The sequence below is a fragment of the Centrocercus urophasianus genome, unplaced genomic scaffold (genome assembly GCF_019232065.1).
Source record: "Centrocercus urophasianus isolate 14NV4802_14NV808 unplaced genomic scaffold, USGS_Curo_1.0 seq_34, whole genome shotgun sequence".
Taxonomy (NCBI): Eukaryota; Metazoa; Chordata; class Aves; order Galliformes; family Phasianidae; genus Centrocercus; species Centrocercus urophasianus.
Window position 1 is genome coordinate 1,043,048 of NW_024884911.1, and position 56,911 is coordinate 1,099,958.

At 45.0% G+C, this 56,911-nt stretch overlaps 1 protein-coding gene across 1 annotated transcript; it reads right to left on the reverse strand.

The window, feature by feature from the left end:
• Positions 1–27,572: 27,572 nt before the first annotated feature.
• TNFSF8 (TNF superfamily member 8) lies at positions 27,573–41,795 on the reverse strand. Its single transcript, XM_042830761.1, has 4 exons — positions 41,235–41,795; positions 36,523–36,568; positions 29,161–29,232; positions 27,573–28,786 (listed from the first exon to the last, which is right to left on the reverse strand). The coding sequence occupies exons 1-4, from the start codon at positions 41,394–41,396 to the stop codon at positions 28,389–28,391; spliced, it is 678 nt and encodes a 225-aa protein (XP_042686695.1). The 5' UTR covers positions 41,397–41,795; the 3' UTR covers positions 27,573–28,388.
• Positions 41,796–56,911: the final 15,116 nt, after the last annotated feature.

Here is a 56,911-nt window from a genome sequence, read left to right on the forward strand (position 1 = left end):
CTTAGCAACAAGGTGATTTACTCTCTTGGAAATTCATTTCTGGTGGTCTGAGACCCATTCACTGTCTTTGTTCCTTCTCAGCCATAATGCTCACAACTACTCCTTGTTCCTCCCAGTGCATTTCCCAGGATCCGAAAATAGACATAAGGAGGAAAGCTCGTGATTACTGCCAGAGGAAAATGTTTTGGAAACCAAAACGATCATTCACCTTTTGCAGCAGCCCACGTACAGTTACAGGACTATGGAAAGTATTCTTAGCCAAACCAAGCAAGGTTCTACGAAAGATGCTCTGGGGCCAGTATTCTGCTCCTTGCCACATCTGTACAGGTGAGCTGAAGTTCATGCATGAAAAGAGCATGCATCAGTCCAGGACGAACAGTCGTCCTGGTGAGAATCACACTACTACCTGTGCACAAGAACATAGGCTGAGCTCAGCTTCTCATTCAGGAAGATGTTTAAGGAACAGACAGTAGCATCAGGAAATAATATAATCAGGTCAGACATATAAAGTTCTCCTCCTGAGCTGAGTACAAGACACTGCTTATTGCTGTCTACTGCTGGAGCACATTCCTGGTCAAGCTTTGCAAGAATGACTTTGTATTGTCAGAGACAGGTTAGCTGGACATTCTCCCAACTGTTGCAATTAATACAAGGAAGCTCTCTCCATGAAGTATTCCTTTCATGATGAAGCACTGTATTTTTCTCCCTGCTGCCAGCAGTCCCTCCTGACTCTGCTCCACACCAGCCTCATTGCTCTGTTTGTCTGTTAGCACTTCAGAAGCAAACCACAGCTAGCAACTGTTGTCTCAATACTGAGAGGTTGCTGAGGATACACAAAATACCAGCGATGCATACTTGTGTGGCAAGTGCAAACAAATGAAGAAAATCAGATTACACTGTGCAGTTCCTGGTTCTTTTATAGAATGGATTGTATGGCTTGGGCTGGCGGAAGAATGACTTGTTGGTTCCTTACTTTTACGTGTCACGGCCAGGCACAGCTGGACTTTCCTTTTCTTGTTGCTTTGTCTGGGAAAGTGTCAAGTGTGAGCAAAGGAATCAGGGATCCTGCAGTTCACTTGCTCTGGATTCCAGCTTTCTGCAAGCAGGGCAGTGGGGACACAGTCTCAACTTGACATCTTAGCCTGTATTGCCCTAATATGCTCCCAGACCCTCGTGACTCAGTCTGTGAGTGATGCCTGTTTCACTTTTGAGACAGAGATTAAATTTTTAGGCTGTCACCAATATATGAAGTGCACGTGGTTTTGGCTAGGATAGAGTTATTTTTCTTCATAGTAGCTGATTAAGTGCCACGTACTAGATTTGTGATGAAAGCAGTGCTGATAACAGAGGAATATTTTAGTTGTTGCTGAGCAGTGCTTACAAATAATCAAAGTCTTTTCTTTTTCTCACCCTGCCCTGGGGACCAGCAGGCTGAGGTGACAAGAGGGAGGGCACAGAGCCAGGAGAGCTGACCCAAGCTGATGTCATGTGCAGCAACAAAAGCTGGGGAAAAGGAGGAGTTGCAGTGTTAGATCTGATGAAGCCCTGTTTTCCTGGAGATGGCTGATCATCTGCCTGCCGAAAGGAAGTGGTGAATGAACTCCTTACTTTACTTTGCTCGCATGAGCAGCTTCTGCTTTACCTACTGACAAGTTTTATCTTAATCCATGGGTGTTCTCACTGTTGCGTTTCCAATTCTCTTTACCAACACAATGGGGGTGAGTTACCAAGAGGCCACGCAGAGCTCAGCTGCCCACCAGTGCTAATAATCCCCAACAGCATGCCAAAGAATCCTGGGGATAGAGATGTATTTCTTTGTATCATGGAATCACAGAATGGCTGAGGTTGGACGGGACCATAAAGACCATCTAGTTCCAACTTTGCTGCCACAGTTAAGGTTGCCAACCATTATGTCAGGCTGACCAGGATCCCATTCAATCTGGTCTTGGATGCCTCCAGAGATGAGGCATCCACAGCTCTCCCAGCAGTCTATTCCAACACCTCACTGCCCTCTGAGTAATGCCCCATGTAGGGGCATTTATCGGGGCAGTTGTAGGGATGTCCTCAGGTCTCCTGGTCAAGGCCAGTTCTTCCCTGAAAAATATCTGCTGAAATAGCCTCAGACATGATTGAAATGCAGGATGCTGCCATTGTGCCAAGCAGGAAGGTTGCATTCCAGCCACACACATGGAGCCATTGACATTGCTGCCCTTCATCCTGCTCTCTGGAGCAAAATGGGGAGTATGAAAATACCCCACAGCTCATTTCAAGAGAAATATACACTCACATCCCAGGCATCAAGCCTGGACCAAGGGCAGAGCATGAAACAGAAGTCAGTGTTGATTGACGTCAGTATTTTTATGTCCTCATGTGTGGTGGCATAGCAAACCTTACCTTTTGCATCTGAGAGTAGTTAATGTTTCTCTATGTACCAACAATTTCCTTGTGCTGATATGACCCTGTTTTTTCCCTTGAAATGAACTGACAGGTATTTTGATTCCTACCTGCACATCTCACGCCATACTTCTGTTATCAAATATTTTGTCCTTCCTATCTTTCTTATTAGCTTTAAAAACAGCTTTGGTGGAGACTTTATGGCCCTTCATTACCCCACCAGGTAAATAAACAAACAGAGGAACCTGAACCATTCGCTGGCCCTTATTTCAGAGCTCTTCTTCCCCCACGGTCCTAAGATATGTGTGAGAGGAAGAGACTTACATTAGAGCCTTACATTAGATATGCATGACTTCAGTAAAGGACACAGAGGTATGACTTGTCTTTGGCTTAGCTCAGCTACCACCGGGATTTCTGATGCATAGACCTTTGTCCTGTCACCATATAAAAGCTGTTAGTGAGCATTTTTATATAGAAAAAGCACTTATTTGTCTGGAGAGAATGCAGCAACTGCATGAGAAGAAACCCTGGTGAGGTCACTACCCCTCTGATTTGGGGCATGATGCTCAATCTTCAGCAAACTAGAATTTCAGAAGCCATATTGCTGGTGATGACATCTACAGCTTGGTTCACACTGGGATCTGAATCTCAGCATCTTGCACATGTATTTCATTACAAGCCTTCACTGCCAGGTCTTTGTGCTCACCGTCACCTGAACGATTTAATTAAAGATGGGATGGGTTTCTCGTAACTTACTGAAAAAAAGTATTTCCCCCTCCATGTTTAAGCTGTAGAACCTTTTTCCGTTGGATATTATCCCACAGTCAAAAATTTACTTGGGTTCAAGGAATTTTAGATATGTTTACAGAAAGGAAGTTCTATACACACGCTGAATACTCAGAATTGGTGTCTGTCTCAAGATCTTGGGACTCCCAGTTGCTGGAAGCTGGGGGGATGTTTTGGGTAATTGTTGTACGTGCTTATCCTGTACATCCACATCTGCATCGGGGCTGGGGACAGCTGGGACGTGCCTGTATAAATGTCCTGGTGGGGATCTCAAGCTGCAGGCAGCACAGGGACACTTCTGGATATAATTCTATGTGGCTTCCTGATACCAGTGCCCTGTCATTGCTTCGAGGGGAGGAAATACATGGAGTTATTGCACCAGGGAGGCTATAACTACACGGTACTATGGATACATCTCCATGACCAACAGACAGCAAGCACCTACATCAAAAGAGAACTTACGCTTCCCTCTTTTGTATTAGTACAAATTAGACATTTCCTGAGCTGAGTGTTCCATCCCACTTGTTTGTCCTTTATAGAAACTTGTCCATTTGAGTAATACCTTCACAGTTTCCCCAAGTGGGTTGCTGGCAGCTGCCTTGTGTTCTTGGTGTGGGAGACTCCTCCCTTGTATCGCTCTTCCCCTCCCACTGGCACACCCTTCGTGTTGGCTGCAATTCTAAAGAACCTCTTTGCCCACACAAAACTCTTCCCTTACCTCAAATTAAATGCAGATGCTCAGGATTGAGAAATAAATGCACTCCAATAAAGGCTGGAGAATCAGCTTGATAATTGTTTTGCATGTCCTTTCCTCAGGAGCTGATCTTCCAACTGTGACGTAACCTGAGAGATCTTGTCTTTCCAGGGTGCAAATAGAATAAGAAAGTTCTCTGACAGCAGTTCTACATTTCTGAATCTGGGAAGACTTTCAGCACTGGAGTAGGCTGAAAAAAGCATGTGTCATATTTTTTGGTCTGTTCTTAACGTTTCAGCCCCCCTCTCTTCGAGGTCCTGTGTGAAACCACATCACCTCCTGATCTTTTCACTAACACACAGGGGATTTTCTTCTTACGAACTTGCCACAGGTACCTTTTTGCTGGCTGGGAAGTAGAGACAAACAATTGCAGCATTTTATTGTGACACCGAAAAGAAGATGTAGGCACTAACATCAGTCAGCCTTGGGCTCATATAGTTTACTTTGCAGTGGGATAATTGCTGTTTATTGATTCTCGTCCAGTAAAAAATGTGCTTATTTGTTAATGAAAGCAAATCTTCCGTGGTAGTGCAGCCCAAGTACCACATATTTTGTGGAGATGAGAAACAGCAGATTGTGAGGTGTACAACAAAGCACGGTGACTTTTTTTTGTGATTCAGAGCTTTCTGTCTCCCCCTCTTTTTGATCAGGATGGACAGGGAGTGTTACCAGAGACACAGGAGATGCTCAGCTCTGGGGGAGTCAGTGAGACCTCAGGGTCAGCCTTTAGATGTATGCAGATATATACTTGGATGCATTGAAGATGTCATTTCTCTGTTGCAGAACTGTAGCCTGTATAGCCTGGTTTATGACATGAGATGGGTTGTTTTAAGCTTGTTTTCTGTCTGTCTGTGACGATTTGGTGTTTTTTTGTCCCTGGAAATGGCAATGCATGAGCTGGTCGGTTGAATTCACATGTAATAAAATTTGCTGTGGCTCATATGGGTGTTTCAGTCCAGAATGCAAGGCATGGAAATCAAATCAAGAGGCATACAGACTGTAAGGCCTGAGAAGACACTGCTGTTGTTGGATAAATGCTTTCTGTAGTGAGCCAGGAAAACGATCACCTCATATGAGGATAAAAGGGGCTAGGGAAAGGGAATTACAAGATATTATTTTTGTGTTACACAAAATGTGTTGTCATGGCTTCAAAAAAATGACATAAATGTGAACTGAGGGTCTGACTCAAGCTTTTGCTCATCAAAGCTTCGCTATATTTAGTGAGGAACAGAGTCATGCTTTAGGGCTGAAAAAAACATCTGGAAAAATTTTAACAGAAGATCAAATTTATGTGGGTTTATAGAATTACTAGAAGAATCAGATTAGCTCTGTGCAGCATTTACCTCGAGTGTTTACGTGGTTTCTCACTCTGAAGTGCTCTGTCAGTGTTAACACACTGGGCCTCTCAGAACTCATGAAATGCAGATATCACATGAACCATTCCCTGGTTCAAGATCTGCTTTTCCTGGATGGGCTTCACTTGTCTTCTTGCTTTGAGATTTTTTCCTTTAAAATCCATAATTAGATTTTGCTTTCAGATTTCGGATTTGGTTGGAAGTGGTTGAGGAACTGGGAATTGGTGCCCTCCAGGATTTGTTGGAAGAGTAGCAGCTTATGCTGGCCAGCTTGTAGGCTGGGACAGTGTAGTGCCACAACCTCGTGGTGTGTGCAGAGGGCTGAAAAGAAGACCTAAGACAGATTTGAACCACAGTCATATCTGATTTTCTAGCTGTGGGAGAAGCAGCTCATAGAGCAGTCAGGAAATACTTGATATGTGGAAGATTTCATGGCCAAATCTCTTGGCCAACCAGTGCAGAAGGACCTGGTGGAGATTGGCAGTTGGTAAGCCACCAGAATCTAGATTAGAAAAAAATGAGATGAGTGAACAATTCTTTGACGTGTTGGGCTGTAGGGGTTATAGCAGATATGGTTGCATCAAGCTGGTGGCTGGTCACTAGTGGAGATCCGCAGGGTCCCAATTTAGGGTCACTTCACTTATAAGTTTTCACCAGTGGCTTGAATACAGGACTTGAAGGAATGCTAAATAAGTTTGAAGGTAATACTAAGTCAGGAGAAACTGTTATCTCCTTCCAGAGGATGTGGCTCGAGCACTGTGCAGTTCTGGGTGAGCACCACAATGTGAGAAGGATGTAAAACAGAGAGCATCCAAAGGAGAGCTATGAAGATGGGAAAGGGTCTAGAGGGCAAGGTGTGTGAGGAGCAGCTGAGGACCCTTGGTTTGTTCGGACCTGAGAAGAGGCTGAGGGGATCTTGGCTGAGTGGGTCTGAACTGGGAAAGCGTAAGACCGTATCCAAGAAACCAGCTTAGAGCAGGACTGAATGCAATCAGAGAGTTTGCTCCAATACTGAGCAGGTTTTGGCAAAAACAGTAGTGGAGTGAGGATGAAGATGCACCTCTGAAGCCTGTCTATCTGGGAACGGATCATAGAAGAACATGAGAGGAGGGAAATTCACCTCAGCACAACAGAGTGCTGCTGGGATGTGGTTATTATGCAATTCACTGCAAGGCATTATTGCTCTATCAGCTTCATTGTTTGAATTACATCTTGAGTGGGTGAGGAGGGAGACTTGTTGGAACAGCCCAGCTTCAGAAGAAGGCCCCTGGTAGGAATCTGTGAGTCTAACATTTCTGGCTGCTTTTTGAGGTCAGGAGTTTGCTAATTGAGCATTAATTGAGCATTTCCGAAGTGCCAAGGAAGTCAATGAATCAATTCCTGAAACTTGTCAACAGATCTGTTGTCTGATCCCTCATCTGTTTCCCTTGGGTCTCTTGGCAGAATCTCACCTATGTGATGAAGAGCCCTCTGCGACTCGCTCCACTTTCAGCCTGTGGGTGTTCTCTCAGTTTGTGCTCCTGCTGCAGGCCAGAGCAAGAGTCTCTGGGGATGTGCATCCTCTGAGTCCTTCGAGATGTGCGAGTGTGGGCATGCAAACAGGGAGACAGAGCCATCGGGTGCTCCAGGATGTCCACGAACCTGGACGAGTGGTGCAACAAGCCCTCATCTCTCAGTCCTGTTGTGTGGGCTAAGCTAGTGAGTCAGCGGCTCTGGGAAAGAGTGGAAATGATCTGCGCGGGGCATTGGAGCCGTGATTTCCGGTGGTTGAAATAATGGGGGTAATGGAGAACAGCAGAGGACCTTGGAAGGATCACTGTCTCTGAAAACAGGATGTGACTATACCATAACCCAAACTTTACCTTCTGCTTATCTGATGAGACTGATAGTCCCTAATTAAAGTGCATTACCTCTGCAGAGCTGAACTCTAACTGAAGATACTACAGGAAGTAATAGGTTAACCTATGCAGAAATCGAGCTGTAAATGCTCCACTTTTAGTAGCTGGGACCAAAAAATTATTTGAAAAAAGCAAAATTTGTTAACAGCTTGTTATTTGTTTACTATTGTGACCTGTCTGGCATGTCAAAACTGAAGGACAATAGTGGAAGTCAAAGGTTTAATGTGAGGAAATTCCTGAGAAAGAGCTGCTTAATGACATATTCTATGCCTTATCACAAAATTGTACCTAATTATGTAATTCATATCATTAAGTGCACCTCATTTCCCAGGTTAAACATCAACTTCTTTTTTTTCACTTTTGTCTAAAGTCATTGTCACATACATATAGATGTATATACCACAATGCTTTCCAAATGACCAGCCTCTGGAACATGCTATTACCAAATATGCTGGGGTTTGAACCAAACAAGGTAATACTCTACTGTTGATGATATGTATACTTTTTGATTTTTGAGCCTTAGAAGTGTAGAGAAAGTACGCTTGCAAGAGGGCCAAAAGGGAGACAGGTCTTCCAAGGGTAGCATGCAGTTCTCTCATAACAAAAGGATGCTCTCTAATAACATCCCCCATTCAATTGCTAAAGGCAAATCGCATCTGTTTTTACTTTGATCTGCAAAGTTTTAGTCATGGTAATCTAAGGTTAGAAATGTGGTGGGACGATAGGAAGTAAAAGTTCTGCTAAACGAAATGCTATGAGAGAATAAACGTGATGGAACTGTTTGGTGTTTCTCACCTAATACACCGTGCTACTTCTAAATGCCGTGCAGCATATACACAGGAACACTGGGATGTTCTGAATATATCATCCAACAGCAGTGATGTGGCCCTCCAAAAGGCACCACAGATCCATGTTCTGCTCCGCAGGCACAGAATTGACTTCCCAAGGACATTTATTTCCTTGTCAGTTGGATGGTGAGCCCTCCTATGCCATGCTCTGTGTAGGAAATGGGTAGAGGAACAGGAAACGCTGGAGAAAGTGCAACTGGGATGCAAAAGGATTGCAGGTCTGCCATGGTAAATTAAACAAGCTGCAGGCAGAAGGATTTTAGTCGCATCTCCTTAGCCTCTTCTTTTTGTTCTTCCTCTTCTTAAGTCTCACTACTGCCAAGTTGGAAAATATGGACCAGGGCTTTCAGAAGTATCTGGAGGATCTGAGCAACTCAGATGTGGGGAATCAATCTAAAGTGCTGGGGAAAAAAAAAAAAAAGGTGATGTTTAGGGCTTGGAATGAGAGAACTGCTGCAAGTCACATCCTTTCTCCTTCACTTGTGGCATCATACATGGATCAAGCAGGATTAACGTGGCTTCCCCCTGTGCCCCACTCATTTCTGAAATATGAAAGGTAATCTTAACTTTCGTTTCAGACTGGCTATGTTATGTACAGTTTGCATGTCACTGGCTGCAGCTGAAGGACCAACATTTATTTGTAGTTACCACTGAAGAACATTCTCTTATTCAGTTGCTGGCTGGTGAATTGTTGTGGAAAGTTTTAACCAGTGTAATAAAGCTCTTCTATTTGCACAAATGCCAAACAGGCTGCCATGTAATTCACAGAAATATTTCTTGTTTTGTACCATTCTGAAGTAAAGCAAGTCAGGAGAAACACTTCTTTGCTAAGAAAAGGCAGTGATCTTAATGTAATGAGATTATAGACACCCACAGGAGGGTTACTGTAGTGACTTCTGCAGCTTTTCAGCAGAAATAAATTGTCAACCTGTTCATTCAAGCAGGTGCTGGATGAGAGATCCTCTGTGCTTGCTTTATCCTGCTCCTCTGAGCCTTTAGTAGAGCTGCCTGCCCAAAAGCATGGGAGGAAAAGAACGGTTTCAAACCACAAAGCTGCTCCTGCCAATCTGCCCTTAGCAGACTCCTCTAGTTTGCTTTCCCACTGACCCTTCCACAAGTTTCTTGTCACAGCATTTCTCTTGTCTTCCTAAAGTCCTCCCTTCTTTGCTCCATCCTCCTCCCTTGACCTCTGGGTCATTCCAGTAACTGGTTTATACACCACTGAATGTTCCTTCCTCTGTCCTTTGGACCTTGGCCCTCATCTCCCAGTGTGACGTCTCTTCACCAAGCCCTCTGGATTTTGCAGGAGAAAGTCTAAAGTCTTGGGAACTCAAGGGAAAATTTCCCTTGAAAAATTATCTAAGATTTATTCTTAGAACAAATAATGCAAGAACATTTGAGTCAAAAGGTATCATTACAAGGAATGAGTAACTATTGCATTTAATGGAAATTACACTCATTTTTTAGACAAAAATACAGGAAAAAGACAGGCATCTCACTCATCTAGGGCTGATTTCTTCTTTCTTGCTTTTTCTTACTTTTTCCTCTATATGTTTTCTCAAATTACGTATTGCACCGTGGTGCAAAAAAGGCTTCTTGCAGGTACCAAGACATCCATACCTTTCCCTGTTCATGAGTTTCAGTTTGCTTGGATTCATCAAGCATCTGTGTAGCATCACGTGTAACTGAAGGTGTTCTAGGAACTCAGGGTTACTAGAGGTGTGGAGAATGCAAACAGAATGAGGCATAAACACAAATTAAGTGTGTGGCTAAAAAATGATTACAGGCTTCTTTGAAAGCTTCAGGTAGTACATAAACTGCCCTTCAGAGCAGGAATAGGACACAGCACTGGTCCGAAGCTTAAAAGTGTTCTTTCTGCGCTGACCGATTGCTTTGCTTGTCTGGGCTTTGAATTTATATCCCAAAAATATCAGATATGATACTGGGTTTCTTATTTACAAAGCCCTGAGGACTTCCATTAGTAATTATTATATTGTTATGACATAAATAAATGCCTTTAACAAGCACTTTTTACATGGTAATAATATTTCACCTGCAACACCAGTGTTGTTTAGATTAATCTACTTAGGAGTGCAGTTGTTGTGTGGAAATTGCTTTCTAAGTCTTTCCAGGCCATATACCATGAAGTTCATGCCATGATGACTGTGGAAGAGGGGAACTGACATGTTTTTTAGAGGACTCACTTCTCTGTACTGTCCTTTCATACAGGTGGGGAACCAGCCGTCATGACATGATGCTGCTCCTTGGTGCCAGTGCAGAACATTTATCTGGAATGCTTCTCATTTAGTTCCATTGGGAATCACACTCGATCCCTGGCACTGAAATAAATGCTGAAATGCTTTTTAAAATCTGACTGCCATGCAATGGCTTCTGCCTCAATACTCATCTTCAGAAAAATCCATCTGTCATTCCTCAGCTCCACTGCAAGACAGTTTGAGCAGGGATTGTTTCACACTATGCATGCAGTGCATGCAGCACCATTGAGTTGCACAAAAATACAAAATGCATCTGCATTAAAAGCAGAGAAGACTGTCCAGAACAGAGTGATGGTGGCAGCTGGAAGGAAACATGGGCTGGCAATGCCAAGGGAAATCATTTATAATTTAACACCAGTTAGCTCAGAGGACTCTTGGTCTGATTGCAAACCACTGCACTGGAGTTAATGCAGAAGTCTCTCCAGCTGCAGGCAGACCACTTGCTGCCTTTGCTGTGTGCTAGAATGAAGAAGACATCTGGTACCTGAGTCAAAAACATGACATGGCAGAGAAAATGAGCACTGCAGACTGAGGCACAGTGGTGCTACAGGGCTCAAAGAGCTGTGCTAGATTGGTGCAGAGAGGGCGAGATGTGAACCATCAGCCCCGGGGCACATCCATCCCTTGGGCTTTCACTCCGTGCCAGGTCAGATCTGACCGGAATATTTCTGACAAAATTATTTTTCCCCTGGAAGAGAGCTTTGCTTGAATTAACTGACAGCTCTTGGAGGGATGGCAGTGTTCTTTTCAAGAGCACTCATTCATAGGTTTAACTGCAATGATGTTTGACTGTCTCATTTTCACTTACTTGGACCTAATATTCCCCATGAGTAAAGGAGCATTTATTGTAGTATTGTGTAAACACAATTGCACAATTCTAGTTGTTTGGCTTTAGTTCACTGGTCAGAAGCAGCTGTTGCGTTGTTTCCTTGGGCAATAGCTTTGTTTTTCAGCCTAGAAAAGGGATGTGCCAAAATCAGAAGAATTACAAACTATTTCATTATCAATTTGGAATGAGTTCAGTGCAATCAATGGATGTTCATGAGACGCACCCAATGGCTTAGATCTGTCTATGCTGCTGTACTATTTTTTCTACGTATCCTGGTTTATATTAGATAGTTTGCACTATTCCAAATATCCTCTGAGGTCACAAGGGAGAACTGCAGCACAGCTGAGGGCAAAGCCCAGCTTCCACTCATTGACCACCCCTCACCTCCCCATCCATCATCAACCGGAAATACCTGAATTATAAAGGTCTGAACATAGAAATTCAGGGGCTGGGATTTGAAATCAGGCTTATGGATTCTCCACATGCCAGTTTTTGCAGAAGTGGGTTCCTTTTGTCCCCATTTCAAGCACATCTGCTTTCCTTGGCAAGCTGCAGTAGCATGAAGCTGCACAGCTTGCTGTCTCAGCATGTCTGCTTACACCTACTTTGCATAGTGGTCCTCAGTGGGACTTGTAAGAAATCTAAGAGAAAAACCGTGCTTTCTCTGCTTGTGCACAGCATTGGATCTTTCACAACTGGCTCCCAGGAGAATCAAGGGAGCATCAGGAGCTCTTGGTTGTGGTCTTGCATTGAAGCAAACCATGGTTGGTCAGTACAGCTTTAAAATTGTTACCAGGACATAAGTATGGTGCTTCAGGTCAGCATGAGAGTGCCCTTCAACAGCCACTGTGCCACAAGACTACATCAGTTCTTCCTGCCATCATCACTCAGCACCATCCAGGAGGAGGGGTACGGCTGAACTGAATCAGAACCTGAGTTCCTATGCAATGTCCCTGCAGTGATTTTGAGAAACCTTGACCTTTAAGGGAGGATACCTGGTGACAGCCACTCATTGCACATTTCCTGGAAGGAATGCTCTGAGGAAAGAAGCTGATGAGCACAGGCCTCTACGACTTCACTTGGCCCCTAAAAACAAATTAGATCAGAAAAGGTTCAAGAAGAATTGATAAGAAGAATTGATTTATTTTTTTTCTTTTTAAAAACTACATTGAGTTTTCTAGCCCAGCTGATGGAGCAGAGCCTGTGAAGGAGGCTCTGTATTTCATAAATATTTTCAGCCATGGCAGAAAAATTCCCATTGTTTCTGCTAGGGAGGAGAGGGAAGTCCCATAAATACGACAAAGTTTTAAGTTCCTGTGTTATTATTCACATTTTTCTTTCCTGCTTCCATCACCGTGTATGATTTGTGTAAAGGTGCATAATTCCACGATCTGGGGGGAGAAAAAAGCAAAAAAAAAGAATGAAAATCTGGAAAGCCTTGCCTGTGACCACATGGGATGAAAGTCCCATTCTCTCCTCGACACACCCTCTGTGAGGTGCTTCCTCCACACCACCACGTCCGGAGGTGGCTGGGAAGGCCATTTCCATGCAGAGAAACTACTCTGGATCTACCTGATAAATAAGGCACCTAAGAATGGCGTGGGTGTTGCAGCTGCGGGGAGCTTCGAAGCTGCCAAGGGAAAAGGGAACTTAAATAAACTTCTGTCCGAGTGCCCGGGCTTGAGAGGAATGCAGTGAGAGATAACATTCTATGTAATCCCAGCTCATTTGTCCCAGGGAGGGGAAAAATTCGAACTCATGCTCTTTGAGCATCTGTCAATGTCATCCAGTCTGTGGCAGTGCCAGTAAAATATAAAATCTGCTGAAATTAGTGGAGGGTGTTCAGCTGCTTTTAGTAAGGCCTTGTTATTCCAAATTAAGGTATGGGATTGCAGGTGTGGATGGCAAAACAAGGTGGTTTCTTTATATCACGAGTAAAGTGTGGAAGAGTGCAGCCAGCAAACCAAGGGGCAATGTTAGATCCATTCACGCTGCCTGGTGAAGATGAGGCCATATCTGGAATATGGTGTCCAGTTTTGGCTCAAGAGGGATGTGGAAAACCTGAAAGGATCCTGGGCATCATGACCTACGGGGAGAGATTGAAGGAGCTGATCTGGTTTAGCCTGGAAAAGGGGAGCTGAAGAGCCTTGGTAAGGGACACAATTTGTCAGAGAGCTGTTCAGAACCATGAAGTGCATTTTAGGAAACTGATGGTGGATGTAAAGAGGATCTTTTCCACTCAAATGTTGACATAGGAGTGGGAGCAGTTCATCACAGAGGTGCCTGAATTTCTTCCCTGAGAAGCTGTCAGGGCTTGGCTGAAGAAAGCCATGGCCAACCTGATCTACTGCTTTGAGGCAGGAGTTTGGATTGGAAATCCTGAAGGATCCTTTCTAGCCAGGATATAAATATACAATTCTTTAGCTCACTAATTTACAAGGGGAATTACTAATAACCCTTTAAATAGCACCACTGTAGTATCAAGGTGCTCATGTCTCAGATATTGTACAAAGTGAAAACCAAGTCTTAATTACGAAGCTAAGTGCCTGATATTTCCCCAGCAAGAGCCAGCTTTGCTTAGTTTAACTGTGAGAAGTTACCAGCACAACAACATTTTTTCACCACACTGTTCTGATAGTTGCTTTGGGACAGTTTTGGTTATCATTGCATCAAAGCTTATATACCAGATGACTTGCTTTATTTGAGAATTTCTGGGGAGATTTCTGTGTGTAGTGTAAGAGGAGAGATGGCCACATGCCATTAAGAGAGCACAAGGCTGAGGATGAAGCAATAGTGGTCATTAGGGTAAGCAGTAATAAGCAGCACCATGTACGTCATTGTTTCATTGTTATTTTTTTCATTTCTGAAATGATGACCACGAGCAGAAGTGGAGAAAGAAGAAGGAAGACTAATAGCAGCTGCCTTGAGTCACCAGAAGCGAGGGCTGGGCTCGGGTGAACCTAATGAGGTTCAACACGGCAAAGTGCAAGGTTTTGCATTTGGGCCGGAAGAACCCCAGGCACCCGTACAGGCTGGGAGGAGTGGTCCTTGAGAGCAGCTCGGCAGAGAAGGACCTGGGGGTCCTGATGGACGAGAGACTGAACATGAGCCAGCAGTGCGCTCTGGCAGCTCGAAAGGCAAATGGGATCCTGGGCTCCATCAGGAGAGGGGTGGTCAGCAGGGACAGGGAGGTGATCGTCCCTCTCTACTCGGCTCTTGTGAGGCCCCATCTGGAGTACTGTGTCCAGGTGTGGAGCCCTCAGTACAAGAAAGACATTGAGATTTTGGAAAGGGTCCAGAGGAGGGCGACTAAGATGATCAGGGGGCTGGAGCACCTCCCCTATGAGGACAGGCTGAGGGAGTTGGGCTTGTTCAGCCTGGAGAAGAGAAGGCTGCGGGGTGACCTCATTGCAGCCTATCAATACCTGAAGGGAACCTACACCCAGGAGGGGAGTAAACTCTTCAAAAGGGCTGACAACAGCAGGACTAGGGGAAATGGATCGAAGTTGAAGGAGGGAAGATTTAGGTTGGATGTTAGGGGGAAGTTCTATACAAGGAGAGTGGTTAGGCCCTGGAACGGGCTGCCCAGGGAGGTTGTGGATGCCCCGTCCTTGGATGTGTTTAAAGCCAGGTTGGACGGGGTCCTGGGCAACCTGATCTGAATGTGTGTGTTTGGTGGCCCTGCTAGGCAGGGGGGTTGGAACTACATGATCCTTGAGGTCCCTTCCAACCCGGGTGATTCTGTGATTCTGTGATTCTGTGAATCATAAAATCATTTAGGCTAAAAAAGATCACTAAGATCAAGTCCAACCCTCAGCCCATCATGACCATGCCCACAAAGCCATATCCCTCAGTGCCATATTTACCCTTGAATACCTCTAAGAACTGTGACTCCAACACTTCTCTGGACACCATGTTCCAATGCTTTCCCACTTTCTGAGAAGAAATTCTTTCTTAATATCCAGCCTGAGATTAGTGGAGCCCTGCCTGCACAGCTTTCTAGCCGTCCTACAGAGACTCACTGATGCACGCAGTGGGCACCCAGTGTGAATCCAGAATGAAGTCTCTCTGGCTGTGTGTGCAGAGCAGAACTACTGAGAGGACAAGGAGTCCCTCACATCCTTCTTGACCTGTTTGAGGCAAGTAATCATTCACTGTGTAGATAATGAACTATACCTAGAGTGCACTCAGCTTTCCCCTAGGGCAGTACAGCTCCAAGAAGGCAAAGGACATCACTGAACATGTAGGCTGTGTGATGGCAATAGGACCTCCCAACATGGCAGCCTCCATAGCAGATGTGGCTGGCAGCACAAGAACAAGGACCTGACAGGACCCCAGACAGCTGGGCTCGATGATCTTCGTGATCTTCTCCAACCTCAGTGATTCTGTGCTTCCCAGAGCACTTCTATGGCTGTTCTTACCTGCAAATCAAAGTTCATTCAGTGGAAAAGCAAGTATGGGAAAAGCTGTCCATTTCTGAAATCTTGGCAAGGAGCTAGGCAGCAAAGCCATGCCTTGAGCTGAAGTTTACTCTTACTCCCATTCCCCCTCACCCTCTGCTTTTGGTGGGTCAAACATGAGGGCATGCTGAGTTATGTCTCACTGCTCAGGATGGATCCAGAACCAAGGGCTGTCCCACATAGTTTGTCTAAATAATGTTTAGTCTTTCTTTTATTAAAGTTTGTCTCCCAAAGGCAGAGTTGTCCCCCTCTGCCAAAAACAAGCTAATTATTTGCTGGGATTGGCCCAAGCCCTGGATTGCTTGCTCAGTTGCCTGGAAAGATGCCGTTCATTTTGCAATGTCTGGTGTTGCCCAGTCAAATGTGTTTCTGATTAATGAATCCAATCTCTGTGTGTTTCTAAAAAAGGACAAGAGCAGAAGGAAATGTGCAGGGCTTCTTGCTGTGCATGATGCAAATCTAAGTGCCAACAAAAGAAACAGTGAAGGGAAATACAACAGGACTTCAAGGTTTTGCACTGATAGCATCAAGAATGTCCAGTGGATAGCTGGCTATTCTCCTTAGTCTTTGATTAAGAGTAAGATTCTTTCCTATTTCATATTTCAAGCCCTGTGAAAAGTAGGAGAAGCAGTTTCAGGGCATTAGGGTTGTGGTGGAAGGCAGCAGCAGTTAGGTGCTGTTACACAGGCATGTCTAGACACATGAGAAATAGGAATGGGTGAGATCTGCACCATGAGGATATCACTGTGCTATTAGGAAGTTACGTAAGTTGTTTGTTCAGTTCTGAGCAAGAAGCCAGGAATAAAGGCAAATTGCTTTATCTTCTGGGCTTGTGGTCTTCTTGCTGATGCTCCTCCCTTCCTCCACAGTGGACCTCCTTGCTCAGTGTCAGATAAAAAGCAGTAAGGATTGTATCATCGCCTCCTCCAGCACAGAAGACCTGAAAAAAAGAGTACGCACTTAACCAACCTATTAGCAGACTGAAAAGCAATTGCTGGCTCATGTTTCATCCAGATGCACTCATTCTCCTGTCACTTTTTCTCTAAGCAGTGGCACCTGGGAGCACACGGCGTTGCAATCTCGGAGGCTCTGGGATGTTTCAGTGCATTTATTTGAACACACCTTGCACTTGCTCAGGACTTGGTCATACCCTGCTTTCAATCACAGAGGGGATCAGAGGTTTTGGTTCCCAGGATCCTCTCCAGTGTGCTGTGCAAGCTGTTGAATTAGGCTGCCTCAATGCCCGAGAAAGAAACCATAAAGGATTTCCTCCTGTTCCTCACCCAAATGATTTTCTGAACACCATCTTCATACTGCCTGGTTTCAGATGGAGCCATGAGACTAAATGGCTTGGAAAGAGGCTTGGTAAGATTCCAGATGAAAATAAAAACAACCACAAAGCCCCAAACAAGAAAACAAAATTAAAAATTAAAAACACACAAAAAAACCCACACACACAAAAAACAATCCACCACAAAATCAAACAAAAGCCTCAATCTCTTTCATTGCCATCACTGCAGTCAGTCATTGTATCAGCACCATGCCAGACCTCAGAGGAGAAGATTCGGTGAATGCAGCTTTTCTCAGAGTAAAGTGTGGTTTGCATTGTTGTCTCCTCAGGGAAGACAACATGCATAATCACTCCATAAACCAGGCAGACATTGTATTTGGTATTCAAATTCTCTGGCTGCCCATAGAAGTCATCGTTGCCCATCCTTGGGGGTGTCCAAGGACAGGCTGGATGGAGTCCTGGGCAGCCTGAGCTGGTGCCTGATTTAGAGGTTGGCAACCCTGCACATGGCACAGTGGTTGGAGCTAGGTGTTCCTTAAGGTCCCTTCCTATCCAAGACATACTATGATTCTATGATTTATGTCTGCTGGCAAACACTAGGGCTGCAAAGAGCTCTTCCCGTTCTGTTAAGGAAAGACAGAAGAGCACAGGAGAAATGCCAGCACTCCCAAAGAAGTGTTCCAGTTTATGACATCTGGCTCAGCAGAAAGACACCTAGAGGCTTTCCTCTCCTCACCACCAGCTGTGGGATGTCCAGGCCTGATGACTACAATGAAAATCAGGCTGCGTGACTTCATTAATGACTTGCTAGAAGCAAACGATGTGGTGAGCATGTGCCACGGCCACAAATCAGCCACAAAAATGGCTCTTCCAGATCTGGTGGTGGGTTGGGTTGGTGTGGACTCACACTGCACTCACACTGCACCAAGCCAGGGACTTGGTGTGGGGAAGGGTGAAAATCAAAATGGTTCTTGAGCTGCAAAGTGTGGTTGACAGTCTGTGACTGTGAAGGAAGGAGAGCTTTCCCTTTCCATGAATAATAAGGGAAAACTGAGGCCAAGGAGAGTCATGAGAGTAATGCTTGTAATGAAGCATATGAATAAATACATGGATGTTGACTGCAAGTTTTCATTCAGCATTTCCAGGTTAAGCTTATGGGAATCTTCACAGTGCTTGTGATTGCTCCAGATGTTTAATTGATTTTTCTTTTTTTTTTAATAAACTAATTAAAAGAGAATTCAGAATACCTTCCATTATATAATATAGATAATTATTTTCCAGTGTATATTTGGATTTTTTTTTACCTATTCCATCTCACTCATTTTCATAGAATCATAGAATTGTTTGGCTGGAAGGGACCTTTAAAGGCCATCTGGTCCCATTCCCCTGAAATGAGCAGGGATGCCCACAGCTCCATCAGTGCTCAGAGCCTGGTCCAGGCTTTTACTGAGTCCTAATTTCTGATACCACACGCATCAAGATTAAATCATTTCAATAGAGTGAAATATTCCAAATATTGGGAATACTCAACATTCAGGACTCAAATATCCAATAGACTGAAACATTCCAACATTCCATTATGATTAAATAGCAATGCTCTGAAAAGGAATGCACTGCAATGTGAAATTCAGCTTGAGAAGAATATACACTGGCAAAATGACACGTCACAAAACCTTTCCTTGTAATGTGTTCATTGGAAGACGTCCCCTTACTTGTGGTTGAAATACAAAACCCTGTGTGTGATGTACGTCTAGAATTTCTCCCAGATATCTTCAGCCTATTAGCATTAGTTATCTTGTGTTTTCATGGGAAGTACTTGGAACTCAATCAAAGGCACTGTAGAAGCTGCCTGCACCACTGCAGTCACAGGTGCTGTATTCCATGGGGGTTGGTTCACACACATCCAGTAGGGAAATTCTGCCTTATAAACATTTCTGTGTCTTCTATGAATATATTCATCATTATCACAAGTTTCCCCTTTGGGGTCATCACTGTAATTTCTGCAGTGCCCTTGAATGATGTAGAGCTAACACAAAGACAGATGTGTTTTATTGTGGGTCAGGGGGCATAAGCCTCACGTGGGAGAGATGGCTTTATAGATGGTTGCTCACTCTGTGCAAATGCTTTTGGGGGATGGTGAGGACAAGGATGCACCTTGAACAGCGCTTGTGAAAATGGAGATGGACTCAAACGGTGCCCTTGACTTGTTAGAGCTTGAAGAATGAATGGGAGAGAATGCAAAGTGAACTGAGTGTTGAATGTGCTTCTCAATGGGATCCTGAGTCCAGACTTGATGTCCTGGTGTATGATCTGAGACAAACCAGAACCAAGCACTGGGATACAGAGATGTGCTAAGGGGAGGGAAAGGAAGCCTTTAGGCAGGCCAGGAACACATCCACCTCCAGATGAGCCTGGTTAGCCATGCTGCCTGCCCTGCATCCTGCCTGGGAGGGCCCCAGCCCTGTGATGTGTGGGAGGGTGGGATTTGTCACCCTGACACCATGAGTGTTACACCACCAACGCTTGACAGGGTGACCAGCAACGCTGGTGCTGGAGCCAGACCGTTCTGGTGCTGGTGGAGCACATCCACACTGAGTCAGAGACATAAACAGAGATCTGAGAGAGCCGGTAATCAAGTGCCAGAGGATTTCTAAGCATGTTCAGTTCCAACTGTTTTTTGCCCTTCTGGAAAACCCCTGACAAAATCCATACCAAGCTCTGGCAAGTCGAAACAACATCGTGTTCAACTTGCAAAACTATTTTCTTCTTTCTTTAATTCCTACAAATGTGGTTTTATCCTTAAGAAGAGGAAGGGGGCAATGGTGTCCTACTGCCCTTCTGCTAATGAGTTTCTGTCTGCTTCCATTTTTGAGACACAGAAACTCTCAGTTGCATGACACTGCCTGGGAGCACCAGGGGGAAGGCAGCAGGAAGTGTAGCTGGCACAGAGTGGCACAGAAGAGAGATGTACTCGAGGAAAAGGAAAGAGGAAACACTGGTCAACAGCTTGCACTTTCCTTCTCCCACTGCATGGGAAGAAAATAGCACAGAAAAGGCCTGGCACAAATTTTATGTGGATTTTTTTTGTTATTAAGAGAGGAATCGCCGCCTGATGTCAGAAGGAGAGTGAGGCAAATCTGGAATGTACATAACAATGTGGGTGAGAGTCCCAGTGCTGCTCAGTGACTGTTGTTGTTCCACACATTCTTTCAAGGGAGTGATTTAATTTGGAGGGGACAGGGACTGCCCCTACTGGGGAGTTACACAGAATCTTCCAGATGAGTCCAACAAATGCAGACTGCAACAGCTGAATCTGGATTTAAATCATTCCTGAGTTTTGAAAGTATTTGCAGTTCTCCAGTTTCAGAGCTTCTCCCATTCCAACTAAAACTGAGTGAATAACAGAAACCCTTTTGCAAGACTTCTGGCGCAGGAATAAGGCATTCAGTCTCCCTCGGGTGAAATCAAGGCTATTGGCACTACTAATCCTTCCAGCTGAGGAGTTTCTCTCCCCAGCCATGGCTCCCAAAACCATTGCTTTTCCACTTTCCCAAGATAATTCCCTATTAGGAAGGCAGCATCCCTGCAGCAAAGAGAGGGACACACCACAAGCACAATGTGAGCGCCACTGAATTTCTTGTAGCAAGGAATGGAAATTTGAGCAACGGGGCTTCTTCAGTGGTTGTAATGGGGAGCATAGCACTGGGGCTGGGGCTGAATGCTGGGTCCTCCTCCAGCACAGGGGACCTGGAATGAGGTTTTGCTACCATGGCCATCTGCCTGTGGGGACAGCCAGGCCACCTGGATGTTTTGTGTTCATCTCTTGGTCTTTCTGGGGTTTTGATCAGAAATTCCAGCCTGGTCTTAGCAACTTCTGCTGACAAGCATTTCTGTGAAACTGGTACTTTCCAGAAAAAAAAAAAAAAAAAGTGTAGTCTTGGTGAAATATTCATGGCTTGCACTTTCTGGGATGATGTTTATCCTTGTTGAAGAAGAGAAGAAAAGAGAGGAGAGGAGAGGAGAGGAGAGGAGAGGAGAGGAGAGGAGAGGAGAATCAATTTAATCTTCTTTTTTGAAATATTGCCAGTTGCCTTTAAATTCACCTGCTCTCTCTGGTAGCAACTGCTAATGCAGAATTGAGAAACAGATTGTTTTCTTCTCCCTTGGAGCTTGTTCTTTCAGAAACCAATGTGAATGATATAAGTTTATGTATTCTGTAATACAGGCCCCATCAAACAGGGATGCACAGTTGGTCTGAGGGGACACAGAATATGTCAGAATTCTGAAGAACAAATCAACCTGATCCTATTAACTTCTGAAAACAGTTAAGGGAAAACTTTTTTTTTGCTATTAAAAGATAGAAGATTTGCTAATGAACGGGAGCAGATTTAAGCATTATTTCTTTAATTATATGATTATAAGTTGTAGCCACCATTGTTGGATGCATACATTATGTCAAGTTTCACAGGACTTGGGTTGTGGGGCAAAACCAGGTCATTTCTCTAGAAACACAATGCATAAAAGCAGAATAGCTAAACTATCTCACAAAATAAATAGGAGTATGCATGTGTTGGCTTTTATTCATTCCATATATAACTATTTGGACTTTCATGCTTGAGTTTTCACTGTGTACACTTCAGTTACTCACTGTTTACTCACTTTCCTTGTTTCTGTGCATAGCTTAAATAGTAACAGGAGGGGGAACATGTGAGATGGACTGTAAATCCCCTAAAACCACCTACAACACCTCCGTGGAGGAGCACCAGAGTCATGTCTTCCTTGGACACACCATAGGGAAAGCCAGACAATAGTGTGCTGCTGATAGAAAGGGGATCATTTAAAAACAAGCAGGCAAATCGATCGTTTTTCCCTCTCATCTCCCAAGAATTTATTGGTCTGTGGCTGTTCTGCACCTGGATGGTTGTGAGTTGTAAGATTTTGGTGTGGCAGTCTCCAATGGTTGCTACTGGTGAAGTCTATCCTTGACAATTACATTCCATCCTGGTGAATCTGCTATAACAAAACATGTTTTTGTCTCACTGCAGTCCTGTCAGTGGCAAATCTTAGACTTCACTAAGACAAAAACATCACCTTTTGGATTCCACATGACATTTCTCTTGTGGTGTCATTTATTTAGAAAGAAAATTTCTCTTCTCTTTATCTTTTTGAATGAGTGTCTTTGTTTTATCTGCAAAGAATGTAAGAGCACTTGCAGGATGAATCATGTCTATTTTGTTTCCTTGTGCAAAATCACAGCTGCTATAGTTGTCATTATTAGGTTAATTTAAAATAATAATGAAAACTGCACAAGAACTCTTTTGATCACTGACTTTTCAGTTGCCATTGTCCTTTGAATGACTTTATGTGATAACCAAACAAAACATACACTGAAGTCCTCCCTGCCTACTGAGTTTTGCAGTCTTAAAGTCGGTTTGAAATCATTTGGAGCTATGTATGTATATATATACACACATACATGTAATGAAGGATCAAAGAGTAAGGAGAAGCTCAAGAGGCTCTTTAGGAATATTGGCACCAGCCAACTGCACATTTGTGATTTGGGCATGCAGTGCCCAGACCCCCAATTGCTCAGGCTTCTCATACACACTCATGCACTGCATCTCTTCCTGTTTAAAAACACTGAGGCATTTATGTGGCCGTGTGGTTTTAGGGCCTCTTGGCTGCATCTCAACACCTGCTAGAAGGGAAGCATCCCCTGATGAGTGCTCAGCAATTTGCAGCTCAGAATTCCAGCGTTTGCAGCAGCCTCATCTGCCTCCATCACCCCTTTAACACCCAGAGCGCTGGGCGACGTTTGGTTGTTTTTCACACAGATGTGTTTGATTAAAGAGACATTTCACTGTGTTACGAATCAGAATGTGTTTATTCAGGAAAACACTGCCTCCCCACCCCCACCTCCATATTTAAACTGCAATAATTAACAAAACTTTTTTATTCGACACAATACAATTACGTTGACATGTGTCTATTGCTAAAGCCCCCAACGCACTGTCTCACAACACAGGCTTATATATGAAAAAATACCCTTTACATATAAAGGTTCTGATATTCTGCACACTATCTGCTTGCCAAAGGCAGAAGTTCTGCTCTTCTACCACTGTCAAGCTTGAAGAACTCAGCTGAAGCCCCTGAAATTACATTCATATAAAGTATAAACAAATCACATGTTCTCTTTTTTAAACATGAAACTTATTCTTCCTCTTGAGCATAATCTTTAGAAATACTCCTTTTCAGACAGTTTCTTATGTCAAAGCTCACTCACTTCCTTGGAGTCAGAGCATCAGTAGAGCTCATTTGGCTCTTCAAACTGGGTTTTATACAGATTCTTCACATTTCTGTGGTTTCTTTTCTTTTTCTTTTCCTTTATATTCCTTCTTCTCCATTTGTTTTTTTATAAGAATGACAAATAGAAGCAAAGAAGAAGAAGCAGAATAAAACAAACAAACAAACAAACAAACAAAAAAACCCAGGGAGATTCATAAAACTGAAAGAGTGAAAAAAAACCCAACAAACTAATAAAAATTTCCTTGTGAACTCTTAGTACTGAATTTGTGCTTAATTACAAGATGTTGTTCTCCTCCTATCAGTTCTGCATGGGTCCAAGCAATATGCAGTGCTGGGAATGAAACGACCCAAGTTGGAAAGGCTTCTTTGCATGCACACATCCAACAGCTTTCCCAGTTGGTGTTGGTGTTTGTAAGTTGTCCTCTGCTGGAGAGCCATGGGCTTTCCAGGAGTCTCACAGCCTCAATGCACTCAATAGGAAGGTGTAGAAAGTGCCCATAAGTGATCAGGCCCCAGATTAAACAGTCTTTGAATTCTGTTGTCTTGACTGGAGCTGATGAGTGCCGGTGCTCAGTGGACTCAGTGCAGACTCAGTCACCAGCTGACAGTGTTTAACATAGGCTGCTAATTTGGGTGCTGTGACTCACCTCCTGAAAGTTCTTGCTTCAAGCCGGCTGTATAGGGAAATGGTAATCCTAAATTTAGATGCTGTGGATGTAGTTGAAGGGAAATGGTGTGCTAATACCTGCAGGATATGGCATCTCAGGAAAACATGATGGTTTTACTCATGGTGTACATCATCCTCATCTTGCAACAGAGGAGGGTAGCAGCTGCCTGTGAGCAGCCCTTGCAGCCCAGGGGCAATGCTGACTGCAGAGGGGATGAAGGCTCTCTGGCCCCATGGCAGGAATTGTGTGCCAGGAGCTCTGGGCTTTCACTCTCCTTGAAGCCATTTGAACATTCAGAACGTGCCATTCTACTTCGGTCTCTACTCTCACCCACCCCAAACCTTCAAGCTCCCCGAATCTGTTTTGAGAACGGCCATTGGGGATTTTTAAACATGAGCTCATCTGGGTGGGGGCACTGCTGCAGAACAGACTCAGCCAAAACACTTTTCCAAGACTTTGCTTCCTCACAGTTTATCATGTTTTCTTCTAGTAGTCCTACAGTCACCACGAAAAGGGGTTTTGAGGTCACAGAGTGCAACCCATGCTGTCACAGGGGTTGCTTGTCAGAATTTGCTTTCTACAGCTCTTCCTCCTACAGAAGCTGCCTTTGCCTTGAGGCTTTCCCTTGCTCCTCACACCCAACACCACATGCTGCATCACTTCCACTTTTAGGAGATGCATCAGACAGAGGTCCCCAAAAGTTAGTGAGGCTCCTCACTAACTTTGCTTTTTAAGTGGTTATTCATGCCAATTAGCCCCTTTCTCCCTTTAACCTTGGGATAGAGTGCTTGAAAATAAATTGCTCCTAATACTGAACTATGAAGACGAGCATTCTGAAAAAGAGCAGATTCATTTAAGAGCAACAGCTGAGGCTCCTCAAGAGGAATCTGTGTGTGTAAGAGGAACACAGAACCAGGTGGGCACATGGCTGAAGGTCAGTGGTGTGGATCCAGGTGGGATCTTTAGGAGAGGAGTGCTCATTCTGGGGTAGCACACAGCCCCTGAGTCGGCTTACAGCACAGCCATGGATTCCTCTCTCAGTGATTGCAATTTCCTCCGTCTGGGAAATGTGGAAGAACATAAAATGAAACAAAACCATCAGCCAAGCAAATGCAAATCTCCGTGTCCTCTGTAGGCGCTCACGCAGCCTCGCAAACGAATGCGTGTCAGATAAGCCATTTTCAGATATGAGCTCTGAGAAGTTTGAGTTCAGGTCAATTCCACAGGGGGTGTCGCTGAGCCTTCTGAAGTGCAGTCCATCCTGGACTCAAAGCCTCGCAGCTTCAGGGAAGTTCAGCTCCAACTCTACAATATCTGGTATCAAACTTGATTTGACTTTGATTTGCTGGCCCTTGGTTGAGCTTGGATGGAAGTGAATTGCACTGGCTTGACTTCTGTTTCCTACTGAAATTTCTTATGGTACTTAACAACAGCCAGAATTAAGCCAGTAATACACTTTTGTTTTTTTCTGTCAACCAGAGTCACAAATAATGGCATATATCAATGCCTGCGGACACTTCTTCAAGCAAAACACAGTTTAAGAGTGTGATCCCTTCTGAGAAGGGTGAGATGCTGCTGCTTCCTCCCTGGTCAACTTAGCAATAAATCACACACACATAAAGCAGCACATTTGCCAATCTCACAACTGGGGGAGGAATTTTCATGTTTTATCCATCACTTTAGCACTGTCACTGTTCACTCCTTGGAGCATCCAGGGCTCAGGGAATTGCAGGTTGGGGTGAGCAGAGCCAGTGGGAAGCTGAGACCACGGGACCGGGTCCTTTCCCAAAGCGTTGCCATGGATTCTGCTGAAGAGCCGTGGCACTGTGCAAGGAATCAGCATGGATTTACTTTTTTTTAGCAGAGAGTTGTTGTCAAAAATAAACTGCCCCAAAGAACTGGGGAATCAGAGAAGGAAACGTGATGAAAGAGTGAAGTGACTTAGAGAATGCCAGAAAGCAAGGAGGCTGCTGCTTGGCTCAGGGCCTCGCTTCAGTGAGAGCCATCTAACAGTTTTACAACCAATGGCAAAATTGCACTCTATTAATGAGCCCTCTTTATGGCTCTAATTTATTCTTAGTTCTCAGAGGCCATGGAGTAGAGGCCAAATAGTTTTATCCCTCGGTATTAAAAAGCCACGGGCTGAGAAGCTTAGTGCTGCTTTGTCAGGATTTTCTCCATCTGGCAAAGTAATAGAATAAAATGATCCTATGAAAAGAGCTCCTTTAGTTTTTTTAAATAATGAGCTTCCTCTTTCAATTCCAAGCACTTAGGGAAAAAAAGGTGGGAGTGGAGGGAGTAAACACATATTTTCACTCATTAGCTGCCTTCTCAATATTCAGGAGCTATAGCTCCTAACTGTCAGTCCTGCTGACACTTCTCTGGACTTTGGTGGTACTCATCAAGGCTGTGGCAGATAGAAGTTAAAAACCATGTTCCAAGGTGGGAAAGATTGATGGGGTCCAGAGGGGTGAGGTGATGGCAATGGAGGTGACAATGACACGAAGATGTCAAGGGGATTCTTTTAAGTTTCTTTAATGTGGAAAGAAAAAAAGAAAATGAATTTCGTTTTCTTTTTTTCTTTGGTCATTAACAGCAGAAGGAATTTTTGTTTTTGTCAATGTTTATCAAAACAGAAAGTAGATATCCATAGCAGTGAGTCAGCCTGACTATTCCTGACCCTTTGAAAGGTTTGTCGCGTTTTGAAATCACCTGGTTCACGGATTGAACCCTCAAGAATGTAGCAGGAAATATCACCAGTAAAAAAATTACTTCCATGAGAAGCCTATGCTCACACAAACTGATCATCAGATAAGTCTGAACAATAAAAGATTTCCGGGGTTTTGGAAGCCAGAAACTCATTTCTAAGCTAAATCCATAACTAAAAGATTTGGTGTGAACAGTTCACCCAGTCTTAGTCATGTGAAAGGAAGGATAAACAGCCCCCAAGGGAAAATGCTGAATGCCAACAACAACTGGCCGCAGCACAACCCCGGTGATGAAGGGAGAAGAGGAAAGCCTGAATCCTTGGCAACTTTTTCCTACATTCTCTCATGGTGAGAATCAGGTTTTCAATAAAAGCCTGTGTTACTGAAATTCACGGAGTACGAGGGCCTGAGGTTGCTTCCATCATTCACTGCCTCATAACTCAAAGAAGATCAAATGAAATCTGGACTGTCCGAACGCCGCAGCTCGTAGCTGAGCTCTGAAATCACACACAGAATCACAGAATCACAGAATCACCTGGGTTGGAAGGGACCTCAAGGATCATGTAGTTCCAACCCCCCTGCCTAGCAGGGCCACCAAACACACACATTCAGATCAGGTTGCCCAGGACCCCGTCCAACCTGGCCTTAAACACATCCAAGGACGGGGCATCCACAACCTCCCTGGGCAGCCCGTTCCAGGGCCTAACCGCTCTCCTTGTATAGAACTTCCCCCTAACATCCAACCTAAATCTTCCCTCCTTCAACTTGGATCCATTTCCCCTAGTCCTGCTGTTGTCAGCCCTTTTGAAGAGTTTACTCCATCCTTGGAAATAATCCTTGGAAATCATCCTTGGAAAGTTGGAACCTCAGATCTAAATCTTGGATTTTCCAACAGTTCAGATGTTGGGATGCATTCACACAGCACTGTGCTGTCGTGTCACTCAGGGAACTGCCAAACAGGCAGGGCACAATTTGGGGGAAAGTATCATAACAAACTCCTTTGTCACGTGGCACAAGAAGATCATTTTTTTAATATTAATTATGGAAACGCCTAGAAGTTCCAGGTGAGAACAGAGGCTGAACATGGTGCATATACAAAGGCTCATGCCCCGAAGAGCTTAATTTTAAATAGAGAAGATGGATAAATAGTGGAAAGGAAAACACTTGGAACTAAACTGCATAAAGTTTGTAGCAGAATGCAGCACAGAAATGTTTGGTGAGTCCCCAGTCTCCTACACTCTGTCCCAGAGTTTTAGCTACCAGCCTGGGAGTGAGCAATTTCCTCTGTCCTTAGTATGATCTACCCATAAACTCACTCCAGAGTTGTGGTTGCATGCTCCAGTTGAAAGGAAAGCCTTAATTACAAGCGTTGGTTGTTAGGTTTTTTGGAACGACTGTGTCAAAATACCATTCCATAAAATTCAGATCAAAAGGATTTCCCCATCTCCTGAGCACAGGCAATCTGCCAGCAGTGCTTTAGTCAAGAAGTTTTGTAATGTGTGCTCTTCCCATAATCTGGTTGCATTTCGGGCTGTGTTTGCACTGCACTGCTTGGAGGACCCGCTGCCACATCTGTGCTGCTGGATCTGCTGTCCAACAGCAACCCTACCACCACCAAACCAGAGCAACCTGACGTCTGCCAGGTGTGTATTGCAGTGTTTTAAGATTTTGTTCTGGGACACAAAGTTCCTCATTTACCCTAGCGATGAGGTAAGATAGGAAATGTAAAACAAGGTGTAGCCTAGTAAAAGCAGGCTGCCATCATCAGAGGAAGACAGAGAAAGTCTGTGCAGCAGTGGGGAGTCAGAGAGCTCCTCACATCTCATCGCTGTACCTCAAGACCCCGAGCACATTATCGTTGGGAAGGTGAATTTCATTCAGGAATTTAGGATGGCTGAGTGTTACTGATATCCGGTCCTCCACGTTCAAGTACGTCAAATGGAGCTGGAACAAGGTCTTAAAATTCTTTTCTTGGCACGAGTCTGATGCACACCACGTGGATAACGTCTGCCTGTTGACTTCGTCGTTGACGAGGAGCTCTATCTTGAGGTCTGTGGGGCTGTGGGAACAGTTGGCAAAGCGGAGGTTGAGGTGGCAGTAGATCAGGTAGAGGCCCTCTGCACGGATCACCAGCTCCTCGCTCTTGCACTGGATGTTGTCACATATACCCTTCCCAGCCAAGCTCAGCTTCGAGCTGTTTACTGAATTTGACACTAGAAAGAAAAGCAAGGACATTGTGAAGTGAGCCGATGAACTCTGGTGGCCTAGATTCAGTTTTATGGATGTGCAGTTGTGGTAAATGGAGACACGTGCTCTGCGGCTTTCCCAATGGAGACTCTTGGAGAGGGCCCCAGTGGGTGGCTGAGCACTCATGGGTGCATTGGGGTGCTGAAAGGTCCCAGGGATTGTGCAGCCCCTTGGGAAACCCAAGACAGGGAGGTGCAGTGGGGAATGGCCTTCTGAGGTATTTAGGGGGAATAATGGAGATAAGTATTTGCACGTTTGTGTGGGGAAGGTATCTAATTATTTACTGTCTCTTTTGAAGTTAAAGAAAATGTTTACGTGATTGGATACAGCTCCCACTGACCTCTCATGTACGCAGCAGCTCCCTTGGCTGGGACATTCTGCAGGATTCTTAAATAGTCTTCAGAGGTGTTCCCTGAAGAAAACATCACAGTAGGTGAGCACTCCTGATTTCTTTGTGCTGTCAAAAAGTCAAAGTCTGGCACTACATTCAGTACCACCAGGCTGGGTAAACACCAAGGGATGGGGGGGGATGGAACTGAAGGGGAGGGGAAGAAAACGGAAGGGAAGGGAAGGGGAGGGAAGGGAAGGGAAGGGAAGGGAAGGGAAGGGAAGGGAAGGGAAGGGAAGGGATGAAATCCTTTAGGAGCTCTTCCTTGTGCTCCCTGACAACTTGCTTGTGCTGTGCCCACTGATCTGAGCTCCCTGGGATGATGGACGAGCCGAGCAGCCAAACTCAGCTTCAGCTCAGTGGATGCTGCTCTATGCTATCACCAGAGCTGTTTATTTCCACCTAGGCTGATGATGTGAGACTGTTCTATTCTCCTGGGCACTGATTGGCCTGGGAATGTCACTATTCACCCATCCTCTTGGGTCTGGACCTGGATGATCTTTAAGGTCCCTTCCAATCTAAGCCATTCTATGATTCCTCACAACTGCACAGTGGAAGATCCAAAGCAACAAGCAGCAGCCCACATAGCCCTGAAAGCTGTTTCCTTCTGCTTGACTGGTAATACCTGACCTGCACGCTGATTCCATACCACCGTAATGCTCTCAGTTCAGTAAAACTTGCATCTTAAAACGGCTTTTAGGGTACTCTACCCCCTCCTTTACAATGCGGGTTCCAGCAGGATTCCGGTGCGACCTTTGGATCTGAGCGCTGCCTCAAATGACGCCCGGTCACCTCGGCCCCGCTGCTCGGCTCGCGGCAGGAGGAGCTGCTGGGCGGTCCCAGGGCAGGGCGGAACCAGGGCGGAACCGGGGCGGTACCGGGGCTGCCCCATCGCACAGAGCCCGAGAGCGGCGGCCGCGCGGTGACGGCTCCCTCCCACGGCCGCGCCCGGCTCTGCATCCCGGCTCTGCATCTCCGTTCCTCGTCCCCTCCCCGCATCCCGGCTCTGCATCCCTGACCCTGCACTCCTCAACTTCCTTCCCCGTTTCACCTCTCTTCCAGCCGTACAGAGTCAGAATCGTTTGAGTTGGAAGGGACCTTAAAGGCCATCAGGTCCCACTCCCTGCAGTGCACAGGGACACCCACAGCTCCAGCAGAGCTCAGAGCCCTGTACAGCCTGACCTTGGCGGTTTGCAGGGATGGGGCATCATCACCTCTCCGTGCAAGCTATGCAGTGCCTCACGTGCCCATCTGCTTTCCCTAAGCCTTTCCTCCTCTTATCATACCAAACATTCACTGAAAGGCACTGATTATTCCTCCTTTATTCTCTGTTTGTATGCAGTCCTCCACAGCTCACGTGCATAAGGACACAGGGACAAGTTGTATATTCAGGACAGGAGAGAGCATCTCCCTCAGTGCAACCAAGCAGGTGGATGGTTATTTCTCACTGCATTGATCTCTCCCTCTTTATATCTCCTGGCCCTCCTGTAGCCGGGGAAGGGATGTCGTAGCAGTTCAGATGGGGGACTGGGAAGGAACGAAGCATGAAGGAATTTCAGCTGCATCCTGACAAATTATAAACTCCTATCTCAGGGTACACAAATCATTTTCCTGACACTTAGTTGGTAACGAGTCCCCCAACCTCCAGGGGCTCCTGAAGAAGCAATTAACACACCCTACTGAACTCTACTACATTGTGATGCTATGGCACGGCACGGGGTGACATATTTCTTGTTCCTCACCTAAGGCATAGTGGGAGTCTACTAAATCCAAAGTGAGCAGAGAATCTCAATGTTCATTCCTGAAACTAAAGGTACGAGAAAGAACTTCAGACCTTTGCAATGTCTGCTTGGCCTGATTTTAAGAGGCGTTTGGTCAGGAAGATGGAGAAATCAGGGAGAAGCAGGTCCCACAAAGTCCCACTGGTTGGTGTTTTGAAGCAGTGCACCCTTTGCACTCATTCTGTTGGAAAAGCAGTCTGTGCATGTCTTGAAAGAACAGTAACTTTCCTCTGCTCCCATCAGCTGCAGCAGTTTTAGGGGAGCAGGTGCTCCCTGCCCTCCAACAGTGAGTAAATCGTGTCTCAAACTCCCTTAGCTGTGCTGGAAATCCCCAGAGAAAAAACCAAAGCCGGCTTTCCTGATGACAGTCATATCAATATAGTGTGTTAGTGTACAGAGATGTGGAGCAGGATAGAAAAAAAAGCCCTTCTAGTCCTTATTTCAAGCAACAAGAGCAGCAAAGGTAACAAGAGCCACTGGAAATGCACAGCCACTTGCATTACTGATGTCCTTCATACAAAGACAACATTTATACAGAAACGTGGTGCCATGTGGGGGCTTTACTCTGTAGAGCAGAAAACCCCCTGCTGCTCAAGCAGACTGTGCAAGCTGCAGCCTTGCAGCTTCTGCCAGGTGAGAACAGCCCTGTGCCCCCCCACACACACAGCTGGTGGTGCATGGAGCCCCTCCAGCCCTGAGCTGCTGCAAGGTTTTCCCTGCATCTCTTCAGAACAACCGTCACTGATGTGGCTGCACTTCACACTCTGAAAGCTGCACTTACGTTCGTTGATGTCAGCAAGTTTGAGATGTGTGTGTTTGAAGCGTTTATTTGGTGACATCAGCTGTGTTTCTGAGAAGGCAAGTTATGGGAAAAAAAAAGGTACAGAGACATTTCCTGTCCTCGCTCTGCTGAGGCAGCTTATAGCCATTTTCTAGTTTTATTTCTCAAGTTACTCCTTTTATCCAAATCATTTCAGCACAAGCCAGCGGAGACTGAAATTGCCAGAGCTGCAGGACTGATCGATGGATGTGTTCAATCACATCGCCTAATTGGCTCTGCACTGGTAGGAGTGTAAATCAGAAGCGATCCCACTGAAGTCAATAGGATTATATCTGCTTATAAATGAGGTCAGAAGGGGGAAAAGCAAAGCCTCAGCGGGATCTAAGCACCAAAAAGCCCCACTGGTTGCATGTCCACCATCAGACTGCTTGAAGGAAACCTGCTGATAAAGAAGGAGACTTAAAGGAAGTTATCATCTGGGCTATTTTATCCTAAAGGAACTATTGGGAGATAATTCACTTTTGCCTTCCTGAGACCTTTTACCATAGGCTGAGCATCCACAGTAGGCAGCCCACAGGGAAAGGGACAGGCTGGTGTGCCCATAACACAGCTCTCCTCCACCACACCTGTTTGATAGTGCTGCTGCCCCACTGACACCTCCACAACTTCCACCCACAGTGCAAAATGTTTGTGTTGAAGCAGCAGGCTGTGTTTGCTGGCCAGGAGGAACCTGGATGCTCCAGGACAGGGCTGGACCTGCTGCCAGACAGGTCCAAAGAGAAGAGGATCCAACTGTGTGCTCTCCTCACTGCTTGCTGCCTCAATTTCCCCACTTGTGAGGTGGGTATAGATTCAGGACAGTGAAATGAGGAGCTGGAAGTGGCATGAAAAAACAAATCATCTACTCAGAGCCTGCTAACCCAGCAGCAAAAGCCCCACAGATGGTGTTTTCGAGGATCCTCCTCATCTCCAAAAACAGAAACTTCAGAAACATCTCTTTCCTAATTTCATGAGCTCTTCATATATGTATATATATATATATATATATATTCATCTAGTACCTGACCAATCTGTTGGCCATCTATGATAGAGTGATGGCATCATTAGACAAAGGAAGATTAACTGATGTCATCTACCTGGATTTCTGCAAGACCTTTGAAATGGTCCCACATCACATTCTTATCTCTAAACTGGAGAGGTATGGATTTGAAGGCTGGTCTGTTCAGTGGATAAAGAGTTGGTTGGATGGTCATAACCAGAGGGCTGTGGTCAATGGCTCTGTGCCCAGGTGTCCCCCAGGGTTCCATCTTGGGACCATTGCTCTTCAACATCTTTCTCAGTGACACAGACAGTGGATCAAGTACACCCTCAGTGAGCTTGCTGACGACACCAAGCTGAGCGGTGCAGTTGGTATAACAGAAGGAAGGGATGCCACCCAGAAGGACCTGGACAGCTTGAAAAGTGGGCTCATGTGACACTAATGAGGTTCAACATGGTCAAGTGCAAGGTGCTGTGCTCGGGTCGGGGCTCAGCACTTTTTAGCAATACTGATCAGCTCATTATTAATTAAACAAGCCCTAATTTTGACTAGCTGGCACCACTGTAGGTGTAGTTTCCCCTGGATGTTTGCTCAGGAGGATGAAAATAAGAAACACAGCTTAAGAGCCCTGATCTTGCTGAGACCAAGCAGATCCTTACAGACTTCACAACACACACGTCCTGAAGCTGATAAAGCTAAAACCTGCATGCTCTAAATGTGAGGTGCCCATTTCTGGAGTGCTCACTGCCCTGGGATCAGTAACACCCCGTGATTTCAGTGGTTTGCACTGGACAATTCCAGGATGGAAGAGAATATTTTCAAAGGTTGAAAGTCAGTCCAGAACCATGGGGATATGGCACTGAGGGCCATGGTCAGTCGGCATGGTGGAGGATGGGTTGGGGTTGGACTTGACGATCTGAGAGGTCTTTTCCAACCTTAATGACTCTATGATTCCACATTTCTCTTTGTATTTTCCTCTATAAAATTAATCTGTCAATAATTTCCTTCTGGCACCTTTTAATGCGTGATTCCGTGTTTATGAAACGTAGATGAGTTTCCAGAGAGAAATATTTCCACAGAAAGAATAAGTCACAAACATTTACTTTGTGACAGCTTTAATTCCTTTCCCCTGTTGCTCAGGCACTCCATCAACAATGACACAGGTTTGCAGGAAGTTGCTATCATATCTTCACACCAACACTTAATTAGCTGACGTTGCATCTCAGCTACTGCTTGCAGATTGCTGCAAACCCATCCATAGAGGGCTGACAGCTGAGTCAGGAACACAGAACTTCTGTAAGTCAGCCTTAGTGCCCACCGGTGTATAACTAAGAATAGAGTGTGATCTCGTTGGAAATCTTAATGCAGTCAGTGTTTTTCCTGTTTTGGGATTACAGAATTAATTTGGGAAGAGGCTGTGCCTGGTTCCCTGGAGCACTGTCCCTTTGCATGGCAATGCAGTCATAGAATCACAGAATGGCCTGAGTTGAAAAGGAGCACAATGCTCATCCAGTTCCAACCCCCTGCTGTGTGCAGGTCGCCAACCAGCAGCCCAGGCTGCCCAGAACCACATTCAGCCTGGCCTTGAATGCCTGCAGGGATGGGGAATCCACAGCCTCCTTGGGCAACATGTTCCAGTGCCTCACCACCCTCTGGGTGAAAAACTTCCTCCTAATATCCAACCTAAACCTCCTCTGTCTTAGTTTAAAACCATTCCCCCTTGTCTGCCTTCAGTCCCCCTTCAGTCTGCCAGCATGGCACCATCATCCACCATCAGCACTCTGATGGTTCCGCATCCCCGTGAGCATCTCTGAGATGCTGTGCACAAGCAGACACCCTCACCTTGCGCATCAGATGGCTTGGAACAAGGCTCAGCACCCAACCTTGGCCACTTTTCAACACAGGGCTTCATGTCCCATTGTGAACCAAATTACACTGTCAACACTGGGGCTGCTCAAGGCACAGAGATAACAGCAAACAAATCCCCAGCACAGTCCCTGCAGTGTGGAGTCCCAATTTGCTGCTCTGCAGCTGCTGGATGGGGCCTCACAGTTCCTGCTTAGGAGTCAGCAAACGCTGCCTGGCAGAGCTCCCTGCTGTAAATTACCCGCTGGGATCTATTAATCAATTAGCTCTGCTTTATGCATTTTAAGAGAAAAATAAAAGACCATTGCAATTTGCTCACACTTTAATGCTCCATTACCCTGCCAGAGCTGTGCAACAGAACCTGATAGGCTGATAGAGCACCTGCACCCATTGCAGACAGCTTCCAGCAGCCCTTCCTGCCCTGTGGCATTTCTCTGTCATCCCCTCCTTTGTCTTTATGCTAATCTCAGATTCGGCAGCAGAATTCAGAGCCATGGGGAGCCTGCCATTGATATTGACCCAAAGGCCAAACGTTTTCTGCCTAATGAAACAACACCTTGTAAATTCCTGGAGAGAACAGGCTCCTGCTGCCTCGATGGGGAGAAGGAGCAGTTGACGTAGACTGAGATTTGGAAATATGTATTTACATACTGAGATGCTTTTCTGGACAAGTGAGACTTCTTCTTTCTACTCTGGGAATGCCAGTGTCACTTGAGCTTTGCTTCACATTAACACCAACCTAGGAGGTGGCTCCTGTCCCTCCTCTGCCAGTCCCTGGCCACCACTCCATGGCTTTCACTGCCTCTTTCCAGCTGGTGGTGGGATACTGCCTCTAGAGCGGCTCTTTGTGGGCACCCTAATGGGAAAAGAAAACCACTTTGGTTCAAATGGACTTTTAATACACAACAGATGATGGTGAGGCTGCTGAGAAGTTCCCTGAAAGGGCAGTGTGATGTGCAGGGACAGTTTGGTGCGGTATGAGGAAAGCTCAACGCAGAAGAGCCCTGGATTCAAAACTTCCCCCAGTTTGAGTGTACGTTGCCTAAATTCAGCACTATGTCACCTGTGTGCAAAAATGGAGGTGGAGAAAAAGATGGTTATGTGACAAGGGTTTTCTAGGCCTTGAATTTCAGTTTCCTGTGCTTCAGCTTTCCCATCTGTAGAGTGGGAGGTGATGCTGTCTCCCATCCTCCAGCACCAACTAGGAATCGTCTTAGCAAGAACTCAGAATGCTGAGTGCCAAGGGCCGTGGAACCAAGAAGGAAATGGCAACGAAACAAATAGAGCTGCTCTGATTTACACTGGGGAAAAAGCAGAATCTGGGCACGCTGTCTCTGCTGTCTGGTTAGAAAGATTTCTCCTGTTTTGGGCTCCCCATGTTCATGCTTTGCCTGTTTAAATTCCTACTCCTTGCCTCTTACCTGCATTTCTGCACTTTCCTCTATTAGATCTACCCCTTCCCTCTTTCCTTTTCCCCTCAAATGGGTAAGAAATACGTAACTGTCTCTGTGGGAGACAGACCAGAGGAGTTCAAGAGGAGGTCCTGTTTTTGAAGTATGTCCTTGTACACATGGGGACATCACACCCACATGTGCAAGAGCCAGCAAAGACACCTGACGGCAGATTCAGAAATGGTTGTGCCTTCCTCAGCCATGCCCTGCTTTCCTGAGCTACTGAGTAATTCACAATCTTGTTTTCTTTTTTCCTTCCTTTTTTTTCCAGTGCCTTGGCTTTTCTCCAAGAAATGCCTTTATGTGCAGTGGGCACAGTTGCCTTGCTCATGATCCTGGGCAATATATCATTACAGATGGAATGAATTGCACAGATTGTCAGGTTAGGTTTCTTACCTTTGCGGATCCGTTCTGTGCTGCCCTCTGTGGCAGGATCAGCTGCCTGGAAGAGATGTAGGAGAGGGGGTGGTTATTCTGCGAGCAGAGCACTTGTGTGTTCAAGCAGATCACTGGTTTACTGTTGGATCTACCAGTTTCCATCGCATCTCTGAAAGGCAATGCAGAGCTAGCACCAGGTGTTACAGAGCACACGGCTCCAGTGGAGCATCACGGGGCAGGGACTGCTGAGGAGCACAGCCCTCCAGCAAGCTCTCTGTGCTTGGCCAAATTAGAATCACAGAATCATTACGGTTGGAAAAAATCTCTAGGTTGGACATCAAGTCCAACCATCAACCCATCCCACCATGCCCACTGACCACGTCCCTCAGGGCCACATCTCTACTGTTCTTGAAAAACTCCTTCCTCACTCATTCTTTGTCACAGTCTATAGAAATCTGTTTTTCTGACATAGTAATTCTCTAATGTGTGGCTTTTGTTTGTGTTGTTTTGGAAGCAGAAGTCCTGAAAGCTCCAATGTGGCTTTGAAACCTTGGAGAAGGACAGAGTGGGACTGGACACCCATCAAAGCCAGTGGGGTTCATCTGTGGTCCTGCTTTTTTTCTGTTCTGTTTCTCCTGGCAGAAATGAGGCAGACTGCATAGATGGGAGACAGCTTCATCCATGGTGTGCTGGAGATCTCAAGGGACTTAAAACATGAGTACTTTATTTCTAAGTGTAAGTATAACGTGTGGTACAAGAAGAAAGAAGACATTTGAACAGTGAGATAAGCCGTGCTGTGACCATTTCTGATACTTAATCTTATGGCCTTAGATGCTGAAGAATACATTTAATTAGACTTTGGCCTAACCATAGTTGAAGTGCAGAGCCATGTCTGCTCCAGGCAAAGCAATGCTACCATTTGGTCTAACAGCAAAACACTGTGTACCACAGATACAGATTGTGCAGCTGCTTTGTGATTTGGGCATCTCATATTTGTTTGCCTGTTTTCTCTTTTCACACTTATGTAAGACCAGGGAACCGTTATCTGTTGCTGAGCCAAAGACTTTCTCCAGGTGATCTTCCCAAGGAATGTGGGAAGGCTGCTGGGTTAGGAGCTGAACAACAACCTAGATCTGTAGTTTGGCAAATTTGGCATTTACAGGCCTCTTGGTCCCCTGCACAACGTCCTCCCTCCAAAAATCAACTGGTTCCCCTACGCACGTCTCATCAGATGTTGGGCTGGGAGCAGTTCTGACTGCAGTACTGCACAGGAGAACTGCTGGATCCTCTCTGCTCATGTCCAGGACCCTCGTATAGGGCTGTCTCTGTCACACACACTCAAAGCTTGGGGAAATGTTACTTTCCAATGCAATCTACGAGCATTTCTGTACTCTGCAAGGAATTAAAGGCCTTCATACATGGGACAGAGAGATGCTGTATACCCATGCTGAGTGATATCAGGCAGCAAATCCTCTGCTGCCTGCCAAGTGCTCGGTATGGTGATGTTGTTGTCAGGAGGCATTGGCCCAACAGCCCATTCTCAGAGACATGCAGGATGGGGCTGGTGGCTCACAGCTTGCTTTGTAGCCAGGGCAACAGGAGAAAAATGAAAACGAATTGACGTATTGTATCCTCACCTGGAAAGTTCCCCTGTGGCTGAAAACAGCAGATACCAATGCAGTTCATTTTGGTGGCAATTGACGAGGCATTCCAATAAAGCTTTAGAGTTTTCTCTGAAATACCACTTAGCATTGCTGTTTGCTAACAGCACATTGCTGTAGTGGTGTGATGTGGAATAGAAAGACACGCACTTGGAGCTCAAGGAAGTTACATTCTATAACCCCAGCTCAGGAACAATTCAGTACAATAAATTCACCCTGCCTGGGTGTTGATGATGAAGGATCTCGGTCTTTACTTGGCAACAGAGAGAGAAAATAATAAAGTGCACAGGAAAGTCATTTCTTTCTTCCTTCCCTTAAATATTTACAAGTAATTTTACCAAGCTGAGACACGCTGGTGCTGTTATAGAATCACAAAATACCCCGAGCTCGAAGGGACCCACAGGGATCACTGAGCCCAACCCAGCCCACAACAAGTGGCGAAGCTGCTGTCACGAGCAACTGCCGGAGTTTTCTCCTTTTTGTCAGGGCTGCCCGCCAGAGGGGGCCAGCAGGCTCCGGTGGGACAGCCGGTGTGGTTGGGAGGTTGGAAACAGGACCGCGACAAAACGCAGAGCGGTGATGTGCTGTCCCACATTTCACCCCAAATCTGTTCACAGAGCTGCACCCCGTGGGCTGGGTGTCCAATGCAGCATAGCTTGCAGTGCAGTGTAAGATCTCATTAAGATTGTGTGCCTAATAATTATTTTCATCCTTACTCTTTCACTGATTTCCACTCTATGATAGAGAGTTCATATTATATCCATATTCTCCCTGCATATATATAGAGAGATCTACATAGATGTGTATATATATACACATATACACACAAGAGCAGTGGGCTGCAGCAGGCAGAAGTGTGGGCTTTGGGGCCCTCCTAACAGGATTGAGTAGGAAAATGCAGGCAAAGGTCTTCTCTGCAGCAACTGTTCTCATTTGAGAGGAAAACAAAGTCAGTTCTGAGCGATGTAGATCAGTGAATGGCCCAAAGCCAGCTGCTTCTGCGGATGAAAGCTGAGAACTAAACTGACTTCAGTTCTGAATGTTGTTCCAAAAAAATGTCACTTCCCAGGTCTGACACTGTGCACCAATGCCTTTCTTGAAAACAAAATATCTAAGAGAAAACTTCTTGGGGCACTGGAAATTGCAGGGAAAAGAACAATCTGTGTTGTACCTGATTCAGAGAAACAGCTTTGGAATAATGGTTGACTTCTGTTGTTGTTGTTGTTCTGGTCTTTCACATATATTTCTGTTGCTCAGATCACCTAGATTTTGGGTGAGGGAAGAGCCTTGCTTCTACACAGTTTGATTTTCCCCTTCTCAATACACCCTCCTTCACCCTGAATTAGGCAAGCACAAATTCATCAAAGAGGTGAAGAAAGATGAGCAGACAGCTTCCACGCTGCTGCAATGGGGCTGGGGGGCTGTGTGTTCTGCATGCCACCAGATGCCTCCACTTAATGAAGTGGCAGCCAAGACACGAGTCACCAGGCCAGCACTGTGCCTGTGGTCCACTTGTAGAACCCAGCTGACATCTGGAGAGAAAACCAAATCACCCTAAAGGGTTGATCACGTAAAATGTTGATCCTCTCTTGAGAAGATACAAAGGTATGAAGCCAACTGGTGATGGTTTATTCCCTACAGCAACTGGACTCCCATAACCACACAACCCCCAGCCCTGGAGCTGCTGGAGTCATTGCTACGGGATGCTCAGCCCAGCCATGACTGCATTCTGCCCAGCCTTACGCTGCCGTTGCCACCAGGAGCCAATTGGTTTTGGAGCAAGCCCTGGTGATTCTTGAGGAGCCTCTCACACAGGATCAGAAACTCACACTTACTCCCTGGTCTATCAACTCAAGATGGAGATGGATGGAGAATGACCAGAGGATCTTAACGATTCAGCCTTAATGATTCCAACCTTAATGATTCTATGACTGTTGCTTCTGGACTGAGGGTCTCTTCGTTCCCCAAGAACAAGAAGCGATTGATGTTTTTGCTGCCCAGTTCCCCTCATACTGTAAAACTGCAGCTCTGTTTCTCACGTTTCTCTCACCCCTCAGCTTCCTGCCTTCTCGTTAAGCCAAGCTGTGTTTCCAAAGCAGCTGCAGTAATGTCATTACTCTTTTAAATGAAAATCTCAACTCTTTCAGTAATATTGTTCCTCTGGCAACTGGTCTAACTGCATTTATCCTGATGGAGAGGTAATTTAATGCTTACTTTCATAATAAGCACAAATGAAAGCCTAATTATATAGGAAAGCTCTGGCAATTCTGTAATTATCCAAGCTGTTATTTTAAAGATCTCCCTTAATACGCCAATATTTATCACCTGAAACCCCCCATGTCTCATTCTAACTGTGCACAAACTGCTTCCCTTTTGGAAGAGCACTGATTTCAGATAAATGACTCCTCACTGATACAACTTAAAGAAGCATCAGTCAAGCTTTAATGGCTTAATTTCTTGGTAATGTGCATACACGGACACACAGATTGCACAAGATCAATTTAGTAAGAGAATATATTGCACTGGGAGATCATATTTTGTTTTCCATGGCCAGCTCCCTTCAGCAGCCCCATGCTGGTGCTTTCTCTCTTTGAATCTTTGTGGAGATCCTTCAGCACTCAGATTTTATGTGTAAAAGCTATAAAATTTCTAATGTGGCGTTTAAAGTTCTCTCCTGTCTCCAAGGAAGACCCATAAACAGAGGCGACACACAAACCAGGTATCACACTCTGAGGCACTGATGTACCTCCACTGCACTTCTACGATCCAGCTGGACAGAAGGTGGATTGACTCTTGCATTACGAGCTTTCCAATTCCATTCTCAGAGAAGACACCACATGCTAGAAGTTAACCCATGGAGGAAGGATTTGTTTTTTTTAAAATTCTTTCATCTCCCTCTTTTTTTTTCTGCCTTTCTCTCCCCCTAATTCCTGTGTGCATTCATAACAGGGGCCAGAGACTGACCTTCCAGCCATGGGATAATTCTAGATCAAACTAGTAGAAGTTTATATTTGAAAGATAAATAAATAAGAAAAGAAAAAGATAATGAGTGAAGTGAGAATTGCTTACCGTCCTCCGGATAACTAAGACCATGACGGTGGCTAACGCAAAGACGAGCAATGCAACAAGGGTAGCGATGATGAAATACAAAAACGTTTTGTTAGTGGCTCCAAGCCTCCTTGAAACGGTGCCTTCATTCACATGCATGGCTGATTCATAGGAGTCTTTCATCTGAAAAAGTGTTTGCTCTTGTGCCAAGCACCTTCTTATATAGCTCTCAGGGTACTGGTCTGTATCTCCCCTTGATCAGGTTCAGGTCGCAGCCCATCTCTGTTCCTGGCAGGATTTTCCCCTTCATCCTGGCTCATGTGATCTGGAAAAAAAACTTCATCACTTGTGGTACGAAGAATGAGGGAGCTGGGGGCGTGAAGCAGGTCGCAGCTGTGAGAAGGGGAAGCAGCTTCATGTTCGTGATCAGGGATTTCGCGACAGCAGTCTTGTGTGTTGCATCGGAGGTTTCTGATGTCAGAAGGTGAATGGTTACTAAGATCAGTGCCCCCTCCCTGCTACTGGTTTTTCGTGAAAAAGAGAGCTATGCAAATTTTGTTTCATTTTATACTCAGTGCAGCTCTAGTTCGGTGCAGTACGCTGCCTGGAGCACTGCCTTCCTGTTGCACAGAGCAACCTCTTGTTCTCCGTACCATCCCAGTTCCGTGATCTCCAGAGCTCTGCATTCAGAGATTATAGAATCATAAAAGTTGGGAAAGACCTCTAAGATCGTCAAGTCCTACCATCAACACATCCCCACTAAAACATGTCATTCAGTGCCACACCTCCATGTTTCTTCAATACCTGCAGGAATGGTGACTCCACCACCTCCCTGGGCAGCTGTGCCAGGGCCTCACCATTCTTTCTGAGAAGTTTTCCCTAATATCCAACCTGAACCTCCCCTGATGGACCTAACGCCATTCCCTATCATCCTATTGCTGTTACCTGGTAGATGAGGCTGACCTCACTTTGCTGCAACCTCCTTTCAGGCAGTTATAGAGAGCATCCTGGACTGATCCATCCCAGTTACCACAGCCACTCTCCATCACACTTGTGCTCCAGACCCTTCTCAGCTCTGTTGTCCATTTCTGGACACTCTCCATCCTGGGCCTCGATGTCTTTCTCATAGTGAGGGACTCAACACTGAACGCAGCACTTGAGGTGTGGTATCACCAGTGCTACCAGTAAGAGGGATGATCCCCTCCCTGTCCTGCTGGCTGCACTATTACTGACACTGGCCAGGATGCCATTGGCCTTCTTGACCACCTGGGCAGATTGCTGGCTCACGTTCAGCTGGCTGTTGATCAGCAGTCTCAGATCCTTTTCCTCCATCCAACTTTTCAGCCACTCTGCTCCAGTCCTGTAGTGATGCGTGGGGCTGTTGTGACCTAAGTGCAGGACCTGGCACTTGGTCTTGTTGAACTCCATCCTATTGACCTCAACCCATCAATCACCCTGTCCAGGTCCCTCTGTAGGGCCTTCTTATGCTCAGGCAGATCCACACTTCCTCCCAACTTGGTGTCATCTGCGAATTTACTGGGTGCACTCAGTCACTCATTCAGGTCATCAATAAAGATACTGAACAGGACAGGACTCAGTACCAACAGTACCCTGTGGAACATCACTCATAACCAGACACCAGCTGGATGCAGCTCCATTCACCAGAATACTCTGGGTCAGGCCATCCAGACAGTTTTTTTAGCCAGCAAAGAGTCCAAGCCATGGGCTGCAGCTTCTCCAAAGACAGAGTCAAAGGCTTTACTAAAGTCTGGACAGACTATGTCCACAGCCTTTCCCTCATGCACAGAGCAGATCACCTCATTATAAAAGGAGATTGGGTTGGTCAAGCAGGACCTGCCTTTCAGGAACCCCGTGCTGGCTGGGTCAGAATCCCTGCTTGTGCTGCGCATGCTGTGTGATTGCACGCAAAGTGATCTGCTCCATGACCTTCCCTGTCGAGGTCAGGCTGTCAGGCTTGCAGTTTCCCAGATCTTCTTTCCTTTCATCCCCTCTTTAGGTGGGTGTCACGCTGGCAGGTCTCCACTCTTTTGTATTGCTCCTGCCTCTGAAGGTCTGCAGGTTTTCACAGAAATGCATCAGGAAGGTGCCTTTGGTACAGGATGCAATTTTTAGGCAAATGCAGAGAAAGAAGTCACAAGAAAGTAGACGAGCACAATGTCAGGATGTGCTCTGTCTTATTCGCAGCTGATCAATCAGCCCTGGCTTCTCTCTTGCCCATGATTCTCTCCTCAATTCTAGACTGGTACCAGCATTTAGCCATGGGGTTTCTCACGGAACCCAAGTGAGATTTCTTTCACTGGAAGTATTTCCACTCCTTTTCATTATGGAATCTCCAGTAACTCCTAACCCTGCCCTTTTTATGTGAGGTGAATCCTTGCCCTCAGACTAGTCCAACTCCAGAGACATTTGGTTGTCTTGATAGTTTTTGCAGTTAAATGAGTGCCCTCTTTTGATTCATATTTATTGAAGCCAGATAACTTGATGAGGGGCATTTTGTGTCTTAGCTATTCTCAGTCCACAGTCAGTGACATAAGTTCATCAGAATGGCCAAACAGGATCTTACCAACGGCCCATCTAACCTAGCAACTTGCCTTCAGTAGAGCACAAACAGAGCACAATGCCTCGTGAAAGATGTCAGAACAGAAAAAGCAGGGAAAGTTATTTATTGACTATTTATATCCAGGTTTCTCTGACTTCGGCATATAAGAGTTCCAAACCAGAGGTAGTACTTTTCTATTTAATCCAGTTCTGCTTAACTGCAGTGACTAGCAGCATCTACTATGCTTGAAAAGACCTTAAGCATCTCTTGCTCATAGCCAAGCAGGTATTTAGCTCAGCAAGGAAAATGACTTACAAGAGGATAATGGGGTTGTAGTTTTAAGAATGTCACACCATCTTCGGCTTCATGAGGGGAGCACTGTGAGCTTGCAGGTTTTTGTGGCTGCACAGAGATGTGCATGGTCAGCTCCTTTCACAAGGGCAGAACACTCGTGCTAAATCTACATGTAAGTAGAAAAGCAGATGCTGCAGTGCTGATAACCACAAAAGAAAAATAGATCAATGAAAGGGGGGGGGGGGGAAACATGGAAAAAAATTAGCTCCTGTCCTAAGAGGTGCAATCCAGATTAAATCTGGCTTGTTAGTTTCTAAAATAAATTCAGTCAGCCCATTAGCACAGCATTTGAAAGCAACAGTTGCTCGTGATCAAGCAATGCTGAGATCTGCTGAGATCACAATAAATAAATAAATAAATAAATAAAAATAAAAATTAGGAGACACAGAGCATCAACATTGTACAGTAGAGGTTACTAAAGCAGGAAAAACCTAAGACTGTCCCAAGTAACAGCAGGATGAATAGATTAGTCCCATCTTTCACTGAGGAGGGTGAAATACCTTGAAATACAGAAGGGAAATGTTGCTCAGCTGAGGCAAGTGTGCTGCTAAGGCAGATGGTGATTTTCAATCAGGACAAGAATGCAGGATGAATGAGTGCTTCTACTCCTGCAGTTCTGTCTTAGGCAGTAAATAACCACCTCACCTCCCTATCAAGCTGGTGGTGATGCACTTTCAAACATAACTTCAGTACAATGCTCTGTTACCCTTTACATCCAACATCTCTCTATAGGGTTACCACACCACCTGCCTGATAATGCTTCTTTCCCAAAGCTGAGGTCACTGCTTTCATGCCTTCTCACCAGCATTGCATCCATTCTCACAAGCCCTGGTTGAGAGGCCAAATAGCATTGATTCTTAATATGATGCACCTGCTGCATCCTCTGCAGCAAAGAGCTTTGCTTAAAAGGATAGGGAGGGAGAAAACAGATGAACCACAAAACCAGCAGTTCTAATGATTTCTTGGTAGAGTTTTCAAGTGAGCGTCTTTAGCAGAAAAGTACAAAATATCCTATCCCCTTATTAATATTTAGTTATCTCCTTCGCTGAAAGGAACCAAACTGCTGAGAACTGAAAGCACATCCATGTGGTCAACGGAAATTCACCTTTGTTTGAAGTCTGTGAGAACTGAAAACCCTTCTGGCAGACATTAAAGGCCAGTTCTGCAGAGACGTGTGGCCCAGCGACACTGAAATCCAGAGGTGTGAAGAGAACAAATGCCTTTGGGAGTTTCTGTTTTTATCCTCAATGGGAGCAGTGTCTGTTTCTTATCAAACCATCATTCACGTTTACATCCATACAGTTTGCTACCAGCGCCCCGTCCTGAGCTTTGGGAGACCTAAGAGGGCTCAGAGAACGTTCATCACAATGGATCGTTAATTACTGTGAATGCTTCCTAGCTGTGCCCCAATTAAGGGTCTCAGGCAGCGAACATGGGGCAGTCGGGCTCCTGCCTTCAAAGAGGCTGAACTGCACCCAAGCGCACATGCGGATGCTTTGTAAATCACTTGAAATGGAAATGCAACCTCAGTAAACCGAGGTTAGTGCAAAACATCATTGGCACTCAGGGTATGAATCATAGGTTTTTGAATTTCCTCCGATGAATCACTCTCCTGTGTTGTGCTTTGCTGTTGTGTTTGTCCCCAGCGCCTCAGCCCAAGCTGAAGGAGATGGGGCAGGGTCCTCCTGCTGAGCAGGACCCAAAAACTCTGTGGCATTGGATCCCATAGGAGTGGCACACGAGCTTGCAACCATGGATCAAAGAGGTCTCAACCACCTTACCTTACCTTTACTGATGCGTGGCAAGGAACGTTTCCTGTTGGTTGAGATGGTTATTATGGGATTCCCGTGGAAAATCAGCAATTCGGCTGTGACAAAGATTTCTTTTATATGATATTTCTTAGTAGCTGTGCCTATTCATTTCCTCCTGATCCAAGGTAGGTCCCAGCACGAAGTAAATGACACTCCAGCATCACACTCCCAACGCTGCTGTGATGAGACTGTTGGCAGTTGCTGTAACGCAGCTTTCCGAGGAAGGCTCTGCGTGTCTCTCATCCAGGCTTTCTTCTGCTTTTGCAACACGTTGGAAGGTTTCCAAGAATAGCAGTGTTCTTTTCTCATTTTGCTGCTTCTCCAATAAAATTACTGAATAAAAATAGGCACCAGACAGGAAGAAAATCAGAGAGAAAAAGATAGGTTAGAGCTGCTATTGCACACTATTACCTCCTTGGGAAGCTAAGCAGTGTTTATTCATGCTGTGCAACTGTTTTCCTTGTTGAAAAGAATTATACCACTCAGCCTTGTAAGGCAATAGAAAAAGAGGTAAATTAAATTAGCTGAAAATTGGCTATAGAGGGAAAGACATCTTCTTATACTGGGGGAGATACGTAACATCCATTTGCCTGGAAGTGCAGGTAGAAAGCAGAGGCATTAAGATTGACAATAAAATGCAATAATAAAGCAGTACAAATGGAACAGTTGTAAAAGTGCAGTAACTCCCACAGATTTGTCAGAGTGCATTTGTTCAACTGGAGTCCCAGGAATCCCAGGCAGCACCAGTTGTTCCCATGAAGCTTCCACCCCAAAGAAGGAGCTGCCCAACTTTTCTGGAAAATCTTTGCTATCTTTCAGCAGCATTTGCTGTTATGAGTCAACAGAAATGCTCTTTCCTGGGTACTAATTCTCTCTGATTTCTGATTAATAATTTGAGACTGAGATGAAGAAAGTACTACGTGAGTCACAAAGCTATAAGAAATAGGATAACTAGAAACATTGTTAAATAAAAAATGCATTTTTATTTAGAATGTGGTTTTTGAGACCTGTTTGGAGTTTTTGCATACCTGAAATTCAGTGAAATACCACGGGAAGAATCTTCATGTCCATGAGGGTGCCCATCACATCCTGGAAAACAAGCCATTTGTGCGTGATTCAAGCAGCATATCCAAAAATGGAGCCACCCAAAACTGTGCTACAGAGCTATATTTCAGAACATGAAATTTTAGTAATTGCCTACAGTAAGCAGTGGAGTCCTGAAATAAAGAATTGTTGGTCTCAGTTATGTCAAAACCTGTTATTTGTCTTCCTTGCACATGGGGCGTATTAAAAGCTTCTGATTGAGGAGAGAGAGAAGTGATTTGGAGGTCAGATGAAAAATAAAACCTTTCTGAGGACCAAATCCTCTCTGGCTGAACTCTACTAGAAGGACAGAGCTGCATCACACCTGAATTTAGCTGGCAGTGGAATGTATGCAAATTAGAAATAAAGAACAGCTGAAAGCTTGTCTTTGTTGGCTAATAAATCTCCCTTTGTCTTATAAAAAGGGAAATACACATAACCTGTTCAGTGTGGCATTCGTACATTAAGCCCTATTGGGAAATAATATGTGAACAAGGGAAAAGTCCAAGTCACATTTAGCTTGAAGAATGGTCCATACATCACAGCAAGAGCACAAACGCAGCATGAAAATACATTCATAATTTTGGCAAGCTGAAAGATTTCATGAGTTCATCCTCCTGAAAATAATGAAACACCATCACTCTTCCTCTCAAAGAAGAGCTGGGGAGGCTGTTTATTTTTCTCATCCCTGTAATGGGATTGCAGAAGCCACTGCTCCACTCCCGTGTTTGCGATGGAGCTCTCAGGTCACCTCCCTGTCTGAGGTGGGATTGTCCTTATAGCTCATGCTGAAGGCAGTTTAAAGCAGACTCCCCCAAGCCCAGACTCATTCCAACTTAAAACATCTGACAACCAGAGCTCACCGAACAGCATTTATGGCACTGACATGATGTGGCTCAGGAATTTGAGCACACACAGTAAAGCTGCAGCCCAGGGCACCTCAGCTGTAGCTTAAGTGATGTGTTCAAAGCTGCACAAAAAAATTGATGGTAAAAAGGAAATAAAGCTGATTTGTGAATCACAGGAGGATAAAAAAGCAAAATCGCATAGGCTATAGCCTTGACTATTGTCCTTTTCTGCACCTAAAAAGGCAAATATCAGGCAAAATACTGACAGTATTCTCACAAGAATAGTTACCCTAAAAATGCCCAAAGCTTTTATCAAAGCCATATTTCTTATTCACAAGAAGGACATCACCAACGTGGATCCTGTTCTTTCTGCCCTCTTCGGAATAAAATTTGGTATTTCTGTCTCTGATTCCAGTCACTGCATGCAAAAGCTCTGTGCATTTCCATTGATATTCAGATCATTTCCACTTGAGCTTCCTTTGAATTAATAACACCCAGGAACCTTAGCAATGTCAGTCTCAATTTATGCAGGCTTAGGCTGAAAATTTTAATCTTGTCTGTCCTTGATATTATTTTTTTTCAAGAAATTTGGTTACTTATTTTTCTTTGATGTCTTTATGCAAATGTCACACAGTACTGCCTCTGGTCCACAACACATGGCAGGGAAAGCAAGTTTTTCACCCTTTCAGAAGAGTTGGACATTGAGACATCCCAAGGACAATGAGGAAAACCCATCCACATGAGGTGCTGTACCAAACGTGGTTTTGTTTTTTTTTCTGCCAATACCAATTCTCCATATTTTTTCCCCAGATCCCATAGCAGAGGTCTGTCAGCCAACACAACGGTATCCAGCTGATAAAAACACAACAGGAATCATAGAATCATAGAATGGCCTGGGTTGAAAAGGCCCACAATGCTCATCAGTCCCAACCCCCTCCTGTGTGCAGGTCGCCAACCAGCAGACCAGGCTGCCCAGAGCAACATCCAGCCTGGCCTTGAATGCCTGCAGGGATGGGGCATCCACAGCCTCCTTGGGCAACCTGTTCCAGTGTGTCAGCCATGCATGTGAAGGTGCTGGCTTGAACAGTAGCACACAGGTAGGTGTTTTTTTCACAGCAGCTTGACAATTCCCAGGTAGCCAAAGAGTCATGGAGTCCACCAAGCACCAGCCATGGTTCAATGAGTCAGCAGCAAACACGATGCAACTCAAAGTGGTGCAAACCTGACCTGCGGTTTCATGCAAACCCTTTTTCCCTACATGGGTTCATGCCCCCTGAATTTCACTCTCAGTTTCAGGTATGAATGAATTCAAAATCTTTAGGTAAGATGCAATGAGAAGAAACTACCTAGTTTTGGCGAGTTTCGGTACAAACCCAAGCAAAACCACAGAATTGCTCATGGTTTCCAGACTAAACCGTATATTTCACCTCTTTTTTGGGGGGGAGTTTCATTATGAAATTTTCATGGAGTTAGAAGAAAAAAATCATGAATCTTAACGTCCGAAAGCACTCTGAATTACTACCTATGCCCTTGTGTCTTCTGAGAATAAAATGATTGAAAATGCATGTCTTTTCTAACAGCCAACGTCTGGTTGCAGAGACAGTTCTCTGCATCATGTCAACACCAGTTTGCCTTAAGAGCAAATAAATTGTCTGATTAGTCCTCCTTGTCTCCTGAACTTTGGACTTGACTTTGTTTGGTCTTTGTGTTAGTCTTGTTAGTATAGCTTTGTATACATGCCTGATAGAGAAAAACAAAGGATTCTTATGGTAGGAAATCTATGGGCGCTGTGGCATTGCATAGAAATGTCTGCATCTTTTATTCTTTCTACAGTAAAGAATATTTCAGAGTTTAAAGAGAACAGGAAAATATTAAGAATCCATTGGCATTGATTAACAGTGACTTCTTCCAGTTGAGAACAGAACTGAAATCACGTCTAATCAAGCACTTGTAGCTCAAACTACTATGAATGTTAATGACTGCTTCAGCCTTAAGCTTATGCAAGATAGAGATAAATGAAAATAACGGTGAGTTGGAGGGTGCACAAATGGAGACATATCTTTTACTGTAGAATTTTTTTTCATTAAATAGAATGCATTTTATGTTATACATATGCAAACGTTTTTTGTTTGCTTTTTATTTTCAGTGGAATCTGAAGGCTGTCTCTCACCTACTGAACCAATTCTGTCATCCAGAATATATCAGTACTAATTCTTTTGTTCAATTCCGTAGAAATTATCTTTTTGAGCACAGCTGAACCAAGAAACTTGACTAGGCTTGAAGATTTCATTATAAAAGACAGCTAGCCTTCATTTCAGAGTCTTCCAGTCATGATGGACTTGCCGTTTCCTTCAAGGAGTCACACCAATCCTTAATTAACCTCAGCCTCATGGATTTGTTTCTCATTTCTACAGAACAGAGTCAGACAGACAGGAAGATAGAGAAGAATAAAGCCCTGGGGCTTGTTCACCTCGTTTATTAACTCTCACTTCTACTGGTAAAAATCTTCATTTTCTCAACTTAAATTCACATGGACCCCAATTATCTTCATCCTTCAGTCTGATTTAAAAAGTAGAACAAATGTCTCAGATTTCTGCACATAAGGGCTTTTTCTAGATGCTGAATCGTTTTCTCACATGCCAGTGTAACTATTTAGCAGGAAAGATCTGTAACGGAGGATTTTTCTCAGAACATGAAGGATGGGAAACTGCAACTTCAAACAGTCCTTCGAGTGAAAAAAAAAAAAAAGCACAGCAAACAATTGAAAGTTACAGACACCCACAAAAAATATCCTGTACCTCTGTGGCCACTGCAAGTGTAATTAGTTAGTTTCAGGATGTGTCTTGACAAGTCGATTTGTTTTGTTTTGGTTTAGCCATTTTCTGGAGGGGGTTGGCCTGTGAGTAAAACTCAGATTGAAAGGAAAGTTGGTTCCGTCTGGGCTGTGCTGTGGCCTTGATGTGTGTCCAGGGGCACATCCCTCCCCATGTCCTGCTTTGCCCTGCAGCACAGAGAAGAAAGCAGCACGCCGCCCCCGGCCAAATGGCCTCAACATCTGTCAGCATGCCTTGAAAGAGAAGAATCATAGAACTGCTGAATCATTGCAAGGGAGTTGGACTAGATGACCTTCGGAGGTCCCTTCCAACTCCAAGGATTCTACGATTCTATGATTAAGGTTGGAAGGATCACTAGGATCATCTAGTCCAGCCATCACCCCACGCCTGTCAACACTCTGCACCATGTCGCTCAGTGCCACATCTGCTCTTCTCTTGAATATTTCAGGTGAGGTGGTGATGATTTTGCCTTAAGTTTCATAGGCCAAAAGCACAAGGAAAGAGGTTAGGAAGGGAAGAGGTCAGGAAGAGGGGCAATGGCCGCTCCGTGAGGAGTCAGCGGCACTTGGTCTGAACTCGTCTGCTTGTGCTGCAAAGCAACACGTTTGAACCTAGCCCAGAGCAGGGCACGCTAATGCCTTTGGCCAGTTGCAGTATGACTGTCTTCTGCATTTTCCTCCCATATATTTTTACAAGAAAGGTCTACCTGCTTTCTTCTGTTTTACAGACAGAAGATCTGAGGCAGGGGCTGGAGAAGTGACTCACGGCATGTCTTTCTGAAGCCTTTGCCAGGTGCCATGGATTTTCTACCATGATCTGAACCGCTTTGGAGGTTGAGTCCCGACACCCAATGGCCTGAGTGTCTGATCAGCCAGGAAAGCCAGGGAATGAGGAAAGGAGTCAGGTGAAGACAGTGAGAAAGAGGAGGTGGAGGTGTGGGCTGTGAGAGAAGATGAAACAGCTTTGACACAAGCAGAGGAAACTTCAAGTTTGGAATTTCAAAAACTCGACTCAACATTTCTGTTGCAGCAGATAAACATCTATTTGCTTTATTACTGGGAATCATTTTTTTTTCTTCTGATTATAAATAGAAGCAGAATGTTACCTCATGTTATTTCCTCTGGGTTTTTTCGGGGATAGATACAAGTGGGTGGTAAACAGCTCACAAAGAGGTTGTTGTTGTTATTATTAGTCAATATGAAGAATAATGTGAAGACGTATCATTTATGGGGTAGCCACAAACCAAATATAGGTCATATTCGCTCAGGCACATCTCTGAGGAAGGGGAGGCAGCACAGCCCAACTACAAGTCTGTAGCTGTGATTGCTGCTGCTTTGTGATCTAAACTGCCAAATGCATTTTTCTTGCCAAAAGACAAACAGACACAAAAGACCGCGTAGTCTTAAAAATAGCAATGAGACATAAAAGCTTCGGTAAGCAGCTGCACAGAGTTATTGCTGCACTTGTATAAATTTTTTTTTTTTTTAGCCTCAGCAAAGCCCTGTTTGTCCTGTGGTAAAAGTCAGCAATGGAAAAACGCAGTGTTGGTTGCTGTACAAGCATATTACAAGACAGTCTCGTGAATGTGCAGACTAAACAGGCAAAGTCTGATAGGAAGCTGAAGCACTGAGCTTGGTTTATTTCATGTTGCTACGTCTCTGTTTTCCAGCCTGAAGTGCATGAATCGTCCTTGCTTGCCCAAAGCACACCCAGTGTTGGGCAAAGCCCATCAGTGCCAGTGCATGAAGAGTAGCACCATGAGGAGAGGACAATGATGGATGACATGAGCAAGGACTCTGGACCTGGTGCATCCAGAGGCATTTCTGCATGTCCAGGTGGGCTCCAGGTGTGTCATGGGGTTCCAGAAAGCAATGGCCAGCCAATAAATGCCATGAGGCTCACCAAACCCAAGCTGAAACTTGGAAAGGTTATGGTGCCATGGCGTATTCAAGGCTTACTGTGGATGTAGTCAGCCAGTACAAGGTTTATAGGGCTTTTTTAGAGCGGCCTTCATGGTGACTCTGAATATTGGTGTTACTTTTGCCTGAAGGATGTGACCTGTGACAGTCATGCTGCACACTGGGACTGCTCTCCTGAGCCTCAGCCCAAAGCAGATGCAATTAGTCAGGAATGGTGGATTCCCCACCATTAAAGAATGCTGTTTCACTGAAAACAAAACCCTCTCACAGAAAAGTGGCCGTTCTGATAAAACTTTTCAGAACATTAAAAAAAAAAAATAATAATTTTAATAAGCTTGAAAATATCATTTCAGCATTTGGGGAATAGAATGATTTCATTTTTCTAGAAAAATAATAAGTTGTTTTGGAAATCTTAACCTGATACTATTTTATTTATTCTACGTATTTATTCAGCTTGAAACCATGGGAAAAAATTAAGCCCTTTGATCTCCATTTGCTACGTTTTGGTGGTGAAGAAAGGGACTTTTGCTTTGTGACACGTTTCTACACCTCAGTGTAATAAGAATCAGATGACAGTGCACAAAGACATGGGGAAAGAGCTGTGTGATCACCACCAGGGAAAGCAGGTGGGGTACGGGCAGAGCTGTGAAGACCTGGAGAAGTAAGGATCTGAAGTTGTAAGTGATGGTTGGGTGCCTGAAAGATCCAGTCCCTGAGTGTCTGGGAATGGGGCTTCTCAATTCTGCTACCACCAAATCTGATACGGTAACATTATCAAACACACTGGGACTCACTGGAAATTAAGTGTAGGGCCACCAGAAGGCCCTCTGTGAATATCCTCTGTACAGCCACACATTGCACTATCAGTGGCTGTGTTAAAGCATCACAGAATGAGGCTGCCTTGTTAGCAAGAGATTGGCTTCTTTCTTACGTGATGCAACACGAGGGAGCGGCAGAGAGTTGGAGGAGGGAGCTGGGTCTGTGGGGTGCCTGACACGAGCCTCAAGTTGGGTAAACCAAGGATGAGGAAATTATACAGTTGTGGTCTGGAGCCAGGCAGGACATTCACATGTGCACTGGGGGACTGAGGAGGAGCAGAGAGTGGGGATGAAGGCAGCGTGGTGGGGCTGCCAAGACCGTGTGCCCTGAGCTGGCTGTAGCATCTCCTCTGTGCAAACAAGAAATATACGTAGGCCGCAGAGGAGAATTTTTTCCTCCCTTTCTATATAATGTCAGAATCTGAATATTTAGCCCAAACTACAGCTGACTGTGCAGTGTAAAGGAAAGGAAACCAGACAGGCAGAAAGCAAAATGACAGCTCATGTGATGGACCCACAAATCAAAGCACGTCCCAATCATAAGGAGACTGTGAGGGCTGGTGGTTCTAACCCTGGCATCCAGCAGTGGCTGGATGGCAATAAATCTGTTAGATTAATTGAAAGGAGGTAGTGGAGGAGGTGCTGTGAGTGTCTGGGTTACCACAAGAAGACAGTCCTAGAGGCTGCTCAGCCCACTCCTATGCTTTCAGCACTCCTACGGTGGAATCGGTTGTGGTAGTCATCGCTCTGAGCAAAAAGCTTCCATTAAATGCGGCGGCTCTAAAGATGGGAGAAGATGGGTCAGTGAATCATCAGTTCATTGGAAAAGGCACTTCCGGGCTGGCCGAGTCAGTTCATGAATTTGAGTTGAATTTTGCTGTATGGTTGCGGTGAAACCAGAAAGTGCTGAAAACCTCTGGACGCGTTGGAAGTAAGCAGGATTAGTGCTATGAGCAGAGCTGAGGTGAATTGCTCCGACACCTCTGACAGGCTTGGCTCTTGCCAAAGCTTGAGGTGGGCGATTGAAGCATTTTTCCTCACTCATTAATTTGGTGATGAAGATACTAATGAGCACTTTAAACATCTGTAGATATGATCTCCCTCTCTGACTAATTCAGATCACAGACTTGAGCAACGCTCTCCCATCCTCAATGAATTATTATTATATAGTATGCACGAATCTTAATAGCATAAGCAGAATGAAAGAGTAGGAAAATACCTGATAATAATATCCTGCAATTAACTGCAAGTTAAAATCCCCTCTGTGGGATTCATTTTAGCAGGAGAGCACCTATTAAATAAGTGTGAATTCAGCCTGATCAGGCCCTCACCAGAGACCAACAATCCTTTCAGTATGAGGTGGATAAGGAGGAAGCTGTAATTTCATTTTTGCCCCAGAAACAGCACCAACAATACAAACTAGAAAATGTGACCAATGCATACATCAAATATTTTGGAGCAAGTAGACACAGATTGAATACACTGCTCTGACTCACTACAGTGGCTAAAGACAGTGGGTGGTGACCTCTGTTAATGCCTTTTTATGTGGCTCTTGACAGTCAGACCAAATATTCATCTAGCTCAATACACCATCTGCAATTCAGAGTCATCAGATACTTTGGGAGAGATTATAAGCAACAGACAAAACATAGAGGTCATTCATCTGAGTTATCTGATTCCTATTTGAGGCCAATGAGATCCATAATTTGATTGTGCAATGTATAAAACAAATGTGCTTTTCACTTACTTTTTGTTTTGAAGGACTCATTTTTCTGGAGTGACCCTTTGATTTGACTGGAAAGGGTCCAAGAGAGGGCCATGGAAGTCTTCTCACTCCAGAAAGGAGAATGCTCAGGGTGGGGACCTCATCACAATATGCCAGTACTTAAATATGGTCTACAAAGAGGATGGAAGCGCTTTCTACACAAGGACCCACATGGAGAAAACAAGAGGCAATGAGCAGAACTTTATCAGGGGAAGCTTTGTGTTGGTGTACTCATCTAGATAGATTATCTAGAGGCCAGGCAAGCTCATCTACTCTCCCTTTTTTCCCAGAAAAGTATGGACTTTATGATCTTTCAATGGCCCTTCCAACCTGGGTTCTTCTATGATTCTAGATTCCGTGATTCTAGATTCTGTGACTCCATACTTCTATGATTTTATTTAAAGAACTGGATCCATCCCTGCCTCACTCCATCCATTCGATGTTTCACAATGCCCTTTCATACTTCCTCTTTTTGGGATGACACTGAAGCCCAGAACCCATTGCATCCCCTAACCCTCTCTGTACCGTCCCCTCTACAAGGTCTCCTTTCAGGCCATTCCACTCCATTAGAGTCTGACAGCCATTACACACATCTGCTATAGGACTTGTTTTCACATCACACTCTTTACCTTGTAACAGTGAGTGAGAAATAGGACTTTTCAGCAGGGCTGGAATAGGTGAGGAATGGGTGATGAACACCCTGGAAGACACTGTCTCTCCCCAGTGACTCATCTTTTGCTAAGGGCGCACTGGAAAGAACATCTGGGCAGAGCCTGGATGTATGGAGGAGCAGCCTGAAGGCTCAGCCCATGCAGAATAACAAGGACAACCCAAAAGTGCTTTTCAGCATGAAACTTGCAGGGCAGTGAGAGCTGGAGGGCAACTGGTGGTGCTGGCCCGCTGATGATGGGTGAAGGAGCCGTGTGCCTGGCTGGGCTGGGAGGAAGGGGCAGGGCACGGCGTCACCGCGCTTCAGTCGCGCCGTCAGGCTGCTGGTGTGGTTTTGTCGGGCTTCCTGCGAACCAGGGGACATTTGTTGTTTTGCAATTTTACAGAAACCCGCAAGTGCTGTAAAGACCTAATAAACAGATAGGTGGTGAGAAAGGTTAGAGAAGGGCAAAAATCTGCAGCGCAGCCATGGCCGGAGCATCCAGCACCCTGCTGTTGGTCTGAACGGAGCCACATGGAGGCATCGCCACGCGCCGGTGGAGCAGAAGGTTGCAGAGCTGCAAAAGAATGAGTTACGAGTTTGGCTTTTACCAGCCCCTGTGGCAAATTCTTCACAGAGGCCCTCCCACAAAGCAGCGTATGCATGTACATGACAGTGCAGACAGAGCGGGAGGAGGGAGGTGGTGGTGTCATATGTTCCCCTGGGGCTCATTATTTTACTTATAATGCTCTAGATATCTTCTTTCTTTTTTTTTTTTTTTTCCTCCTATTTTCACAGAGGATATTCAGTGGAAATTATTACAGCAGCACCATAGGAAAGAGCCAGGCAGGCTCTGCTTGCTTGCTGAGCTCATCCTGATCTGTCCGCCCAGAGGAGGAGAAAGCTGAGGCTGAGAGGAGGTGCTGGGGTGGTTCAGGCACTGGGATGGCAGACACAACAGGAAGGTGATGCTTTTTGGCTCTGGTAGTTGCATGCATTGAACTGGACAGCTAATGCCTCTGTGCTTGGATTTTGACACACAAAATGGAAATAGTCA

Coding starts and splice junctions, on each gene's coding strand:
- TNFSF8 (XM_042830761.1), bottom strand. CDS start 41,396: ATGAAAGACTCCTATGAATCAGCCATGCATGTGAATGAAGGCACCGTT. Junction 29,233..36,522: donor CACAGAACGGATCCGCAAAG/GTAAGAAACCTA, acceptor TGTTTTCTTCAG/GGAACACCTCTGAAGACTAT. Junction 28,787..29,160: donor AGCTGCTGCGTACATGAGAG/GTCAGTGGGAGC, acceptor TTTTCTTTCTAG/TGTCAAATTCAGTAAACAGC.